The sequence below is a fragment of the Mesoplodon densirostris genome, chromosome 8, assembly GCF_025265405.1.
Source record: "Mesoplodon densirostris isolate mMesDen1 chromosome 8, mMesDen1 primary haplotype, whole genome shotgun sequence".
NCBI classification, from domain to species: domain Eukaryota; kingdom Metazoa; phylum Chordata; class Mammalia; order Artiodactyla; family Ziphiidae; genus Mesoplodon; species Mesoplodon densirostris.
In genome coordinates, this window is record NC_082668.1 from 29,024,743 (window position 1) to 29,096,596 (window position 71,854).

General features: G+C 41.7%; 4 protein-coding genes across 6 annotated transcripts; all 4 read left to right on the forward strand.

Annotated features, from left to right (window-relative positions):
- Positions 1–5,019: 5,019 nt before the first annotated feature.
- On the forward strand, positions 5,020–7,086 carry LOC132494912 (gamma-crystallin B-like). 2 transcript variants are annotated; one of them, XM_060106339.1, is made up of 3 exons: positions 5,020–5,028; positions 5,134–5,382; positions 6,811–7,086. In XM_060106339.1, the coding sequence occupies exons 1-3, from the start codon at positions 5,020–5,022 to the stop codon at positions 7,084–7,086; spliced, it is 534 nt and encodes a 177-aa protein (XP_059962322.1). The 2 variants fall into 2 exon arrangements, with proteins under 2 accessions (XP_059962322.1, XP_059962323.1); XM_060106340.1 differs by having other exon boundaries at positions 5,134–5,376.
- A 5,451-nt stretch (positions 7,087–12,537) lies between these two features.
- LOC132494931 (gamma-crystallin C) lies at positions 12,538–14,103 on the forward strand. Of its 2 annotated transcripts, none has more exons than XM_060106367.1 (3): positions 12,538–12,546; positions 12,652–12,894; positions 13,828–14,103. In XM_060106367.1, the coding sequence occupies exons 1-3, from the start codon at positions 12,538–12,540 to the stop codon at positions 14,101–14,103; spliced, it is 528 nt and encodes a 175-aa protein (XP_059962350.1). The 2 variants fall into 2 exon arrangements, with proteins under 2 accessions (XP_059962350.1, XP_059962351.1); XM_060106368.1 differs by having other exon boundaries at positions 13,831–14,103.
- Positions 14,104–23,710: 9,607 nt separating this feature from the next.
- Positions 23,711–25,428, forward strand: LOC132494951 (gamma-crystallin D). Its single transcript, XM_060106414.1, has 3 exons — positions 23,711–23,719; positions 23,800–24,042; positions 25,156–25,428. Exons 1-3 carry the CDS (start codon positions 23,711–23,713, stop codon positions 25,426–25,428), a joined length of 525 nt encoding a protein of 174 aa, XP_059962397.1.
- Positions 25,429–32,379: 6,951 nt separating this feature from the next.
- On the forward strand, positions 32,380–35,238 carry LOC132494929 (gamma-crystallin F). The gene is made up of 3 exons (XM_060106363.1): positions 32,380–32,388; positions 32,469–32,711; positions 34,966–35,238. Exons 1-3 carry the CDS (start codon positions 32,380–32,382, stop codon positions 35,236–35,238), a joined length of 525 nt encoding a protein of 174 aa, XP_059962346.1.
- The last annotated feature ends 36,616 nt before the right edge of the window (positions 35,239–71,854 follow it).

Below are 71,854 nucleotides of genomic sequence, written 5' to 3' on the forward strand. Positions count from 1 at the left end.
AAAATAGGTGAATGAAAATATTGGGTCAGAAGAAAAACAAGAGAGAGAGTGAGAGAGGTGGAGCCAGAAGTGAAGTTTGAGCACAAACTGGGTGCTATAAAGGCACTTTGGTGGCTGAAGTTAGAACCTGATTTGGATCCAGCAGCCAAGACATAGAAGGAAACATGATCAGTTCCATGACTGACAGAGTCCATAAGACAAATTAATTAATTATTCAAGACTAGCCTAACCATTCCCAGTACTGAAACCTAAAAGAAAATTTTCTTGTGGGTCCTTGTAAAGAAGATACTGAGTAAACAACGTCCTCAATAACATCCTGCGATATAAATACGGTTCTTAGGACTGTTTCTTATAAAGTTCCCCAATGAAGCTGACAGCTTCAGGTCAAAATTCATCTGAAGTACCCCATCCTTTGAGATCCTAATAAATGGCTCAAAGCTCATCTCACAGCACGTGGGAGACTTATGTACCCACTTCTTTCAACACACATATACGCAATGTTTCTTGGAATTCTGGAGAGAAGACAAGTTGTTTACGCTTTTCCCAGTTACTCTCCACTCTGAACTCTGAAGTCCAGATTTTAAAGCTTTTTCTTCCCTTTTTTTCCTCTTTTCTCCCTTTGAATCCACAGTGTCTTCTGGACTAACCTTACAAAAGTTCCACCAAGCACAGAAACTGAAGTACCAGCTATTCCATAAAAGTGTCAAGACCCCACTCTATTGAGCTACACTCTCAAACTGTTCTCCTCACTATGGGTTCCCTCTCCAGTTTTCCTTCCCCATTTTCAAGGGGTAGGTCCTGATGTAAGCAGGTGTCTTATTCCATTCCCTCTGGACTTTTGGAGTTCAAATTTTCTTCTTTGTGGGTTTGTTAAAGCAAAACTGACAATCACAACCACTTGTTGCTTAAATAAGAAGGCGTATTGTTTTTGTTTCTTTTTAAAAAATATTTATTTTATTTTTGTTTATTTATTTTGGGCTGTGCAGCATGTGGGATGTTCGTTGCAGCATGCAGACTTCTTTGCTGCAGCATGCGAACTCTTGGTTGCAACATGCATGTGGGATCTAGTTCCCTGACCACGGATCAAGCTCTGGCCCCTAGCATTGGAAGTGTGGGTTCTTAGCCATTGGACCACTGGGGAAGTCCTGAGCCGTATTGTTCTTGTCGATGAAAAATTAATCAGTCAGTTTAAGAAAGAATTGGAAATTTTTATTCGAGCCAAATTTGAGGATGATAACCTGGGAAGAGCGCCTCAGGAAGCTCTGAGAACTGGTCTGCCTGTTAGAAGTCAAGACACAGTGTATATATAAGTTTTCTGAGACACAGGGCTGTACATTAAATGACATATTATTGACAGTTTACATAATCCAGATTTAAGCGCCATCATGGTGGGTCACATGGCCCTTTACAAGCTCTATAAGGAATGTTGGACTTCTCTGGTGGCACAGTGGTTAAGAATCCACCTGCCAATGCAGGGGACACAGGTTCGAGCCCTGGTCCGGGAAGATCCCACAAGGCGCAGAGTAAATAAGCCTGTGTGCCACAACTACTGAGCGTGTGCTCTAGAGCCCTCGAGCCACAACTACTGAAGCCCACAAGCCACAACTACTGAAACCTGAGCGCCTAGAGCCCATGCTCCACAACAAGAGAGGCCACAGCAATGAGAAACCCACACACCGTAACGAAGAGTAGCCCCCCGCTCGCCGCAACTAGAGAAAGCCTGTGCACAGCAAGGAAGACCCAACACAGCCAAAAATAAATAAATAAATATTTATTTATTTATTTAAAAAAGAAAACCAAAAAGAAGGAATGTTATATTTTAAGGAGTTGCCTTTTTGGTGCTAGGAGAATGTTGCTGTTTATGGTTGAGCAGGTATTCTTGATGATGGGGGAGGTTTGGTTGATGTATAATGAAGATACACAATGCGGGCAGTGTGAGGGGAGGCCAAAGGGCAGAAAAGAATTTTTATGTTGAAATTTTTCTTGCCTTACCATAAAATATGAATTTTATTTCACATTTTTAACATGAAAAGTCATTTGTTCCAAGAGGAATGCCATAGGAGTTAAGCAGAGGTGGGTCAATGATTGCTTCCTGTCTTCATGTCAGTTACTGAATGGCCATCAAAGACAAGCCGAGAAAGAGAACCAGAGGCTGGTGCTATGATGGTGATCTCCGGGTCCTTACCCAGTCTCCTTGTTTGGGAGAGTTTGGTCTACATGGCCGCCAACCAAATGACCTCTCCTCATTTAACCAAGCACGTATATGATACAAATGCTACGTTAATTATCAATACTAGGAAGAAAGCATGTGGGTAGTAAGGTCGACAGTTGACTGGACCTCAGACACTAGCAAAACTCTGGAATTGGACACTGCTGTTGTAACAGTAATTTGGCATCTCAGGAGACATAAAATTAGAATTACGAAGGAGCAAAGGGCTTAGGGGACAGTACAGTTCTGTTTTCTCTCTTTTGCTTACTCATCTCGCCTATTATAAATGTCCATTAAATAGGTCAAATGCAGGATGCTTGTGTCATCCTACACATTGAAAGTTGCAAATGCTGAACTTTGATGTGAGTGTGTAGGCCTGTTGTGCTGAGCCTTTGAAAGAGGTCCCGTGGACTATTACAAGGATGAATTTCAGACGAGGGAATAACGTTCATATCCCCCAGACATTTATTGAGTAAACGTCACGGGCCAGTTCATTTTTCCAGTTAGTGAGAATACAAAAGTAAAGATGGATGGCAGGGCGGAGGGGCGGGGAGATAAATTAGGAGTTTGAGATGAACATATACACATTACTATACATAAAATAGTAAACAACAAGGACCTCATATATAGCGCAGGGGACTATACTCAATAACCCATAAGGGAAGGTCATCTGAAAAAGAATAGATATAAATATATGTAAATCTGAATCACTACACCTGAAACTAACAAAACACTGTATATCAGCTACACACACACACACACACACACTCACACACACACAAGGAAAAGAAAAGAAAAGAAGAAGGAATAAATCGGAGTAGTGTTTTTCAAAGTTTGGTCCAAGAACAACCTGCTGCTGCCAGTTAAAAATACAGATTCTTAGAGTCTTTTCCAGATCTAATGATGCAGCGTCTCAGAAGAGGGTAGAGCCTGGCAATTAACATTTTTAATAAGCACAGGTGATTCTTAATGCACCCTGGAGTTTGAAAAACACTAGAAGATTTCTAAAGTTCCTTCCAAATCTACATTTTTACCACACAATGGCTTTGTGGTGGAGACATTTTTCAGGCATCTTTGAGAGGACTGAACATTTTTGAGAGACAAATGGGCTGAAGTCATCCTTAATAATGTCTCACTATTCCTAGTATCAAACGTTTATTCAGTGCTCATTTGTGCCAAGTATGTGCCAAATATGTGCCAAACACATTAAACACATAATCCCATTTATTCAGGTCAATGTCCTTTAGCCAAAAGCCACCAGACACACCTGTTGTGAAACAAAGGGGTTTGTTACTGGTTACAGTGACGGAGAGAACATACACCATGGGGAAGCATGGACTGTCGCTGTAAGAGGGTTAGAAAGAACCATGATAGGACTTGTACTTTGGTTGGGTGACTTGGGGAAGTGCCTAAAAAGGCAGAAGTTGGACTTCCCTGGTGGTCCAGTGGTTAGGACTCCGCACTTCCACTGCAGGGGGCACAGGTTCAATCCCTGGTCGGGGAACTAAGACCCCACATGCTGCACGGTGCGGCCAAAAAAACAGAATATAAACAATAAAATAAAAAGCAGGAGTTCACTAAATTGGATGTTGTCAGACAGCAAGGGTAATTTTATGATTGGATATCTTAATAGATCTACTCATGGGGAAGGGAGCAAAGAACAAGGATTAAGCTGCCATTGGTATAGAAGCAGCAGTTATCATTTTGGCTGAGAGAGGGCCTGTGTCTGGTATTTTGTGGGTGGCACATTCGCTTTGTTTTTGCCTATGCTTAGACAAAATTACGAAGTCGCCTTATTTTGTCTCATTTCATCATGGTCTCAGGGTAACCTTGCCTCATTTGGTATTTTGTGAGATTGTTTATGTCATAGGGAAATATGGCCTAGCTCTGAGGGCTAGACCAGCTTTCAAATATTAGAGGCTGCCGGCCCTTTCTTTCTTTCTTTCTTTCTTTCTTTCTCTCTCTCTCTCATTCAACATACTATATCCAATGATATAAGTATTATGAAATAACTCTTGCTCTGAGAGGTTGTGTGGCTTGCCAAGTTCACGTGGCTACTAAGTAGACATTCTGAGTCCACGAAGCTTTACTGCCTTCCCCTGGTAAAGAGAAAGCAATCTATAAAGCAATATACTTCTCAGTCTTGAACCCAATGGTCATAAAAACCTTTCTTTTGGTTCTTATCACAAGTCGGCTACGCAGGGCTGGTTTCCAGTTATATGAAGCGTACTCACCAAAGAGGAAGTTAAAAGCCATGCCTTAAAGCCTTGTCAAAACTAGCAAGAATCAGAATCCAGATTTGTGTCCTGTACTGGATTGACCAGTCCTGTGAAGAAAGCAGTTTTAAGATAGAGTGGTCTCCGTGGTCCAGGAAAATTAGTGCTTGTGGCATTCTGCTTCACCCACAGCCTCTCTGGAATTCTGGGGCACTTCCATAAAGACAGGGATTTTTCCCCCAAAATACACAGGGCATCAATGAATCATATGTATAGAGACGTGAGTTTCAGGTCAGACGTTCAGACTGATGTGCTGATAAATTTATAAAACACTAAGAATCCAAATAAAAGCAACTCTAGGGACTCATCCAGAGCCCGAACAGGACAGCGTTAGAATATACCAGAGAATGAGGGCAGACTAGACAGGCATTTCCACTGAATGCAGCGCGCAGAGGGATCCATAAAATCCCCTTACTCACCCCCGGGGCCCCTTTTGTGTCGTTCCTGCCAACACAGCAGCCGTCCTGCTATATAGACCCGCTGCGCTGCCGGGGCCCCATCACACTGAACTCGCATCATCCGTGTCAACCAGCCATGGGGAAGGTAAACGGAACACAGTGAAATAAAATGGAGCGGGGAAAAATGCCTCTATACAAGATCTCTTATGGGGAGCAAATGATTTAATGTTGAATTATATTTCCTTTGCAGATCACCTTCTACGAGGACCGGGGCTTCCAGGGCCGCTGCTACGAGTGCAGCAGCGACTGCCCCAACCTGCAGCCCTACTTCAGCCGCTGCAACTCCATCCGGGTGGACAGCGGCTGCTGGATGCTCTACGAGCGCCCCAACTACCAGGGCCACCAGTACTTCCTGCGGCGCGGAGACTACCCCGACTACCAGCAGTGGATGGGCCTCAACGACTCCATCCGCTCCTGCCGCCTCGTCCCCACAGTGAGTGTGGCTCTGTCTTTGCCTTCCTCTCTTTGCAAATCAAAGCCATTAAAAACTGTCATCCTTCAACCAAATGGTTCCAACTGGAGAGCAGACAGGGGGAGTGAGCCAGTGCAGGCAGTCCATTCTAGAGGGCGTCCCAGAGAGCAAGCCATTCTTCATGGACTCTGGTGGTGTTTTTAAAATCACATATTCCCAGTTTTTCATGTTTTAAACGGAATCAAAACTGAAAAGACTCTAACAAAAAGCAGAACATAAAAGAGACTGAAGTTATCATCTGTTCGAGATATAATTTCTTTTTTGTGTGTTGAAGTATAGTTGATTTACAATGTTCTGTTAATGTCTGCTGTACAGCAAAGTGATTCAGTTTTACATACATACATTCTTTTTTTTATATTCTTTTCCATTATGGTTTTTCACCAGATACTGAATATGGTTCTCTGGGCTATACAGTAGGACCTTGTTGTTTATCCATTCTATATAGAATAGTTTGCCTCTGCTAACCCCAAACTCCCACTGCAAGATATAATTTCTTAAAGTGGTCATTCCAAGCCATATCAACTCAGAAGTCCAATACATCACAGCTTATAAATACAATCTGGTTCTGTTTAATTGATAAAAATACTTTTGTTTGCTTTGGCTTACTTTTCTATTTGATGATCCTCCCAGAGAAGACAGGCACCCTGGCTTCTATTCTGATTTTGTAGGCAGTGCCTATTAGCTCACCTAGAGGTAGAAATTAGAGGAAAGGCCACATCCAAAACTAAAGTTTGAGATTCAGCCTTTCCTAGAGAGTGATGACAGAGTTCTTAGAAGAATGTGTAGATGTGCGGGAGCATGAGATATGGTGTCATCCAAACAGAGCTGCAGGAAGACCATTCCTGCTGCTGAGGGAATGAGGAAGTGAAGGGTAGGAGGCCAGAAAGGAAGCTTAAGAGTCACATAGGTGGAAATTTGAACTGAAAATGAAGTTATGAAAACAGACGTAGGGTAGATGTGTCATATTATTTTTTTGCAAGAGCTTAATAATCCATAGTATGCATAAAAACCAAAACATTAGTCTTACAGAAAATAGCTAAATGTTGATTCCTTTATAACAAGGGTAATATATCAAATGAGGCTTCACTTTCCAATGATGCTCACTTTTCTCCTTTGAGAGGGACGTTCTCTAATAAGAAGCACTAAAATGATCAATTTTATTTTAGACAAACCTAAATTCCAAAGGACAGAGACTGGTGCACAGCAGTTGAAGAGCTGCTAAGTTCTGTTCCTAGCTTAGCCCATCCACCATGAAATTCATGGGTGGGCGATGGGGACCAGGAAGGCTCCTTAACTCTGCGACATGGTTGTGGTGAAAGCAGACTTGGACTAAGGGAACTTTAATTTCTCTCTATTTGTGTTCACTTACTTTTTCTTTTCTGTCTGCCACCCTAGCACTCCGGCACTTACAGAATGAGAATCTATGAGAGAGATGACTTCAGAGGACAAATGTCAGAGGTCACAGACGATTGTCTCTCTCTTCAGGACCGCTTCCACCTCAATGAGATCCACTCTCTCAATGTGCTGGAGGGCTCCTGGGTCCTTTACGAGCTGCCCAACTACAGGGGAAGGCAGTACCTCCTGAGGCCAGGGGAGTACAGGAGATATCTTGACTGGGGGGCGATGAATGCCAAAGCTGGTTCTCTAAGACGGGTGACAGATTTTTACTAAAGTATTTTCATTCTCCACTTTTCTCCTTTAGAATCTAATAAAAGATTTAGCTTGTGTTTCTGGCACTAATAGAGTCCTGCCTTTTTTTTTACTCTATTAGGACTTCAAAAGCAATAATGGCACTTGGCCAGACATGATAACATATGTTTCCAAGATGGGGAACAACCTCTTATAAAGGGAAGTAAGTCGAAGGTATTATTGCCCGCATTCTTTTAAAGGCTAGGCCATGTAGGCTCAAAGTTCAGTTCAACTGGGCTCAACCCATTTGTGGTTAATCTTACAAGGATATATTTACAGTTACAATAATAAACAAGTACTTATTGAAACACCTCAAGTTATCCCTCCAGGGTATCCCCACCATCTTCCCTATATAGTCCAAGTCTTAATTGATAAGGAAAGCCATTCTCATCTAGACTCTTACTTTAGCTCCATAAACAAACAAATAAATGAACTGGTCCTCTTACCTACTACACTCCTTATCCTTCTAACAGCCTCCATCCCTTTTCTCCCATTTCCAATACCTCATACCTCCATGAGATTTCCCAATAGAATTCACAGTCTCTTTGCTATATGTGTTTTGTACAAAATTTTCAGGATTTTTACGAAAAACCGTATGCACATAGGAAAACTCTGCCTCCTATCATTTTTTTTTTCTGGCCATGCTGCATGTGGGTCTTATTTCCCCTTCCAGGGATCAAACCCACACCCCCCTACAGTGGAAGCACGGAGTCTTAACTACTGGATGGCCAAGGAAGTCCCTGCCTCCCATCATTTTAATGGGAGTAAAGTACTATGACCATATATGGAAAAATAAGGGACTTCTCTGGTGGTGCAGTGGTTAAGAATCCTCCTGCCAGTGCAGGGGATACGGGTTCAGTCCCTGGGCTGAGATCACACGTGTCATGGAGCATCTAAGCCCATGCACCATAACTACTGAGCCTGAGCTCTAGAGCCTGCATGCCACAAGTACTGAAGCCCATGTGCCTAGAGCCTATGCTCTGCAAAAAGAGAAGCCCGGGCACGCAATGAAGAGTACCTCCTGCTGGCCACAACTAGAGAAAGCCCATGTGCAGCAATGAAGACCAATGCAGCAAAAATAATAATAATAATAATAATAATAATAAAGAAAAATAATACTAAATCAAAAATAGGGCACTAAAATTTTCTGGAGTTTGCTTGTTTGATTCAGTTGTTTTCTTTATTTTAACAACATAGATTAAGGTCACTAATAAAAAATTACAACATAATAAATTAAAGAAATTAAAAATAGGTGAATGAAAAAATTGGGTCGGAAAAAACACAAGAGTGATTGAGAGGGAGAGATGGAGCCAGGAGTGAAGTTTGAGCACAAACTGGGTGCTATAAAGGCACTTTGGTGGCTGAAGTTAGAACCTGATTTGGATCCAGCAGCCAAGACGTAGAAGGAAACATGATCAGTTCCATGACTGACAGAGTCCATAAGACAAATTAATTAATTATTCAAGACTAGCCTAACCATTCCCAGTACTGAAACCTAAAAGAAAATTTTCTTGTGGGTCCTAGTAAGGAAGATACTGAGTAAACAACATCCTCAATAACATCCTGCGATATAAATACGGTTCTTAGGACTGTTTCTTATAAAGTTCCCCAGTGAAGCTGACAGCTTCAGGTCAAAGTTCATCTGAAGTACCCCATCCTTTGAGATCCTAATAAATGGCTCAAAGCTCATCTCACAGCACGTGGGAGACTTATGTACCCACTTCTTTCAACACACATATACGCAATGTTTCTTGGAATTCTGGAGAGGAGACGAGTTGTTTACGCTTTTCCCAGTTACTCTCCACTCTGAACTCCTGCCTTGTCATTGAGTGGATCCACACTGACCCAAAGTGGAGACATAGTGCCTTTTCCTTGAACTCCTGAACCATTTCTCACATAAAGCATTAATGTGTGCAGCCGGCTTTGTTATAGAGGTTGTGAGGGGAGAGATGCAAGTTTAGATCACAATAGCACAACAATATCAAGTTTAATATTGGATGACCCTGCTCTAGTCTGCAAGCTCCAACCTGCTGCTGGGGGGCCTGGTCTTTCCCTTCCTTGCTCCTCTCTTCTCTGTCCTTAGATGTACCCACATGGTTGTTCATTCTCTGTAGTCTCCTTCCATCTCACGCACTCAAGGGCTCCATATCCACCACCCAAGTGGCTTATTACCAGAACAAGCATATAATTTGTTGCTTATCCTTAGTCATTTTTGAGAGTGAGTGTGTTCTATTAAGGATTACACTGGAGCAAGAAGCATGAACCAGGACCGTTCCAGGCAAACTGCGGCACATGGTAAGGCTCTTTATAAAGGTTCCTTCCCTGAAAAAATAGATTCTTGTATTATTTGATATTAATTGTTCCTAAATCTCAGTTCTTTAACCTTTAAGCTCCCAAAACTAGTGTTGGCTTCCTGGAGACATTAGCCAGGGTCCTCTGTTTGCCAATAATAACACAGCAAACATGAATGAGAAAGCCAAAAGCTTCTTGGAGTGCCAAGTTTTACATTATTTGCCTAGTAGGCATAAAATCACAGGCATCAGACATGGAAATTATCCTGAAACACCTGAACTGAAGGCACATAAAACTAGAGACCCTGGATCTCATTGACCAAGTTTGCAAGTTGCTTCCCTTCCTGGGGCACAGGCAAAGAGAATGCTATCCACCCTCTAATCCCAACGTAAAGAAAAAGTCAACAGTGGGGAGTGGCCGGGGGAAGACATTATGCCCAAACTAACTCCTAATCTACCCTTCCTCCTTCTCTCTATCCTCTGTCTAAACACTGGGACCTTGAAGAGATGAGTGTCTGAGGTGAAAGCAGAGAAGGGATACCCTACAGGATCCCACTAACCTTCTCCCCATGAAGATGAACCAACAATTCGAGATAACCCTGGTATCAGCCTACATGCCGTACACACACTAGATCAAATGCAGGGTGCTTGTGTCATCCTACACATTGAAAGTTGTAAATGCTGAACTTTGATGTGAGTGTGTAGGCCTGTTGTGCTGAGCCTTTGAAAGAGGTCCCGTGGACTATTACAAGGATGAATTTCAGACGAGGGAATAACATTCATATCCCCCAGACATTTATTGAGTAAACTTTACAGGCCAGTTCATTTTTCCAGTTAGTGAGAATACAAAAGTAAAGATGGATGGCAGGGCGGAGGGGCGGGGAGATAAATTAGGAGTTTGGGATGAGCATATACACATTACTATACATAAAATAGTAAACAAGGACCTCATATATAGCACAGGGGACTATACTCAATAACCCATAAGGGAAAGGCATCTGAAAAAGAATAGATATAAATATATGTAAATCTGAATCGCTACACCTGAAACTAATAAAACACTATATCAGCTACACACACACACACACACACACACACACAAACACACACACAAGGAAAAGAAAAGAAAAGAAGAAGGAATAAATCAGAGTAGTGTTTTTCAAAGTTTGGTCCAAGAACAACCTGCTGCTGCCAGTTAAAAATACAGATTCTTAGAGTCTTTTCCAGATCTAATGATGCAGCGTCTCAGAAGAGGGTAGAGCCTGGCAATTAACATTTTTAATAAGCACAGGTGATTCTTAATGCACCCTGGAGTTTGAAAAACACTAGAAGATTTCTAAAGTTCCTTCCAAATCTACATTTTTACCACACAATGGCTTTGTGGTGGAGACATTTTTCAGGCATCTTTGAGAGGACTGAACATTTTTGAGAGACAAATGGGCTGAAGTCATCCTTAATAATGTCTCACTATTCCTAGTATCAAACGTTTATTCAGTGCTCATTTGTGCCAAGTATGTGCCAAATATGTGCCAAACACATTAAACACATAATCCCATTTATTCAGGTCAATGTCCTTTAGCCAAAAGCCACCAGACACACCTGTTGTGAAACAAAGGGGTTTGTTACTGGTTACAGTGACGGAGAGAACATACACCATGGGGAAGCATGGACTGTCGCTGTAAGAGGGTTAGAAAGAACCATGATAGGACTTGTACTTTGGTTGGGTGACTTGGGGAAGTGCCTAAAAAGGCAGAAGTTGGACTTCCCTGGTGGTCCAGTGGTTAGGACTCCGCACTTCCACTGCAGGGGGCACAGGTTCAATCCCTGGTCGGGGAACTAAGACCCCACATGCTGCACGGTGCGGCCAAAAAAACAGAATATAAACAATAAAATAAAAAGCAGGAGTTCACTAAATTGGATGTTGTCAGACAGCAAGGGTAATTTTATGATTGGATATCTTAATAGATCTACTCATGGGGAAGGGAGCAAAGAACAAGGATTAAGCTGCCATTGGTATAGAAGCAGCAGTTATCATTTTGGCTGAGAGAGGGCCTGTGTCTGGTATTTTGTGGGTGGCACATTCGCTTTGCTTTTGCCTATGCTTAGACAAAATTACGAAGTCGCCTTATTTTGTCTCATTTCATCATGGTCTCAGGGTAACCTTGCCTCATTTGGTATTTTGTGAGATTGTTTATGTCTAATAGGGAAATATGGCCTAGCTCTGAGGGCCAGACCAGCTTTCAAATATTAGAGGCTGTAGGCCCTTTCTTTCTTTTTCTTTCTTTCTTTCTTTCTCTCTCTCATTCAACATACTATATCCAATGATATAAGTATTATGAAATAACTCTTGCTCTGAGAGGTTGTGTGGCTTGCCAAGTTCATGTGGCTACTAAGTGGACATTCTGAGTCCACGAAGCTTTACTGCCTTCCCCTGGTAAAGGGAAAGCAATCTATAAAGCAATGTACTTCTCAGTCTTGAACCCAATGGTCATAAAAACCTTTCTTTTGGTTCTTATCACAAGTCGGCTACGCGGGGCTGGTTTCCAGTTATATGAAGCGTACTCACCAAAGAGGAAGTTAAAAGCCATGCCTTAAAGCCTTGTCAAAACTAGCAAGAATCAGAATCCAGATTTGTGTCCTGTACTGGATTGACAAGTCCTGTGAAGAAAGCAGTTTTAAGATAGAGTGGTCTCCGTGGTCCAGGAAAATTAGTGCTTGTGGCATTCTGCTTCACCCACAGCCTCTCTGGAATTCTGGGGCACTTCCATAAAGACAGAGATTTTCCCCCCAAAATACACAGGGCATCAATGAATCATATGTATAGAGACGTGAGTTTCAGGTCAGACGTTCAGACTGATGTGCTGATAAATTTATAAAACACTAAGAATCCAAATAAAAGCAACTCTAGGGACTCATCCAGAGCCCGAACAGGACAGCGTTAGAATATACCAGAGAATGAGGGCAGACTAGACAGGCATTTCCACTGAATGCAGCGCGCAGAGGGATCCATAAAATCCCCTTACTCACCCCCGGGGCCCCTTTTGTGTCGTTCCTGCCAACACAGCAGCCGTCCTGCTATATAGACCCGCTGCGCTGCCGGGGCCCTATCACACTGAACTCGCATCATCCGTGTCAACCAGCCATGGGGAAGGTAAACGGAACACAGTGAAATAAAATGGAGCGGGGAAAAATGCCTCTATACAAGATCTCTTATGGGGAGCAAATGATTTAATGTTGAATTATACTTCCTTTGCAGATCACCTTCTACGAGGACCGGGGCTTCCAGGGCCGCTGCTACGAGTGCAGCAGCGACTGCCCCAACCTGCAGCCCTACTTCAGCCGCTGCAACTCCATCCGGGTGGACAGCGGCTGCTGGATGCTCTACGAGCGCCCCAACTACCAGGGCCACCAGTACTTCCTGCGGCGCGGTGACTACCCCGACTACCAGCAGTGGATGGGCTTCAACGACTCCATCCGCTCCTGCTCTCTCATCCCCCATGTGAGTTCAGCTTGATTCCAATCATGCCACCTGAGTGTCCTCACTCTGTTATTGATGGGTGTTAGGGCGAGGGAAGTTTTCCTTTAAATACACCTAAGGGTTAAGTGGGCTTTGGGTAACTACCAAAGCCCAGGTAGATCCCGGCACAAAAACAGCAGAGAATGTAAGGAAGAATTCACTTAGGGAAAGAGTTAGTTTTGTTTTTCATCTTTGCTGCCATTAGGTCAGTCAAAGCTTGTCTGTGACAAATGTAATATCACAATGGGATATAAAACAGACTTGCGAGTGGGAAGCTGTTTGGGCATAAGAAGGCAGTATTTCTAACAAATTAATTTTTACCTATAGTAAAGGAATTGATAATGAACAAATTAGAAAATTTCCACTGCAGACTAGTAAAAATGGAAAACTCTGTTGTTAATATAGGCTATTCAAAGTTATCTTCCAATTTTGGAAAAGATAATTTTTCTTAATTTGGAAAATCAGTTGAATTCTGGTTTCAGACTATTTAAACAAATTTTCCACCAAAGGATGTGATTTTTTTAAATCCTGTTTTAGTGGTAAATTTATGTGTATATGTATATAGCTTTGGGAGATAATATTCATATTAAAATATAGGCAAAATACTTATCATTTTCCCCCAAAATGTAGGTTTATCACCTAGGAATCAAGAAATTATGGAATTAAGAATTAGGAATCAAGATATTTGAGTTCATGATGGATTCTAACCCAGACCCTGAACTTCTTAAAAATTCCGTCTCTCACATAAGAAGTAGAAAATGAGCATTTGTTAAATGCTAGTAGAACACACGTCCATATGAAGCATTCACAGCAATTTCAGAGTCTCAGTTTTGACACTGACAACCTCATGCTCCAACCTGCCAAGTTCATCTCTTGTTTGGTTGTTTTTTCTGCTCTTTCTCTTTGTGGACCGAGCAGACAAGCTCCCACAGGCTGCGGCTGTATGAGAGAGAAGATCACAAAGGCCTCATGGTGGAGCTGAGCGAGGACTGCTCCTGCATCCAGGACCGCTTCCACCTGAATGAGGTCCGCTCCCTCCACGTGCTGGAGGGCTGCTGGGTCCTCTATGAGATGCCCAACTACTGCGGCCGGCAGTACCTACTGCGACCCCAAGAGTACAGGCGCTACCACGACTGGGGGGCCATGGACGCTAAGGCCGGCTCTTTGCGGAGGGTGGTGGATTTATACTAAAATAGTTTCACACTACCATTTTCTCATTTTGGAACCTAATAAAGTATTTAGTCTGTATTGTTGGCAGTCGCTGGCTTCTGTTTTTCTTTCATTGTGTATCAATTAATTCACCTGGAAATACTCCCTCTAAAAGGTAGAGGAGTGGTTAAGAGGAGGCGGGGTCTGTTCTAGAACAGCATCAAGGTAGAATGAGTTTTGAACAAGGCTCAGAAGTGGGGGTGGAGAAAGGAGAGAGCCTGTCTGAGAAATAAAGGCAGATCAAAGGAGAGAAATGGGAGAGGGTGACTGGTGAGAAGGGAGGCATTCAGCTGAGGGCCTAAGGAAGAGCATTCCAGGAGTTTCCATCTGACCCAAGAAGTAGTTGTAAGCCACAGAGTCACAGATGAGTGGTGAGGGCAGCCCATTTGGAAAAAGCCTGATTAGACTCTATAAGGAATTATACTTTTGTTTTCTTTCAAGCACAGTAATATATAACTAACGCCACGGCTGCCATCAGCCATTGCCATACTTTTGAACTCAGCTGAAGACCCTCCTTCTTATTCTAAAACAGCTCCTGACCAGGGTGCAACTTTTGGCCAGTACAGCTGCTGGACCAAACACTGAGTGAAGTTTAGAAACTGCACAGCTGTTCACAGTGCTCAGCTAATGCAAATAAATTAATGAGATAAACATTAATATTTTAAATAGATTTGCCTGATATAGTGTACCACAAACAATAAAAAGTTCTTTACTACAAAAAAGCAGGCTCAAATTTAAAGGCACTTTGAAGAAAGCCAAAATTTCTAGAGCCCTCTGATTGAAGTAAAATCTGCTTGCTCACAAGGGAAGCCCTGCATATTAAAAAAAAAATTGAAAATTCTTTCATCAGTAGAAAATTAATTTATTTTTAACTTGAAGTGTTCCCTCCAAAGTAAAAGTCTCCCATAATCTTACTACTTCACACATCCTATAAAGAAAGAAGCGGAGGGGTCCCTCTGATCCCACACTTCATCGCTAGCCCTTCTGCACATTTGGTGGGTACCTTTCTTGAATTTTCCCACATTTATATAGATATCTCATGAAACACATATTTTTATTTCTTCACAAAAATGAAATCATGCTGTACATATTAGTCTGCAACTTGCTTTTATCAATAAAGTGTAATGTGGTCTGGACATCTATCTAGGTCAGTACCTTATTCTGTTAATGGCTGCATTGTGCTCCATTGTTGGAGGTTCCCTAGATTATTTAACCATTTATTCACGGGTGATTGGGCTTTTCCAATTTTGCTTTTCCAAACAAAGCTGCAGCGAATATCGTTGTACATATACCTTTATCGACACACACCATAGTTTCTGGAGGATAGAGACCTAGAAGTAAGACTGCCCACTCATAGTGCAAGTTATTTTTTCTTTTAATGGACTGCCCAATTATTAGCCACCAAGGAGCCTACCTTCTTTGAGTTAGGGGCATCACCATTTACTGAGCACCTACCATAGGCTTGCCGTGTACAGCACTGGGGATGAAAAAACAAACAAAACAAACAAACAGAAGGCATTGTCCCTACCGCCACAGAACTCTACACAGAAATAATACTAAATACTGACACTAAACAATAAATAAATAATCACTTTTTTTGGTCAAGTACTTCCCAAGTGCTAAATAATACATATGTAATCACTTGCTTATCAAGTACTGTTGCTAAGAAGATTTAAGGCATCCCATGATGCATTTCTAGGGGGAAAAATGGAGCAATATTTATTTATATATTTCTCGTGAGATGTGTTTTTATTCCTTAACATTTGGGGAGGGAAAGTGTTTTCTTGGCATGACATACACATTTAGAACTTAATTACATACCTTACCTTTCTGTGACACTTTTTTTTTTCCTGTTTTGGAACAACACCTCCAATGAAAAGAGTTTCCTGTGAATAGGGAAAAAACTGTTTTTGACACAGCAGACAAAATGTTGCATCTCAGGAGTAGCCAGTTCCAGCTTTTGGCCCTTTGGCTGGGGAACGGGAGATCAGGAAGGCACAGGTCACTGTTTCTCTACCATGACCTCCTCCAGCTGACCTCCTTTTTTCTCGCCCCTCCTCCCACCTCACCCCCACCTCCATCCCCTAAATTTCTGCCCCTTTATTCCTTTCTCGAGCCCACTGGTCTTGAGGTACAAGCCTCCACTGGAATCCTCCAACGTCTCTCCTGTCCTTCAGGAGAAATTTTAACAATCCAGAACTACAAAATCTGCCTTTTTCTTATGCTAAACACACTTAAGAGGCACATATAGCAATTCTAATAACAATCCAAACATTTTATAAATGTCTTATTTTCTCTCTCTTTTTTACTCTCGCACAAAATCACAGGGAGCTTGCAACCCAACAAGTGGACTTTTTCTTCTTTAGAATTCCAAAAGAGAAATGTTGAGGAACCAGGTTCCAATCACTTTTACAGTCGGTTTTGTGCCTTTACTGGTGAATCATACATCTTTAGTAAAGGATTCTGAGAAGAATAAAGATTCATTATAGTTAATGATAGTGGTAGCAGACAGGGATGAAAATGCTTGAGTAATTCTACTTTATTTAAAATGAAAATGTCATGTGGCACAAGAAGAGTATGGTAGTTTTCTAGTATAAGCTCCATTTGATGGACATTATCTTGAAGGTGAAAAAAAATTAGCTCAATCACATAAAAAGCTTATGTATTGGACAAATTAAGCCTTTTACTTACAACACTTATTTTAAAAAGTGGGCTAAATTAAACTTAGTAACACATCCAGGGGGGTGGGATGAATTGGGAGATTGGGATTGACATATATACACAATTGATACTATGTATAAGATAGATAACCAATGAGAACCTACTGTATAGCTCAGGGAACTCTACTCAATGCTCTGTGGTGACCTAAATGGGAAGGAAATCCAAAAAAAGAGGCACATATGTGTATGTATAGCTGATTCACTTTGCTGTATGGTAGAAACTAACACAACCTTGTAAAGCAACTATACTCCAATAAAAAGTTATTAAAAAAAAAACCACATCCAGTGTCCCACAGTAATAAGCAAGGATGGGACTGTAGCATGTCCTTTACTGCTATGCTTATCCTAATATGGGGAGTTCTATGCAGGGATAACTTTCTTTCTATCTTTCTTTCTTCCTTCCTTCCTTTCTTTCTTTTTTTGTCAGATCTATTTTACTGAAGAATAGTTGATTTACAATATTAGTTTTAGGTGTACAACATAGTGATTCAGTATTTTTACAGATTATAGTCTTTGAAAACTTATTACAAGATAATGTCTATAATTCCCTGTGTCATACGATATATCCTTGTTTCTTATCTATTTTATACATAGTAGTTTGTATCTCTTAATCCCATACCCCTAATTTGTCCCTCCTCCCTTGGTGGGATAATTTCTGGAATAACTCTAGGATAAGATTTTGAAGTATCAATATTATAAAAAAACAAGACCCCCCCAACAATTGCTCATCATATTTTCACATTTTTAAAATCGAGGGGTTCTCAATATTTTAGATCTCCCAGACCAATTTTCTTTAAATAGGAACCAACATAAGACTGCCAATTTTTATTTTGCCAAGCAAGGACATTTGAAATTAAAAAAAAACAAAAATTCAAAACTAAGCACTATTTTTTTTTTTTTTTTTTTTTTTTTTTTTTGTGGTACGTGGGCCTCTCGCTGTTGTGGCCTCTCCCGTTGTGGAGCACAGGCTCTGGACACACAGGCCCAGCGGCCATGGTTCATGGGCCCAGCCACTCCACGGCATGTGGGATCTTCCCAGACTGGGGCACGAACCTGTGTCCCCTGCATCGGCAGGCGGACTCTCAAACACTGCGCCAACAGGGAAGCCCTAGCACTATCCATTATTACATCATTTTATATTTTAAAAAAATACATTTAAAAAAGAATATTTCAATCCCCTCAAATACACAAGTTTCTAATAAAGTGTGGTTCAGACCAAGAAAGAATGCTTGAGAATACTGCTTTGATTCATAGGCTTTTTTATTTGGCAAAAACTAGTAGAAACTGAGCAGAGTTTGAAGACTCTCATCTGAGGTTGCAACTCAATACCTTCAAGGGTCAGGGAGATGATGTAAATACAGGCATACCTCACAGAAACTGTGGGTTCAGTTCCAGACCATGACAATAAAGCAAATATCGCAATAAAATGGGTCACATGAAATTTTGGTTTCCCAGTGCATATAAAAGTTATGTTTACACTATACTATGATCCATTAAGAGTACAATAGCATTGTGTCTAAAAAAAACCAATGTACATATCTTAATTAAAAATACTTTATTGCTAAAAGAGGCTAACTATCATCTGAGCCTTAAGCAAGCCATAATGTTTTTGCTGGTGGAGGGTCTTGCCTCGTGCTGATGGCTGCTGACTTTGATCAGGATGGTGGATGCTGAAGGCTGAGCTGGCTGTGGCAGTTTCTTAAAATAAGACAACAATGAAGTTTGTCACATCGATTGACGGCTCCTCCTTTCACAAACAATTTCTCTGTAGCATGCAATGCTCTTTGATAGCATTTTACCCACAGTAGAGCTTCTTTCAAATTTGGAGTCAATCCTCTCAACCCCTACCACTGCTTTATCAAGTTCATGTTATCAAGTTCATGTAATATTCTAAATCCTTTGTTTTCATTTCAACAATCTTCACAGCACTTTCACCAGGAATAGATTCCATCTCAAGAAATCACTTTCTTTGCTCATCCATAAGAAACAACTCCTCATCTATTAAAGTTTTATCATGAGATTGCAGCAATTCAGTCCCATCCTCAGGCTCCACTTCTAATTCTAGTTCTTTCGCTATTTCCACCATATCTGTGGTTACTTCCTCCACTGAAGTCTTGAATCCCTCAAAGTCATCCAGGAGGGTTGGAATCAACTTCTTCCAAACTCCTGTTATTGTTGATATTTTGATTTTTTCTCACGGATCATGAATGTTCTTCATGGCATCTAGAATGGTAAATTCTTTCCAGAAGGTTTTTAATTGACTTTGCCCAGATCCATCAGTGGAATCACTATCTATGGTAGCTATAGCCTTATAAAATATATTTCCTAAATAATATGACTTTAAAGTCGAAATTGCTCCTTGATTCATGGGCTGCAGAATGGATGTTGTATGAGCAGGCATGAGAATAACATTAATTTCATTGTACATCTCTATCAGAGCTCCAGGGGGACCAGGTGCACTGTTATTGACAGTAATATTTTGAAAAGAATCTTTTCATGGAGCAGTAGGTCTCAACTGTGAGCTTAAAATATTCAGTAAACCATGTTGCAAAAAGATATTCTGTCACTCAGGCTTTGTTGTTCCATTTATAGAGCACAGGCAGAGTAAATTTAGCATAATTCTAAAAGACTAGGATTTTCAAAATGGTAAATGAGAACTGGCTTCAACTTAAAGTCACTAGCTGCATTAGCTCCCGAAAAGAAACTCATCCTGTCCTTTGAAGCTTTGAAGCCAGACATTGACTTCTCTTCTCTAGCTATAAAAGTGCTAGATGGCATCTTCTTCCAATATAAGGCTGTTTCATCTACACTGAAAATCTGTTGGTTAGTGTAGCCACCTTCATTAATTATCTGAGCTAGATCTTCTGGATGACTTGCTGCAATTGTTACATCAGCACTTGCTGCTTCACCTTGTACTTTTATGTTATGGAGACAGCTTCTTTCCTTAAGCCTCATGAACAACCTCTGCTAACTTCAAACTTTTCTTCTGCAGTTTCCTCGCCTCTCTCAATCTTCATAGCACTGAAGAGAGTTAGGTTCTCCTTGCTCTGGTTTAGGCTTTGGCTTAAGGGAATGTAGTGGTTGGTTTGATCTTCTATCCAGACCACTCAAACTTTATCCATATAGGCAATAAAGCTGTTTCAGTTTCTTCATTAGTGTGTTCACTGGAGTAGCACTTTTAATTTCCTTCAGTAATTTCCCCACTACATTCACAACTTGGCTAATTGTCTGGGGCAAGAGGCCTAGCTTTCAGCCTATCTTGCCTTTCAACAAGCATATGCCTTCCTCACTAAGCATGATCATTTCTAGCTTTTGATTAAAAGTGAGATACACGTGACTCTTCCGTTCACTTGAACACTTAGAGACTATTGTAGGGTTATTAACTGACCTAATTTCAATACTGTTGTGTCTCAGGGAATAAGGAGGCCCAAGGCGGAGAGAGAGATGGGGAATAGTCTGTCGGTGGAGCAGTCAGGACACACAACATTTATGGATTAAGTTCTCTGTCTTATATAGGTGCAGTTCATGGTGCCCCAAAACAATTACAATACTAACATCAAAGATCACTGATCACAGATCACCATAACAAATATAATAATGATGAAAAAGTTTGAAATATTGTGAGAATTACCAAAATGTGATACAGAGTCTCTAAATGAGCAAATGCCGTTGGAAAAATGACCCCGCTAGACTTGCTCGATGCAGGGCTGCCACAAATGTTCAATTTGTAAAAAACACAATATCTGCAAAACTCATCAAAGCAAAGCACAATAAAATGAGGTATACCTGTAAGTGAAACAACCTTTTTTTTTTTTACAACTTTATTGGAGTATAATTGCTTCACAATGGTGTGTTAGTTTCTGCCCCATAACAAAGTGAATCAGTTATACATATACATCTGTTCCCATATCCCTTCCCTCTTGCGTCTCCCTCCCTCCCACCCTCCCTATCCCACCCCTCCAGGTGGTCACAAAGCACCGACCTGATCTCCCTGTGCTATGCAGCTGCTTCTCACTAGCTATCTATTTTACATTTAGTAGTGTATATATGTCCATGCCTCTCTCTCGCTTTGTCACAGCTTACCCTTCCCCCTCCCCATATCCTCAAGTCCATTCTCAAGTAGGTCTGTGTCTTTATTCCTGTTTTACCCCTAGGTTCTTCATGACATTTTTTTTCTTAAATTCCATATATATGTGTTAGCATACGTTATTTGTCTTTCTCTTTCTGACTTACTTCAATCTGTATGACAGACTCTAGGTCTATCCACCTCATTACAAATAGCTCAATTTCATTTCTTTTTATGGCTGAGTAATATTCCATTGTATATATGTGCCACATCTTCTTTATCCATTCATCCAATGATGGACACTTAGGTTGAAACAACCTTCTTTAAGATGACAAGGAGTAATGGGTAGTATGGTGAACTGTGGAAAGAATGAACCAACCTAAAGCATTACCAAAAACATCTAAACACTGTGTCAGCCAAGCAAAATACATCTCCAAGTCCACAGCCCTCAAGGCTATTCTTATTTCCCCATTGGTGTGAAAGCTGGGGAGAGCCACCAATGATGGACATCACAGTAGTTTCCAGTGAATCCTCCCCCACCATGAAATGCCTTGGTACCATGTAAGCCCTCAAAACCCAACCGTAGAGCCTGGGTAAGTGAGGAGAGGAAATCCCAGCAATGACTAAAGTTAAATTTTCTCTCCATCCCAGTGGAATGAGACTTAGATTCATAAAATATTCTGAGTTACAGAAAATAAGGAAAGTGGTATTTCTTATACACTTCATTTTGTAGACTATTTACACTAGCTACACAAATCATTAACCCTGCATGCAGCAAAATCTGAACCTGAACTAGTCTCTTTTTTCTTCACTTTTGTTTGAAACCATGTGGCTATGTATAGAGTGACAAAGGGTTACTTCCTGGACCAGAGCTCAGGACAACAGGGTGTTTCTTCTCTCTGGTTCTCCCTGCAAAGGCAGTGGCCATCATTCAGTCCAGGCACCTGGTGTAGAGCGCTGCTTCGGTGCCACAGGTGCAAGGAGTCTCAGGTCTTAACCTATGTTCACTTAGCACACTAAGTACAACTTGGGACTTAGGTTTTATACACATTTGTCACTCCCAGAATTTTCTGTAGAGCATTGAAATTAAGCCACAGCTTGGCCCACAGCATCCACATTTCAATTCTATGAGAAGTGTAAGGGGTTTTCCCTATTTCTTTCCCCAGGCTGAAATAAAGCCTTCCCTCTTCCCAGTTAATGAAAAAGCCAAGCCCAAAGTGCCCTTGTTTGGGTCCTCCAGTTGGAACCTAAATTTCAGCTGTTGCTGCATGTCAGCTGAAGTGGTGGTCCCCACTGACATCCCCATGTTGCTCCTCTAGACGCTCTCTGGGACTCTGCATTAGGGTTCTCATGTATTACTGTTTTGACCCATGAACACACTCCCCACAGAAACAGCTCTGAGCAAAATGATGGGTTTTTTTAATTTATTATTATTTTTCATTCTTATTTTTTCATTTTTAATTAAAATGACTTTTATTCTTTAGATTCTGGCTGCATATATGCCACTAGGCTAACATAAGTAACTCTGCAAATACATGCCTTTACATACTGGATAACAAGAACTGAAACATCATATTATACATAGTTGGTGTCTAATTGATAAATATCAACTTACAAAGATTTATGACCCAAAGGAAAGACAAAGTATTTCAATGAGTCAACATAGGACTGTGACTAATTCTTTGAACATCAAAGAGGCTAAAGGCGTAGGTCATCTTCCCCTCCAGCGATCTTTCCAGTCCAACAGACTATCCTCTTTCAGGCTGATAAATACTTTCTAAAGCCTTCCTAGAGTCCAAGCTTCCAGATATTTATTCCTCCCTCTCACTACACCATTCCAGCTATAGCTCCTCTTTGTGTTCGTGCAATCAATTTCCTCTAAGTCAAAAGCTTTGTGTACTCTTGTTCCCCGTAAAACAAATGTGTATCTAGATCCTACCAGAAATGGGTTTCTTAGGAATTTGGTTTTCTTTTATAATAACCTAAGAGGTAATCTGGTTTTGTATTTTAAAAGTATTACTTTTTCTTATTTCCTTAAGCTTTTAGAAATTTCCCTTTTAGTTCTTCTTTCTGAGATTAACCATCTTAAAACTATTCTCCCTTTTGAATTACAAGTAACCAAGATAAAACCTCCAGTCTTCAGTCTACTTCCACATATGGCTGCAACAAAATCAGACCAAATACTAAAGATCTGCGTTTGCTGTTTTTGTTTTTGTTTTTTTACCACACTGAAAGTTTGAAATTTTGTGAACCTTCTTGATAAAACACTCCAATTTCTTGCACCCTTTAATGAGGAAGCTCTCTTAAAAGACTAATTTGAAATTTTCAGTATTCAGTACAGGTCATTTCCTTCTTATTAACCATTAGTATTCAATATTATGGCACATACTTCTTACAGATTAATTTATATTTGCCATATTAAGACTCTGACTTTTTTGCTCCACCGCTTATTTTGTTTTGTTTTGTTTTTCCCCAACCCATACAAATAAGAGAGTGGACTATATATGAAATGGCTGAAGCTCTACTTCTATTATTAAATAGACAATGTCCCAAATTACTTTTTTTTTTTTTCCAGACTGTCTCAATAGCATCAGCTAGTGATAGAAACTCCAGAGAGAATGGGACCAAAACCCACAATGAGCCCCATGGACTCTGACAGCAAAGAGAAAAAAGAGAACACGAAAATCCCCTCCTCACCCGGGGCCCCTTTTGTGTCGTTCCTGCCAACGCAGCAGCCCTCCTGCTATATAGACCCGCGCGCCCGCCCCACCGCACTGAACTCGCATCCCCGCATCCAGCAGCCATGGGGAAGGTGAGCCCTGCGCCGGCGGGAGGGGCCCGCAGCCGGGCTGGAGGCCAGGCCTCTAAGCCCTGTCCTTCTCTTCCTTGCAGATCACCTTCTACGAGGACCGAAGCTTCCAGGGCCGCCACTACGAGTGCAGCAGCGACCACTCCAACCTGCAGCCTTACTTGGGCCGCTGCAACTCAGTGCGCGTGGACAGCGGCTGCTGGATGATCTACGAGCAGCCCAACTACCTGGGCTGCCAGTACTTCCTGCGGCGCGGTGACTACCCCGACTACCAGCAGTGGATGGGCCTCAGCGACTCCGTCCGCTCCTGCCGCCTCATCCCCCACGTGAGTCCAGTTCCATATCATTCTGGTTCACTTTGGACCCAGAATGGATAGTTTCAAGCAAAGGTTAAACATTTGGAGTAGTGATTATTTAGAATAATTGAGAGTTTGGGGAAAAGGTAAGCTATGGTATATTAGTTCAATATAATTTGCCTTGAACAGAAGTAAAGTGTTGCCCAGGTACCAGTTAATCAACAAATATTTATTGAGTAAGAATGTATCCGCTGCCCCGGGCATGTATAAAATAGAGGTCCTGACCTGGAATCATTTACAATGAAGTTGTAGAAAAACCACTAATATCCAACAGAAAAATAATTAGGTGCTAGTTAGTTTCTGAGCCGACAGGAGTTGAAAAGGAAAATTTTACAAGGGTTCATTCTTGTAAGACTCTTTCCCTTTTTGCCTCACAATTGCATGTTTTGGTTTTCCCCACCTGTACAAATAAAAATACTTTTTCTCAGTAGAGAGCAATGCAGAGATTTTATACACAGGCTACATATAATTCATACGTATCTTAAAACACTAAGTTTTTTTAAAAATTAGTCCTTGGGCTTACTCATTTTTCTTTCCCATTTTTCCTCATTCTATTCATAAAATTACTAAATGAAAATCAAGTATGTAACTGAGAGACTTCAGATGTTTCACTTTGCTTTCCACAGACACAAAAGCATCTAAGCCCTTGGTGATTTTTCCAAGATTTATTTTAAACTCAGTGTAGAGTAATTCATTTCATAAACTGACTTTACTGTTCAAAGACACATGCTTGAAAATTTAAAATAATTCTTCAAAATGGCAAAAATAGTAGTAAGCTGTTGAAGATTTGGGTTTCTCTATGGTACAGTGTCCTGAGCATGGTTAACAGTTCATCCTGGGAAATATTTGAATATATTAAAGAGTGAGATTTCCTTCTTAATTTTTAGTCACACTTTATGATCTTGGAAAGGTACTGAATCTCCAACTTTGAAAATGAAGAGTATACAAAGATTCAGAAATAATTCATTTTTACCATATATTTGAAAATGGCTTGAGCTGGTCCTCACCAAACTGAATGGCATGAATGTGTTGGAATCATTTCATGGTTTGCTTTTCTCCTCTTTCCACCTCTGGATGGGCCAGGCTGGCTCTCACAGGATCAGACTTTATGAGAGGGAAGATTACAGAGGCCAGATGATAGAGATCACTGAGGACTGCTCCTCTCTTCAGGACCGCTTCCACTTCAATGAGATTTACTCTCTCAATGTGCTGGAGGGCTCCTGGGTCCTCTATGAGTTGCCCAGCTACCGGGGAAGGCAGTATCTGCTGAGGCCAGGGGACTACAGGCGCTACCATGACTGGGGGGCCGTGAATGCTAAAGTGGGCTCCTTGAGGAGAGTCATAGATTTCTACTGAAATAAGTGCATCACTTCTCAATCTGGAAAGTAATAAAATATTTTCTGTTTTCCTGGCAATGGTTTGCTTGTGTTTTTCCTTTTGTCCTACATTTATTATTTTATTTATACACTCACACACACACACACACACACATACACACAAGATGCACGTGGAAATCAAGGTGTATGATCTACGGGTAACAAAGAAAATTCTCACAATAGAACTATGCCTTCAAATGAAGCAGAGCTTTACAGTTTACAAAACACTTCATAATATATTATCTTATTTGATTCTCTGGCCTTTAAACACATTGCTGCTTCAAACCAGATCGTGAGATATCTCTTCAGTTTTTCTTTGAGGAGTGAGGATCTGAAAGCTGAGGTTCAGAGATAGTGTGACCCACTTCTTAAATCAGGGATTCTGAAGCTGGCTACAATGGGCTTCAGAAGATTTTTAAATTCCCTAAATTGTATGCAAAATTGAGTTCACAAATCTCTGGCAGGCAGACTTTTTTTTTTTCTCCTTTCATTATTTTGCCTTTTTTTTTTTTTTTTCTTTCACGCTTGATTTTGATGCTGAACTGATCTCATGACACTCTCTGGACACTGAAACATTAAGTGGAGGAATGCTGATGGGGAGAGAGGAGATGGTTCTGGAAAAATTTTTGCCTTCCTAATGAAAGGGAGCATCTGCCCTGGTGCCACAATTCCCTCTTATTTCAGACATTTTACACTCAAGAGCTGACAAGTACGAGGGAAATGTCACAGTTTCAGAAATGCTGGCCTTGATGTGGTCAAGCCCCTGAACCAATGTTTATTAGTCAGGGCTCTCCAGAGAAACAGAACCCATAGGATCTATATAGATATAGATGAGGAGATTTATTATAGGAATCAGCTCATGTGATTATAGAAATTGATAAGTCCCATTATCTGCAAGCTAGAGAATCTGGAAAGCTGGTGGAATAATTCAGTCTGAGTCCAGAGGCCTGAGAACCAGGAGTGCTGATGTCTGAGGGCAGAAGGAAGAGGGAGTTCATCCTTCCTTCTCCTTTTTGTTCTATTCAGTCCCTCAACAGATTGGATGGTCTTCTCTACTCAGTACACTGATCCAAATCCTAATCTCTCCCGGAAATACCCTCACAGACACACCTAGAAATAATGTTTTACCAGCTATCTGGGCGTCCCTTAGCCCAGTCAAGTTGACATAAAATTAACTATCACACAATGCCAGCAACCCTTTACCTTGAGACTTCTTATAATGGGAGTAAAATAAACCCACATTTGATTATGGCACCACCATTGGGTGTTCTTTTATTTGTAGTTCAATACACATTTCTAGCTGACACAGAGTATACGTAACTTTTTCGGAGGTGACTGTTTAGAACTTTATTCAGAGTCTCAAAGAAATTCCTAATGGAAAATCCCCCCTGCCAAGAAGAAGAAGAAGGGAGGGAGGGAGGAAAGCAAGTCACTATAGCACAATGAAGTAATATGGTGTTTAACATATTTCAGACCTGGAGATCATCAAACCTAGATCACTCATTTTATGTAAGGCAAACTAAGGTTCAGTTCTAATTTCAAACAGTTAATAATAGAAGAGAAGTGGCATCAGAATTCAGAACTCACAGCTCAGAAAATCAATGCTTTTCCACTGTGGAATCAGGAAGATGCTTGTCAAAATAATGACAGCACCAGCTTACAGATTCTTACCATGAGGTAAGCAACCAACCAACCAGGAACTGAATTAAATATATAGGATAATCCAAAGCTGCATTCTCTGTCTATATAAATGCACACATGATACACACACAGTTATATATATTTATATAACTGTATACATATACTCTCCATATGTGTGTATATCTGTGTGTGTTAGTATATTGCCTGTGTAAGGTTATAGGGAAGTATAACACTATATTCACTTACATTAGTTCTTCTACTGCTTGTTTTCTTACTTGCACTCTCATTGCTACAGTCTTAGAAAGGAGTGGTGACTACGTTTGTACTCAAAGACTGATCTGATCAAGTCATTTCCCTGATTAAAAACCTTTGATATTACTCCACTGCCCACAGGGGCAAATTCTACCTTTTTCAAGAAATTGGCCCCAGCCTATCTACTTCCTCTCTTATTACCTGACCCCAGTTGTCCTTTACTCCATCTCGTCCAAGTCATCCAATCACGTTAAGCATTCTCGCACCACTCTGAGTTTGCTCACATCTTTTCCTCACCCGGATTACTTTTCCCCACCTTCTACCCAGTAAGCTGCTCATCTCCAAAGCTTGATCAGAGTTCATCCCAATCCCTTGGCCAAAAATGGATCTGAATCAGTTAGCATACATTAGACTGAAAGTAGCCAAAACACCATAGCAATGGATAAACAATGTGGAAATCTATTAGCTCACATGATAGAAGTCCTAGGGTAGCACAGAATTTAGGAATGGTTAGTTCAGCAGCTCAACAATAAAGTCAGGGCCCCAAGTTTTGTCCATCTCCCACCATATCATCAACCTGAAGTTGGTGTCCCTGGAAACCATAGATGCTAGCTGCAAGCAGGGCAATACACAAGGAAGGTTGGGTGAAGGAAATCAACCAAAAAGCTTTGCCTACAGCACAACTGTGCCCAGAGCACTAATTCCCAGGATTAAAGAGGACCTTGAAATATTATCAGTTCTTGAATGTAAGCTTTGGTGGTGTAAGATAGTCAGAATGGAATGAATAAAGGGAGAAAGAGGAAGAAAGCCCAAGAAGGGAAATGTAAAAAAATTTTAAGACATTAATTATATTAATTATTCCCTTCTTATAATATAAAGTAAGAGGACTATAAGTAAGTTAAAATAAACTCCGTTTTAAATGCTTTCTCATTCCCTTTCAACCACTAGGAGTTATCCTATTTTAATGTTTTCTTACAACCACAGTAGATTTTGTGTGTGTGTGTGTGCTGCACTGTGTGGCTTGTGAGATCTTAGTTCCCCAACCAGGGACTGAACCTGGGCTCTTGGCAGTGAGAGCGTGGAGTCCTAACCCACAGTAGCATTATTGAAATCAAGAAATTAATGTTGAAAAAATTCATATTGATTCCCTTTTTTTCTTGTTGCTCATGGAAGATGCTTTAAATTGTAGTGAAATATACATAATACAAAATTTACCATTATTACCATTTTAAGTGTACAATTCAGTGGCATAAAGCACATTCACATCATTGTGCAACCACCAGCACTATTCATCTTCAGAAATTTTTCATCATCCCAAACTGAAACTCTGTACTCATTAAACAATAACTCCCCATTCCCACCTTCCCCCAACCCCTGGTAACCACCCTTCTACTTTATTTCTTTATAAATCTGACTATTCCAGGTATCTCAAATGCATTGAATCATATAATATTTGTCCTGTGTCTGGCTCATTTCACTTAGCATAGTGTTTTCAAGGTTTGTTCACGTTGTGGCATTTATCAAAATTTCATTCCTTTTTAATGCTGACTAATATTCCATTCTATGCATATACCACATTTTGTGTACCCAACCATTCCTAAATGGGCATTTGAATTATTTCTTCCTTTTGGGTATAATAAAGAATACTGCTATGATCATTGGGGTACAAAGAGCTGTTCAAGTCCCTGCTTCCAATTCTTTTGGATATATGCCTAGAATTGGAATTGCTAAATCATATGGTAATTTGATGTTTAATTTTTAAGGAACTACCATACAGTCTTCCACAGTGGCTGTACCATTTTACATGCCCATCAGCAATGCACAAGCTTTCCAATTTCTCCACATCCTCTCTAAGACTTGTTGTTTTCTGTTTTGATTTTGCTTTTTATACTAGCCATCCTAATGGGTGTGGAGTAGTATCTCATTGTAGTTTTGATTGCATATCCCTAATGATTAGTGATGTTGAGCAGCTTTCCACGTGCTTATTGGCCATTGTATTATTTTCTTTGGAGAAGTGTCTATCCAAGCCTTGTTTTTCAATTGGGTTTTTTTGGGGGGTGGGTGTTTTATTGTTGTTGCTGAGTTATAGCAGTTCTTTACACATTTTGAATATCAATCCTTTATCATATATGATTTGCAAATACTTTCTCACATCCCATTGGTGTTCTCTTCACTCTGTTGATAGTCTCCTTTGATGCACAAAAGTTTTTATTTTGATGAACTCCAATTTATCTATTTCCTATGCTTTGGTGTTATATCCAAGAAATCACTGCCAATTCTAATCTCTTGAAGATTTTCCTCTATGTTTTCTTCTAAGAGTTTTATAGTTTTAGTTCTTATATTTAGGTCTTTAACCCATTTTGAGTTAGTTTTTGTATGTGGTGTAAGGTAAGGGTCCAACATCATTCTTTTGTATGTGGATATCCAGTTTTCCCAGTACTATTGTTGAAAAGACTGTCTGTTCTCCATTGAATGGTCTTGACAACCTTCTCAAAAATCATTTGACCATATGTGTAAGGGTTTGTGCCTGTGTTCTCTATTCTATTCCATTTGTCTGTATGTCTATTTTTATGCCAGTACCACACTGTTTTGATTATTGTAAATTTTGTAGTAAGTTTTGAAATGAGAATGTGTGAGTTCTCCAGCTTTGTTCTTCTTTTTCAAGATTGTTTTGGGGGAGTCCACTGGTGGTCTAGTGGTTAGGATTCAGCGCTTTCACTGTGGTGGTCTGGGTTCAATCCCTGGTCCAGGAAATGAGATCCTGCAAACCTCTCGGTGAGGCCAAAATTAAATAAATAAATAAAAATTAAAAATGGCTTCACACACACAAAAAAAGATTGTTTGAGGTATTTGGGATCCTTTGAGATTCTACATAAATTTTAGAATGGGTTTTTCTACTGCCACAGAAAATAACATTAGAATTTTATAGGGATTGCATTATATCTGTAGACCACTTTGGGAAGTATTCATATCTGGACAATATTAAATCTACCAATCCATGAACACAAGATGTTTTTCCATTTATTTATATCTTCTTTTCTTTAGCAATGTTTTGTAGTTTTCAGTGTATAATATACTCATGTTAAAATTTTAACATATGGTGAGCATTTTCCATCTCCTTAAATAAGTTCTTTGAGAACATAATTTTTGGTAGCTGTGTAGCATCTCATCAAAGAGGTGTTCTATAACTTACCTAATTAATGCCCTGTTTTGGACATTTTATTTGTATCTAATTTTTTACATTATAAACAGTGGTCTGATAAAATGCCACTGTGCATAATGTTTTCATGTACCTTCAGCTATTTCCTTTGGACAAATTCTTAGAAATGAAAGTATTAGATCAAAGAAGTGAAAATTAAGAGGGTTTTTTTGCAGGGGAGGAATGAGGTGTCTTTTTTATTGTGATAAAAAACACATAACATTAAATTTACCATCTTAACCATTTTTTAACCACAGTACAGTAGTGTTAACTATATGGATGTCCTTGTGCAAAGATCTCTAGAACTTTTTCATCTTGCAGAACTGAAAGGAGGTTTTAAAATATTCATCCACAGTGATCTTTAAAATACGGTACTATGGTTTTAATTTTTTCCTCCTTTCTACTTCTCTGTAGTTTCCAATTTTCTATAAAATTAGAATTTTTAAAAGAAAGAATGTGAATAAGCCTTATTAAATTTATGTGTTTCAAATAAAATTGTTCAGGGCAAACAATTTATCAGCATTAGACTTAAGTAGCAAGAATCCAAACTAAGGAATGAGACAGGTGTATCACAGTTATATCTGTTTGAGGACTAGCTCCTTCTAAAGCAGTGGTTTGCAACCAGGGTTGATTTCACTCCCCCCAGGGGACATTTGGCAATGTCTGGAAATATTTTTTGGTTGTCACAACCTTGAGAGTAATGCAAATAGTATCTAGAGGGTTGAGACCAGGGATGCTGCTCAACATCCTCAAATACACAGGACAGACCCTCACAACTGAGAATTTTTTGACCCAAGATGTCAAAATAGTATGAGGTTGTGAAATCCTGTTCTAAAGAGTGGAGCACCGGAAGCTGCTGGGGGGATGGGAGGGGGGGAAGGAAGGAAGACTCTAGCGCCTGGAACCAGAGCATTAACTAGGGAACAACCAGGCTTGCCCAGGGCTGGGGAAGGTAGAGAAGGAAGAATCTTCCCAAGATTGTAGGATTTTAAGTCTGTTACATGTGCACGTTAACTTGAATTTTCAGCAGCTAGAACTAATTAACCTTAGCACCTGGTTTGCAAAATTACTAGTTAAATAAAAAGTTACGGTGTGAGTAATAACCACCCGTGAGTCCCCGCATGAACTCCAAAGTTGCGGGCTTCCTGCCGGTGGGCCGGAAGCAGCAGCTGGGTCTGGAGGAGGCCCTGGTCCAGTCTGCAGGCAGCAGAGCCGAGCCAGGTGCTTAAACAGGGCTTCCTCGGGGTTCAACCCCCATCACCTTTCCTCCGGTGTGTTGTCTGCTGCACCCGCCCATCAGCGGGGAGGCTGGTAGGACGTTCTCTTAGAGGAGAATCCCATCCTCCTTCAGACGTCCTGCGGAGAAGGCAGGTGCCTCCCACGTCCCACATCCTCACACCAAGGAAACGCTCTCTCATCTAAACGCCTCCCGCTGGAGCCCATCCTGACCTCTGACCCGGCCACTACCCGGTGTTGTTCCTCAAAAAGAGATCATTTCGAAATTCAAAAAGGTTAAAAAATATTTCATTACAAGCATTAACCCCGTTAGGCGCTTTTGCTCGCTTCCAATCTCCTGAATAGGCTTCATTTAAAGGCCCCAGAGGCACCAAGTGACAGTTTTACGCGGGTCATCAGTTCGAAAGCTCTGGAGAGTCTAAGAGAAAACATACAATAAGTCCCCCGCCCACCCCCGCCCTCATTATATAGAAGAGAGAGAGGAAATCCTCCTCACCCGGGGGCCCCTTTTGTGTCGTTCCTGCCAACGCAGCAGCCCTCCTGCTATATAGACCCGCGCGCCCGCCCCACCGCACTGAACTTGCATCCCCGCATCCAGCAGCCATGGGGAAGGTGAGCCCTGCGCCGGCGGGAGGGGCCCGCAGCCGGGCTGGAGGCCAGGCCTCTGAGCCCTGTCCTTCCCTTCCTTGCAGATCACCTTCTACGAGGACCGGGGCTTCCAGGGCCGCCACTATGAGTGCAGCAGCGACCACTCCAACCTGCAGCCCTGCTTCGGCCGCTGCAACTCCATCCGGGTGGACAGCGGCTGTTGGATGCTCTACGAGCAGCCCAACTACCAGGGCCACCAGTACTTCCTGCGGCGCGGTGACTACCCCGACTACCAGCAGTGGATGGGCCTCAACGACTCCGTCCGCTCCTGCCGCCTCATCCCCCACGTAAGTCCGGTTCCCCTGGGCCTGCCGTGCCCTCGGGTCACACCAGTGCTCCAGACGCAGTGGTCAGACTGCAGGGCGGTGGCCTTCTTTTGCTGGCTCTAACCGGGTTCTCTTTCCCTTTATTAATGGCTTTAAGGTTTCTTTCCACCGAAAAATTGAGTGATGCAATGCTCTTAATTGAAATTGTATTCTCCTTTGCTAAAATTAAACTCACCGGGGCTTGCCTGATGGCGCAGTGGTTGGGAGTCCGCCTGCCCATGTAGGGGACACGGGTTCGTGCCCCGGTCCGGGAGGATCCCGCATGCCACGGAGCGGCTGGGCCCGTGAGCCATGGCTGCTGAGCCTGCGCGTCCAGAGCCTGTGCTCCGCAACGGGAGAGGCCACAACAGTGAGAGGCCCGCGTTCCGCAAAAAAAAAAAAGAAAAAAAAAGTAGGCTTATAAAATTAAACTCACCTCTACTGGGCAAAAGTGGTGCACGGCATTAGTTTAGAGCGTCTGTGCCACAGCTGAGGAATAAGCAACAGGTGAACTCCTCACACCCAGGTGCCCTTAGGCTAGTTACTGGGCTACTTCTCTCCTTCCTCATCTGTAAAGCGGGGTTATTAAGGGCAGTTGGTTCATCGAGCTGTGATGAGGTCAAAAGGAGATTGCCCAGCACCTGGCAAACTACCCCTCCTCCAAATATTAACCATTATGAATATCAATGGTCCCTCAAGTTCTGCTTTTTGATTAGGCAAAACAAATAACCAACAATGTGATTCCAGTAGCACCTGCAAAGCCCACTGCTACCCAAGTAAAGCCCGAGCAGCCTGGAATTCCACAGTTAGGGAGGCTTTAATTTGCCTATGACAGAGTCCTGTGGAAAATGTACCACTCTGGGGAAATTTGAAATCCCCTCAGAGGGTTGAAAGCCTTGATAGGACCCAGACTGGCCTTAGGAGCCTGGAAATCTGGGCTTTTACTTTCCAGCCCTGACGCTTTGATTACAGCCTGAAAGCTCTAGTCATTAGTTTCTCTTAAAAGAAGAAAAGACTTAGAATGGTTGCTCCACGTGTGTCAGGCTGTTGTGAAGATCAAATTAGATAACGCACATGTGAGTCTTTTGCAAACCATGGAAGATATCTTATTAGCAGTTTTTTATACCTCAGAATGAATTGCTTATGAGAACCTTTCCTAACGAGGATTTAATGGTGGAAGAAGGAAGAAGGAATTGAGTGGGTACCTGCTGGGAAGGAACAAGCAGATTAAAGAACAAGTGCTCAGGAAGAGACAGACAGGATTTGCCCAGGACTGACAGACTGCCCTTACATTTTTCTAAAGGTTTTATAATCTGTTGATCTAGACAGGCCTCCTTCATGATCTTGAGCTTCTGTTTTTATTAATTACCTAAAAGTGTTTTGCCAGACCATATATTAGAGGTGAGAACTGAAACCTAATCATTACGATGACTCTTGCTTTTCAGGATTTTAGAATAGCAGGATTCAAAGCAGAAAGGAAGGGATTAAGGAGTTGCCTGGGCTGGACTGCCACCATCTGTGCTTCACTTCGGGGAAAGCAATTCAACTTCCTCTCTTCCCAGCCTCTTTTAATGCTATTGAGATTGAAAATAATGCCTTTTGCCAGGGATATATTTGTCTTTTTATTTTAATATCTAATTATTTTTATATCCTCCAAGGAGAGCTCCAGACCACCATTTAAGTCTAAGGAGAGAGCACAAATTATATATATAAAAATTGTCACTTAAGAATGGTACTGGGCTTCCCTGGTGGTGCAGTGGTTGAGAGTCCACCTGACGATGCGGGGGACACGGGTTCGTGCCCCAGTCCAGGAGGATCCCACATGCCGCGGAGCGGCTGGGCCCGTGAGCCATGGCCGCTGAGCCTGCACGTCTGGAGCCTGTGCTCCACAGCGGGAGAGGCCACAGCAGTGAGAGGCCCGCGTACCGCAGGAAGAAAAAAAAAAAAGAATGGTACTAAGTAGGTACTAAATATGATTCATGTAGGTTGTGGCCCTAGAAAACTATGGAGCACCATGCATATCTTGATCTATGTGAAGTGCACCCTCTTTAGTTTTGCAGTGTACAATCTACCCAGCTGTACGCAGTGGCCCTGGTGTTGGCTGTCTTTTTAGTATGTCATCTTTGATATAGAAAATATTTTTTTTTTAAAAAGCCCATTTCCCCAGCGGTGTGAGTGATTCATTGCTAAAGGCTAGGTTTTCTGACTCTTCCCATCTGCTGATTGCTGAACCCAGACCAGCTCCCACCGGCTGAGGATGTATGAGCGAGAGGACTACCGAGGCCAGATGGCGGAGCTCACGGAAGACTGCTCCTCGCTCCGCGACCGCTTCCACTTCAATGAGATCCGCTCCCTTCACGTGCTGGAGGGCTGGTGGGTCCTCTATGAGATGCCCAACTACCGGGGGCGGCAGTACCTACTGAGGCCGGGGGACTACAGGCACTACCACGACTGGGGGGCCCTGGATGCCAGAGTGGGCTCCCTGAGGAGGGCCGTGGATTTCTATTGAAATATTTTAACTCTACCGTTTTCTCCATCTGGAAGCTAATAAAATATTTCCTGTGTGTCTCCTGCAGTTATGTAGCTTTCTTTTCCTTTCAGATTCCTTGGAAAGAAAGGCTCAGCAAAAATAAAGCTGGGAATAATGTGGATTTTCTTACATGTATCAGTGGAAAGGGTGGTGTGGGGTAGCAGTTAAGAGGACAGGCTCTGGAGCCAGAATGCCTGGGTCCACATCCACTTACTAGCTATAGGCAATGGAGCAAGTTAGCACTTTAAACATTTTTGTGTCTCAGTTTTCTAATTTGTAAAAAAGGGGGTAATAATACTTTTCTCTTCATAGGAATTAAATGTGGCTTAATTAAGTTAATAGCTGTAATTCTCTTACAACGATGCCAGGCACAAAGCAACTGATATATAATAAGAACTTACAATGTAAGTGTTCCTTAGTTATTACTGAGTATCTGGACCTTGTACATTAGTGTTTTCAAAGTATCAGTAATGGGTTGAGGATCACCTGCCACAGAATCACCTGGGACACCAGTTAAAAGACAGAATCCTAAACCTCACCCCACAGGTGATTCATATGCAAATGAAATTTAAGAACTGCAGTTCTAAATCTAGTTTGTAGTACTACAGAAGTACATCCGAAAAGATTGAACACCTCCAGGGCTTCCCTGGTGGCGCAGTGGTTGAGAGTCCATCTGCCGATGTAGGGGACATGGGTTTGTGCCCCGGTCCGGCCAGATCCCACATGCTGCGGAGCGGCTGGGCCCGTGAGCCATGGCCGCAGAGCCTGCATGTCTGGAGCCTGTGCTCTGCAACGGGAGAGTCCACAACAGTGAGAGACCTGCGTACCGCAAAAAAAAAAAAAAAAAAAAAAAAAAGATTGAACACCTCCATTTTTAGACACTGGGCTCTGTACCAGGAAACAACAATGAGCAGAACTGGGTCCTTGTCCCCAGTCTAGTGAGGGAGCAGAATATCCAAGAGAATTTTTAAAATAATTATCCCAGCAGCATGGTTGTTGCATGTATGTCTACATGACTGTGGGAGCATTGAGGAAGAAGCCCAAGATACTTGTCAGAGTATCTGAGACGCTCCTACTGCAACTTCATCCATCCCTAGGAAGGACTTCGAATTCCCACCACCACACTGAGAATTATCAAAGATCCGGCTTATTATCAAGTATCAAAGATCCGGCTCCAAAATTCTTCTGGTAAAATTTCTAACAGAATGCTAGGAAAAAGAGATTGAAACAGATTATCATACCGACATGACAGGCAATATAACAAAGGGATTAGAACTCTAAAATATGACTGCAGTTAGACTGCTTTAGTTTGAATCTCAACTATATCTTGTACGAGCCAGGCAAGAGCCTCAGATCGGGTTCCCCCAGACACAGATCATGAACCAAGGATTCAGGAAAAGTGACTTATGGGGAAGTGCTCCCACAAGGAAAGGTGAGGGAGTTGGAGAAGCAAGATGGGGAAGAAAATGCCAACTTAGCCAGATCCCTTGGAGAGCCTCAGAGCATGGATCATACCTCAGAGTTTCTCCCGCCTGGAGGCAAAGGATCTGGGAGCTGGTTATCCGCCAACAGTCCCCTTTGCCATTGATCACAGGGCAAGGGAGACACAAAACTCCCAGAGCCTTTGGACTCTCCTCACTGGCTGGTGAGGGGCAATCGTCAGAAGTTTGCAGGGCAAGCGTTAGCAGCAAAGCCTGCCGAAGCGGGGGGATGAGCTCTCAGAGCTGGAAAGAAGGCCTGAAAGGATCTGGGCAGAGTGTACCTCATCAGTATAGTAGGGATAGTAAAAGTCTCTCCCTTGCATGGTGTGAGGTTAAATTGATAAAGCCTGTAAACACTAAGTACAGTGCCTGGCACATGGTAAGTGCTCACCAACTGTCTCCAATTATTATTATCACCATCATCATTATCATTATTATTACTAAGTTCTATGGATTTGGGAGAAATTGATATAAATGTTGTGGAAACACCATGAACTAATCTTGTCCTGCAGGGAAGAAAGCATGGCACATACGAGGGAAACAATGAGTAATTTGAGTTGACCAAAGTATGAAGAGCCCAGAGAAATAAGAGAAAAGGTGGTCTGATAGTTAAGGCCAGATCTGGGAGGGAAACAGCATTGGTCATCAGACCTTGGCTGAGACAAAAGAGATATTGTCAGTAGGCTCAGAACCAGCATCTAGAACCTGAGCTTTAAAGTCAAAAGCATTTTAAAAAATAAAAGGAGAGCAATGGAACAAGCAAAATTCTTTCAAATCCACATAAGCAAAAACCAGTAAAGGAGAAGCATTTGTACAAAACACTAACACTGCTTCTTGCTCCACAAGCAATGTGACCCCGTTCTCCTCCAAGAGGCCGAAGCTAGCTGCCTACTCAGACCTGTGAACTGGAAAAGGTGATTGTGTAGGGGCTTCCCTGGTGGCACAGGGAGCACGTGTTCGAGCCCTGGTCCGAGAAGATCCCACATGCCTCAGAGCAACTAAGCCCGTGCGCCACAACTACTGAGCCTGCGCTCTAGAGCCCATGAGCCACAACTACTGAGCCCGTGTGCTACAACTACTGAAGCCCACATGCCTAGAGCCCATGCTCTGCAACAAGAGAAGCCACCGCGATGAGAAGCCTGCACCGCGCAACGAAGGGTAGCCTCCACTCGCCGCAACTAGAGAAAGCCCACACACAGCAACGAAGACCCAACGCAGCAAAAAATAAATAAAATAATTTTTTAAAAAAAAGAAAGGTGGTTGTGTAATAATCAACACAAGCTATTTAAAACCTTTACATTTTCACTGCCACTCCTTCTCACATTACCTTTCATCGAAACTATTCCAATAACTTCTTAACTTAGTTACTTTCTCCTCGGCCCTTCCAGCTCTCGTTAAAAAACAACTTTTTTTCTCTAAGAACAAAACTAGAATATTGAATATATTATTTGGGCATATGGGTTGCTTCTGTTAAGATTAATTGCTAAGGTTATTTGAAGAAACTTGAAAATAAAAAGAAAGAGGAAGGGGAGAGGAAGAAAACAGAGAGATACTAGCCATGAGAGAATGGTGGCTCAGGACAGGGTGTGGCATTTATGGAGGTGAAAAGTGGTGAGATTCTGAACATATTCTGAAGGCGGAGCCAACAAAAACTCTTGCTGGATTCAATGTGGAGGTGAGAGAGAGGTTTGGTCTGCGCAACTGGAAGGAAGGAGTTGCCGTCAACCTAAACAGGGAGAACTGCCAAGAAGCAGGTTTGTGGAGGAAAACCAGGAGGTCCCATTTTGGACAAGATGAGTTTGAGGTGTCCGTGAACATCTAAGTGGAATTGTTAACCAGGCAACTGGTTATACTAGCCTGGAGTTCAGGAGAGAGGCTGGGCTGGAGATCTACTTTTGTAAGTCATTGGTGGGTAGATGGTATTGAAAGTTATAAGTCTGAACAGGATGCCCAAGGGAGTGTGTGTAGGTGGAGAAGCCTGGGGTGCACTCCAGCTTTTTTTTTTTTTTTTTTTTTTTGCTGTACGCGGGCCTCTCACTGCTGTGGCCTCTCCCGTTGCGGAGCACAGGCTCCGGGCACACAGGCTCCGCGGCCATGGCTCGCGGGCCCAGCCGCTCCGCGGCATGTGGGATCTTCCGGGATCGGGGCACGAACCCGTGTCCCCTGCATCGGCAGGCGGACTCTCAACCACTGCGCCACCAGGGAAGCCCGCACTCCAGCTTTAAGAGCACGAGACAAAGAAGAATGTATGGGTCAGGGAAAGCTAAATGCTGTCACAAAGAGCACCAACAGTTCAGTGACTTACACAATAAAAGTTTTATCTTTCATTTAAAAAAATAAAATAAAATTTTAAACAGAGGTTTTTTGTTTTTGTTTTTAACATAATGACTTTTTAACTAGTTCTTCAGACCAGATACATCCAGAAACATTGAAGTCAGAAGGAACAATGCCAATATAATTAGAGAAGTGGAATCTAATTGTTTTATATCACTTTTAATTTTTTGCCCATCATACTAAAAAGCACTACATACAGATTCATCAAGGAAATTTGGAAAATTATAATGAATACTTAAAAATACCAGGATGCCCTGTATACATCTATAAATCTCCTTCAGTTCGAACATAAATGTGATTCTGAATAAAGCTGTTATAAACAAACAGACAAAAAAATACCAGAGTGCCTATGCACCCACATTTAGAATTACTAAGAGACTGAGATTAAGGACTTTGAAGCTGTGATAAGCAGAGTGACAGAGGCCTGGTGCACAGCTGCCTAGATTTACTTCCTCTTAGATGAGAGCACCACCCAGTGCTCACCAGAAGGAAGGCAGGTATGGTTTTAAAGTTTGTCCCAACATCACAATTAGTAAGAGATTATTTTGCACCTTTTAAATATACTGTTATGCCGTGTAGTCAAGGTAAACTTATAACTTAGCCGAAGAGCTTATTAAGTAAGTGTAAATTGTACTCAAATAGCAGTGTTTGAGAACTTTGTGACACAGCATAGGCATTTCCTAAGAGAAGGTGAAGAAAGGCATGATGGTTGGTCTGTGTTCACTGGAGCGGCTGTGGCCCTTCGGAGAAGGGAATCCAGCATTTGTTTGTGCCTTTTCACAGAGCCTATGTCTTCTCCTCCATCTCAACATCTGACAGATCCATTTCTAATTTATGAAAGTTTGAGTTCATGAGTAAGATAGATCCCATACCCTTGTTCAAATACTTCCTTCACTTTCACCTTCAAGCTCAACACCTATTTACTTATGATTTCTCAACCAACTCTTTTTTACATCCTTTACATTTTTTCTTACCATTGTATATGAGTAGTTCTTTTACCAGAATATTGATTCATCTCTTTTAGAAAACAGGGACAGCTATGCCACATGTCATTGGCTGACTTCCTCTGTGTCCCTATCCCTCTCTCAGTGTCTACAGACCTATATGGTTGTTCATAACCCACTGGTCTTAAAATGTCTCAGATCAATCTAGGTGTATTCAGAGATGATGTACAGTGTGTAGGGCAGCGCCTCTGCCCATCCTTGCATTTGAAAGCCACGACCTTGGCTCTTTAGAATAACACCCAAGCTTGCGTCTTGAGGCTGCTTTGAGCACTATCCTCCAAACGACGTTTGTCTTTCTGCCTGAATCCTCCCACTGCCAGCTTATGCTGGTCTCAAAGGTGGGAATTTGGAACTGTAGATAGAGCGCATAAATATAGCTCCTGTTCTCATAGCCTTTGGGCTTTGTTAAGAGTTCCAGAAAACTTTCACCACACGTACCACGTGAAAGGGGACCGCTGCAAATCAGCCTAGATCCCAGAGCCCTATCAGGGTCTACCACACTCCCACTTGGAAACTTCCCTGTTCCCACTGACTCAGACTTTGTGGCCACCTGCCTCACCCTCTCAGGGTCCTGGCTTGGAAAATAAGATAAACCCTGTTGTACCTCATCATCTTTTCTTTCCTTGAAATCAGACTAGTCCATTCTGAACTAAGTCTCACCAGATTCTTCACCATGGTTTCCAGGTCCTACAGCTCACTTTTTGCACCTCTTTTGTTCTTGAAAACTCTTCCTCTTTAATACTTACTTAATCTGGCTTTATTATTTTATTTATTTATTTATTTATTTTTGTGGTACGCGAGCCTCTCACTGTTGTGGCCTCTCCCGCTGCGGAGCACAGGCTCCGGACACGCAGGCTCAGTGGCCATGGCTCACGGGTCTAGCCACTCTGCGGCATGTGGGATCTTCCCGGACTGGGGCACGAACCCACGTCCCCTGCATCGGCAGGCGGACTCTCAACCACTGCGCCACCAGGGAAGCCCTGGCTTTATTATTTTTTTAAGAACTTCCCTTTTATTTATTTTTATTTTTTTTTGGTTGCACCACATGACATGTGGGATATTAGTTCCCCAACCAGGGATCGAACCTGCACCCCTTGCACTGGAAGGGCAGAGTCTTAACCACTGGACCGCCAGGCAAGTCCCTTAATCAGGCTTTATTTAAAATGTTGCTTTTCCCCCTTCATCCTCCATTATAATCCTCCATTCAAGGATTCACAGTACTCAATTTTGCCTTTAAGAAGCAGAAGCACTAGAAAAAAAAAAAAAGCGGCAGCAGCAACAGATTTCAACTCAACAAATTTAAATTAACTAATAATCATTACAACTTTTAAAATGCTTCAGCTTTCACAGTTACAGTTTACCATAACCCTCTAGCTGGTTTTCTGTTAGAAGCATTGCTCCTGAATTCTCAAGAGCTAATTTTTGGAATCAAACTTAGATACTAACATTACCATCCACTAGTTGTGAGACATCAGGCAAGCACTTAACCTCTCAGCTGTAATGGGGCTAATCACAGAAGCCACATCATGGGGCGTTTGTAAGATGTAAATAATAACATAATGCTATAAAATGCCTGACATATAGTAACTCATTAAATGTTAACTATTGTCGTTACATTTTATTTATCTTTTTATTGTCCTAAGTATTGTATTTTGTACTTGTTGTGGACTTTTAAAAATTATCAAGAAGCCCAAAGCTTGGCTAAAAATAATGTAATTATAAGAGTATGTAAGGGAGCTATAGTACCTAGAACACAGGAAATAATAGATCTACTGTTCTCCAAACTAGTCAAATAAATTTCTCATTTCTAGGCAATACATTGTAAAGGTATCATTACTAACGTCACATTTTCTAAAGAGGATACCAGAATTGTGAAGAGTCTAAAAACCATCTCCTAAGAGTAAAGAAACTGGGACTACTGAAATTGTAGAGAAAAAGTATTTTCAGATATTTAAAAGGATCCCATGTGAAAAAGAGCCCAGACTAATTTTCTGAGTCCAGTACAGAAGCAACACCAATGGGTATAATTTATGGGGAGACTGCTATCAGCTCAACACAAAAAAGACTTTAAAGTAGGTAGAAATAGCAGCAATGTAATAGGCACAGGGTAGTGACCATTCTGTTCCTTGAGGGACTCAGGCATCCACCGAATAATAGAGTGTTTCTGTGCAGGTGGGAATTGAACTTAACTCTGAGCATCCCTTCTTACTCATGGGAGTTTATTTATCCAGTTCTAGGGAGGTGGAGTAGATGTCATCTGTTACAAGTGACAGATCGTCAACTCAAAAGAGTTTAAACTGAAACAGGATTAGAACTAGGAAGTCACAGCTGTTGTCATGCTGAAATGTATTCAAGGGTTCAAGCAATGATATCCTTTCCTTCATGTGGGCTTCATCCTTAAACAGGCTTTCCCATGAGATAGTCCACAGGAATCCAGGATTACCAGATCACTAATGTTCAAAATCCCCATCTCTCTCCCTAAACATTTAGATCAGGTCTCTTAAAAGGATTCCTGTTAGTCTTGCAGGGGTGAGTTGCCAGCCCTGAACCATGAGTGCTTCCTAGAGGGTGGCATGTTCTAATTGGCCAGCCTTGGTCACATGACCACCATGTGTTGGGAGATAGGACCTTGGGATTACTCGCTCTACCTGTGGAGGAGCAGTTCTCAAAGAGAAGAGATGTTGGGCTGACAAAAATAACAGATATCTGCTACAAGGGGAGGCTTGAATATGTAGATGTGAATAATTATGCCTCCAAAGTCCCTGGATGACCCCAAGAAATCCTCTTCTTCTGTAAGGTATTATCCATTATTCACAGATGTAAAGTATGGACAAAACCTTATTTTCCCTTTTGTAAACGTTTTTCTTCATGGGTCCATATTTTTCTTCTCTAAGAGGTTTATAAGAATAGATGATTATAATTACCAAAGTAATCTAGAAATTCTTTCTAGGAATAACTAGTGGAAGGTAGTAGTCAGTTGGGTTCGATTTGGTGCAAATGAACCACAGATGGAAATATTAGTTTACATAGGCTTTATTTGACCTTTCCTTTACAAACTCAGATTAGTGGAGAAAACCATTTGTAAGAATTAGTTCTTTGAATTGTGACTGTCGTGAATTTGGTTTGGGGCTACCCATTGGTTATTGATTCTTTCCTTCCCAGGAACAACTATTGCTTTCCTGTTTGTCTCATTTTGTGTCCTGGGAACTTTGGTGACTTTTGGAAAGTCCATAATGATGGGGACTGGTAGCCAGGGGGACCAACCTGTAATTAAAAGTTTGAAACATCCAGCCCCACTGCCACCAGCCACCTGTGGGGAAGGGAGAGGTGGTCAGTAATTTAACCAACCATGTCTATGTAATGAAGCCTACTTAACACCCAAAAGGACGAGGTTTGGAGAGCTTCCAGGTTGGTGAACATGTGGAGGTGCTGGGAGAGCTATGCACCAGGCAAGGGCATGGATGCTCTGAGCCCCTTTCCCCACACCTTGCCCTATGCAGCAGCTCTTCCATCTGGCTGTTCTGCCCATGATTTTTAAGTGACAACAAATGACATATATATAACTTTAGACTCTTTAGAATACTAAACCTGTCCTAAGAAATTTTCAGAAACAAAAGAGTAGCCACTTCCTGTGAAAGAAACGAGTTTAATAGCCATGATCTTATCACCAGCTATTTTTAGCAAAAGTCTTTTCTTTAAACCACTACTTATACTCCTTAAACAAATTAAAACTAAAACCTCTTAAAAGTCCTTTTATTAAAAAGTATCCTTTCCTAATAAACCTGTAATCTAGTAAATAAACTGTTTCTCTGAGTTCTCTGAGCCAGTCTGGCAAATTAACGAAATTCAAGGAGGAGGTTGTGGGAACCTCCAATTTATAGCCAGTAGGTCAGAAGCACAGTTGATAACCTGGATGGGACTGGCATCTGAAGAGGATGCAGGCAGTCTTGTAAGACTGAGCCCTTAACCCACGGGATCTGATGCTATCTCTGGGTAGATAGTGTCAAAATTGAGTTATATTGTATGACACCCAGTTGGTGCAGCAGAATTGCTTGATGGGGGGAAACTCCACACATTTGGGCACCAGAGTACAGAGCGTTTGGAGTGTTGTGTGTGGCGTAGGGAAAACAATAGCATGTTTTTTCTTTATATCTAAGCACCCTTCTCCAATAAAAGGAACCAGGGCTCCTAGGAGAAGTGGTTAATTCCAAGACAGGAGCAGGGCAAACAAATATGAGTATGGAACATTTTGTGGTACCCGAAAATAAGGAAATACTAAAAAAATAAAAGGGAGAGACACAGGCGCCAACCCAATGGTGATCCTAATGACAGAAGCTGGAACCATTTAAACCGCTATGACTCAGCTTGTCCTGGGCTAGTGAGGATTCATTGTAACTGCTGCCCTACAGGGAGCTTTTTAACATGGGAACATGGTGGGAAGCAGCCTCTTCTCTACCCACTTCCTCAATGGACCTATGAGTTTTTTAATATCTCCATTAGCTCAGAAGCAAACAAAAAAATTCCCCATGAGGTATAATACACATTATTATAATTTTAGAGATAAGACTTATTTGGCACTGTTCAGACGAGTCTCTGCTGATGCTTTATGACAGGAAAATATTGAAATTCTTTAAACATCTGGAATATATATCCAGACATGGATAGATGACTTGGTGGCCCTGTGTAATATAACTCCCACACCAGTGACCAGGGATCAAGCAGCTGCTGAAAGGACAACAGCGTTGGAAGGCTGTCCTGCTACTTTGACAATGTTTCTCTCTGCCATGTAGCCAATAATAATTGACAACATTTACAGTGTTTCCAGTGTGGCAGGCACAGTGCCAGTCACTTCACATCCATTTGCTTCTTCCAATCTTTTCACAACAGGCATATGCGTTAGGTTCTGGCAGTATCTGCATTTAACAAGGATACCAGTTCCTAACAGTTAAATGGTTAATCCAGCGCCACATACGAATGGAAGGAGCAGACCCAGGATTTGAAGCCAGATTTCTCTGACTCCAGAATCCTCACAGTTCACCATTAGGTTATTCAGCTCCGCCTCCGGCAGGATGAGGACACGCTTTGACAAAGGAAGACTTGTGGGGGGGGGCGGGTGTTGGGAGTGTCAGAAACATGTACAGTTGATCCTCAGTATCTGCAGGGGATGGGTTGCAGGAGCCCCTGGGGGTACCAAGATGCCCAGATGCTCGAGTCCCTTCTATAAAAAGGCTGGCACGGTCGGCTGACCTCATCCATGGGTTTGGCATCTGAAGATTCAACCAGCTGCTGTTGAAACGGGATGCCCTGGATGCAGCACCTGTGTATGTAGATGGCCAACTGTATGTTTATGGAAAAAAAAAAAAAAACGATGTAGAAGTGGACTCAAGCAGTTCAAAACTGTGTTGGTCAAGGGGCAGCTGTATACTATTTCCTGGACATGCCATTTGTAGCAATAATTTACTTGAAGGTTGTAATCTCATCCAAAATGAGGAGAAAAGAGGCAGAGGGAGAGGCGGGAAAAGGGTCCCACCTAGAGGACTGGAAACAGAGGAAAAAGGGATCTTTGAAACTCAAAAGCAACACTCATGAAACCAGACTGGCTATAGTAGCTTCCGTCATTTTAGACAAGGTCACCAGCAAGACCATAAAGGAGGGTGTGAATGGGGGGGTCCCTGCTGCCAACGGGTCCCACAGTGAAAGGGAGTTCGCAGGCCTCATAGTGAAACGGAGCAGGACCCTGTGGTCTAGCCCCCCGTGTCCTCAGCCTGCCTTTTGTCTGTGGAAAAACGTCAGCCAACGAATAAGTTTAATCAGAGAAATGAGAAAATACAGAAGCAAAGGAAAAACAAAGTCCAACAAGACTGAATAATCATAGTTCAGTTAGCAAACACAGTCAAGGACTTTTAGCTCCTCCTCAAGGGCTATAGAGAATATTCTGAGCCATATCCTGTGAGCTTGTGAGCTCTTATAGATACTAAAAGCCCCACCAGGTGGAAGAAGTTAACTACATGATGACCAGATTGTAGTCATGACATAAACTGCCACAATGCTGAGAATTAACCTCAAGAAAATGGGAACAAACCAACCCTGGAACTGAAGATTAACTGTACTTCAAATAATCAAGGTGATGCTGGTCAGACCACTGCATTTCCAACTTCAACATGATGGTCAGAGCTGCCTGTGCTGTTTCTACATGTAGCCTCCTCCCTCCGTCTATAAAGGCTCTTGCCCCCTGCTTGTCTGGGGGGATGGGGGGGGGTCGGCCTTTGGAAAAGAGTCCGCCCTCCCCCGCGGTTGCCGGCATCCAAAACAAAGCAAACTTTCCTTTCCACCAGTCTTGCCTCTTCATTGGCTTTTGAGCAGCGAGCAGCCAGGCCCCCACTTCCAGTTACAATAGTGGTTTGTCCTCCATGACAATCCTGCCTTCATTTGGGGAGGAAGGGGTTTGATAAACCACCGCAGATCTAGGGCACGATACCATAAGTCACTGGCAGGCTCTTCTCAAAAAAGACCATTTGTACAAGTTAAACAAGGAAGAGAATGAAAGCATGGAAAGTGCTGAAACATGCTGGTAAGTGGCTCTCCATCAGGAAACAGGAAGGATGCTCTCCAGGAGGGAGATCAGATGGCAGAATAGAAGAATGTGGAGCTTACCTCCTCCCACAAAAGCATCAAAAATACATCTACGGGCTTCCCTGGTGGCGCAGTGGTTGAGAGTCCACCTGCCAATTCAGGGGACGTGGGTTCGTGTCCTGGTCTGGGAAGATCCCACATGCTGCGGAGCGGCTGGGCCTGTGAGCCATGGCCTCTGGGCCTGCGCGTCCGGAGCCTGTGCTCCGCAACGGGAGAGGCCACAACAGTGAGAGGTCTGCGTACCGCAAAAAGAAAAAAAGAAAAAAAGAAAAAAAATCTACGTGTGGAATAATTCTCACAGAACACCTAAGGGTGCTTCCCAGTGTTCCTGTTAGCGAACAGAGGAAACCTGTCTCCCTGGGCTGCTGATCAGAAAAGGAAAACGAATGCAGGATAGCACTTCAGTCAAGCATCCTATTAGTAACAAGGGACTTGAGTCATTTTACCGCTTTAGAAGAAGCAGCAGGACTACCTCATATCTTTGAAAGTGGCCGTAGACCCCTTCTGCAATATGGAGATTTAGAGATGGGGGTGGTTTCCCTGTGAAACTTTAAAAAAAAAAAAAAAAAAAAAAAGGAAAAGAAATCTTATCAGCCCAGGACTGAAAACCCGTACGGGTAGCATATGATTATTATTCATTCCCTTGAGTTGAAAATAAGAAGGGCTTTTTTTTTTTTTTGCTTTTTAATAGAAGGGCAAGTGTACCTAGATAGGTGCAGGAAGGAATAGGAAATCTAAGATCAGCCTTTAGCAGGCAGAAAACAAACGGGAAAAGATCAACTTGGAAGCAGAGGCTGAGAAGACACAGGGGCGGTGCTGACAGCCCTCTGGAGGGCCGGCTGAGCTCAGGCTGGAGCAGGCAGCCTGGGGCTGGCCGCAGCCACGAGGACAGGAGCAGGGAAGGGTGCCCCACTCCACGGGGAGGTTTACTGCATATGCCACCAGGTTCCAGAGGGCAGAACAAATGCTAGTGGGTTCTCATCTGTGTTCCCGGAAACCAGACAAGAACATGGAGGCGGAACTTTCCGAGCAGTGCCTGATGCTGCGTCAATAAAAGGGCTGATGGGAGCCAAGAAGATGGACGCTGAGAATTCGGCTACGTGCCAGGAACCCACAGCTCCGAGGATGCTGCTTCGATCCAGGTTTCTCTCCTGGTAGGAAACTCAGGCAGGAAGTGAGGCCAGTCAAGCTCTACTTCCCACTAGAGGGACAGACAGACTGGTGGGCAGAAGTAGCCTGAGGTCGGGTGGAAATCTGGCATTTTGTTCACCACTATTGTTTCTGAAACTACTGGCCATAACACATGTTGGCTCCTAAGTAGTCAAGCTTCCTCACGTCTTAGCTTGCCGACCTCCTCATTGGCTTAATGATTAGAAGGGCAGAGCCGGCAGGTCACAGGTATTGCTGGCAGCTGGGGAAATTAACTAAAAGGGATAGTGAGAAGGCTAAGGTCAATATGGGGTCAGACACAGGTTGAGACCTGCCGTGCCGGCCACAGAGTTAATGGATAGTTCAAAACAGGTTAACTGAGCACTTTTTATGTCCCGGGTCCCAGCGCTGCTGAGTTAAGCAGAGAAATTTTGGAGATGGTAAGACAGTCACTGCCATCAAGGAGATGGGGGGAAGGAACTAAGATTGCTGGAGTCCCCACTCTGTGCCAATCGCTGTATCAGGTTCTGGGAATGCAGAGGACTAAGACGGGGCCTTTCCGCTTCAGGAGCTCAGAGTCTAGTAGGGAAGCCAGACCCACAATTAATTTGATGCAGTAAAATGTGGTTAACAGGTAGGAGCCGAGGATGTGAAGGGCTACAGAGGCACAGAAGAAGAAATATGTGAGTTCTTCCTGGGTAAGTAAGGAGAATTCCTGAGGAGGAGTCTCTGTCTCCTGAGGAGATAACATTTGAGATGGGTTTTAAATTATAAGTAAGAATTTAACCATTGAGAAAGAGCAGACGGACATGATAGCAGCAGAACAGCTCGAGAAAGGTGTGAACACACTGAGGCGTGACAGGGCATGGTGCATCGGGTGGACAGGGAGGAACCCAGCATGGCCAGAGGACAGAATATAAGGAGTGGGTGGAGACAAAGGCCAGAGAAGACACTAAAAAGGTGGGGCGGAGCAGGGTATGCAGTGCTTTCAGGTAATTGGAGACCCTGGAAGGCATTCAGCAGGCTTCATGCAATTGGACCTGCATTTCCTTAAAGACAAAGGACAGGCAGTTGGAGGAGGGATGGAAGCAGGAAAGCCAGGGAGCAAGCATTTACAGAGAACTGGGCCAACTCAGAGCGGAAGTGCCCCATCAACAGTGGGCGGCTGGACATAATCCCTGCCTCCCTCCTTGGGAAAAGGAGGGGCCGGGTGGCCAGAACTTCCAAGTTTTCATGAAAATCTAAAACTGTACATTCTGATGTTAACAATCCACCCACCACCCCAATTTGTAATACTGGTTTAAAATTTTAAAAATCATGACCATCAGGCAAGCAAAACACCCTCAGTTAAATTTACGCACATTTAGGAACAAAGAAAGGATTGGAAATCCAGATAGTATAGTTTGGTAATTAAGCCCTGCAGTCAGACAGCCCTGGGTTTGAATTCAGGTTTTCCCACTAAGCAACCAGGAGGCCAGGACTAAGTTACTGAATATTTAGCCACTCTGTGCCTCATTACACAAGATGGTTGATGGGGTTGTTGTGAGGGATAAATTAAATAATGCATGTTGAGCCTTTAGCACAGGACTGGGCCTATAATAAATTCTGAATATATGTAAACTTCTATTGCTGTTATATCTATTGTATTATGATTGTTGTATATTGTGTTATTGTGTGGTTAATGTGTTATTCACATTTTCATAAGTTGAGTTGCTTTAAGATTCAAAGCATCACAAATAACCACTATAATCTTTAAAAAGATTAACTTGGGGGCTTCCCTGGTGGCGTAGTGGTTGAGAGTCCGCCTGCCGATGCAGGGGACACGGGTTCGTGCCCCGGTCCGGGAGGATCCCATGTGCCGCGGAGCAGCTGGGCCTGTGAGCCATGGCTGCTGGGCCTGCGTGTCCGGAGCCTGTGCTCCGCAACGGGAAAGGCCACAACAGTGAGAGGCCCACGTACCCCAAAAAATTTAAAAAAATAAAAGAAAAAATAAATAAAAAGATTAACTTGGGAATTCCCTGGCAATCCAGTGGTTAGGACTCAGCGCTTTCACTGACGGGGCCCATGTTCAATCCCTGGTCGGGGAACTAAGATCCTGCATGCCGTGCGGTGCTGCCAAATTAAAAAAAATTTTTTGTTAATTAAAAAATATTTTTTAATTAAAATTTTTTCTGTTAATTAAAAAAATTATTTTTAATTAAAAAAATTTTAATTAAAAATTATTTTTAAATTAAAAAAATTAACTCATATTTCTCTAGTTTTGATACCCATAATAGTAAGAAAAGAAAAAAAATTAACTGGCATTATTTATCCTCAAACCAGAAAATATGGACCTGAAATTCATCAAGCCTTTTCCTCAAGAATAGAAGGCTCATTTTTTAATGAGCTGCATCTTTCTCTCCCTTCCTTTAAAGTCTTGCAAATAAGTTTTTAACTTAGCAGATGTTTTCCAGCTTACATTTTCAACAATGGAGATTTGTAGACATTTAAAAAACCTAACCTAAACTTAAAATTGGAGACAAAGCTGACCGTTTAAAGAAGCCTGTATGAACAAATATCTCACTTGCTAAAGATAAGTGTTCAATGATTTACACTTAATCCCCTAAATATCCTGGATCCAACTTTGCTCAGAGAGCCTTCAGTAGAAGATTAGCAGCAGGGCTTCCCTGGTGGCGTAGCAGTTAAGAATCCGCCCACCAATGCAGGGGACACGGGTTCAAGTCCTGGTCCGGGAAGACCCCATATACCGCGGAGCAACTAAGCCTCTGCACCACAACTACTGAGCCCACGTGCCACGACTACTGAAGCCTGAGTGCCCAAAGTCCATGCTCCACAACAAGAGAAGCCACTGCAATGAGAAGCCTGCGCACTGCAACGAAGACCCAATGCAGCCAAAAATAAATTATTTATTTATTTATTTATTTAAAAAAAAGAAGGGTTCTGAAATCAAGATGTCGTTTTTTAGATCAATGGTTCTCCATGTGGAATCCAGGGATCTCTGGTGGGTCGGCAAAGATTCTTCCAATCGTTCTGTGGGCTCTCTGGGATGCCCCCTGGTTCTTGAATGTTTCAGCTAAAGATTCCCTCTTCCAAAGTCTGCAGAAGCTCAAGGACCCACAGCTTCCAACAGTAGCCAAGAAGGAGAACCATTCTCTCTATCAGATTTTTCATTTCCCCTCCCATCCAAGAAAATACCAAAAAAGATACCCCACATCCAAAGACAAAGTAGAAGCTGCTAATGTTGGACAGTCTCCTGCAGAGGTGGGGGGTGGCCAAGGACACTGGCAGCAGAAGTTCCTGGAAGTACTCCTTGGTGTGAGTCCTCCCAGAGTCCACCACCAGCCCCACCAAAGAGCCAGGTAGGCTCTAAATACATAAATTCTTAAAAAAAAAAAAAAAAGATTAGCAGCAGCTGTTATGTCTGACTGATACTTGGGTTACATTTCTGTCTTCTTGCAAAATAGGAAAGGAAAGATAAGCCTACATGGGGTCAGAATGCAGATAACTCTGAACTGAGATCACTTATATTGCACTGGGCAGGACTCTTCCAATTGCAAGTGACTGCAAACTCACCCACACAAGCTTTAACAGAAAGGATGTGTGGGTGCACATGATCGACAAGCCTTGGGCATGACTGGATGCAGGGGTTCAAATGAGATCATCAGAAGTCATTCTTTGTAGCCTTCTGTCTTCCTCAGCTCTGTTTTCCTCTGTGTTGGCTTTGCTCTCAACAGGCTCTTTCCACGTGGTGGACCTGCACAGCTCCAGGCACACAGCATAACGTAGCTCAGAATCCCGAAGGGGAGTTCTTACAAAGTCTTTGCTTTGAGTCTCACTGGCCAGGTTCGATTTAATTTCCCTCTTCCTGACCTGGTCACTGTGGCCTGTAGAATAAAATATTCTAAGTGGCTGAACCGAGCGTATCCCTGGAGTTAGGGATAGAATGAGCGAGACCTAAGCCACATGGTTTGAGAACGAGGAAGTGCTCACCTAAGGAAAGAGGGATACTGGAAAGTGGAATGGATTCCAAGCAGGAAAAAACACAGATGCCTGCCCCCCAGGTGCCAGTGCCACCCACTACAAAATTCAGAGAAAACTGGTAACTTGATTTGTGGCACAGCATGTAGCAAACAGCCCTGCTAACAAATGCGCAAACTAGCTACCAGCTCCATCATTACTAGGAAGACAAGCTGAGAGTGGAGTCTATTGCTAGCACCTTTGCTTTCTCAGGTCAGCATTGTCAATTTTGACTTTATGAAGCAAAATGTGATTTTTTTTCTTCCTTGGAATTTAGAATGCTTTTTATTTTTTATTTTTTTTTGAACTTGCTATTGGGAGGATTTAGGATTAGGTACAAACTATCCTGTTGATAAAAGTGAGTAGATCCTGGAATGGAATTATTGGGTAAAGTTAAGATTGTTGTACCATGAACTGTCTAAAAAATAGGGGCAATGAACTTGCTGATCTCCTAAGGGCAAGTCTTAGAGTGAGCTGCCAAATAATTGCATTCCTTTGAATGGCCAGGTCTCCCCATAACCATAACACCTAATATGGTCCTTTAATCTATTACCTCATTTTGAAAACCAGACTTTGAACTTCTGTAAATTTCTTAAACCAAAGCTTTGTAAAGCTCCTGCTTGTAACAGTAGGATTGTGTAGCAAGAAGAGGTTTAGATTTGGGGTCAAAATCTTTGAATTCAAACTTCCAGTGTCCTTTTTTTTTTTTGGTCTCATATGTGCTTTATTTTGTTTTTATTGAGATATAATTGACATAGAAGATTATGATAGTTTCAGGTGCACAACGTAATTATTTGATATTTGTATATATTGTGAAATGATCACCACAAGTCTAGTTAACATCCATCACCACACACAGTTACAAAGTTGTTGTTTTTTATTGTGGTGAGAACTTTTAAGGTCTACTCTCTTAGCACCTTTCAAATACACAATATGGTGTTATTATCTGTAGTCACTGTGCTGTCCATTACCTCCCCATCCAATGTGCTTCTTGTTAGTTGTGTGGCTTTATGCTCTGTGAGCCTGTTTCCTTTTCTCTCAAATACCTATAGGAATTCCTGCCCTATCTATCTCACCAGACTTTTGTGAGAAGCAAATATGAGCATGTTCAGGAAGCCAATATTTAAACTATCAAGTGTTCTACTTTATTGTAAGGTAGACACATGGAGTTATTCTATAATAACACTGCTGCTTACAGAGCCACTCAACTTCAAACACATTCCTAGACTCTCCCCCAAGTGGCAGCTATTCGTATTTGAATATTTTCATAAATGTGAATAGAAGTTCATTCATTGAAGGCTTAGTCTGCCTTCCTTTGAGAGAAACGAAATCTTATTTTTTCCTTTAATAGTTATGGCTTATTTAGTGGATTTTTATTCCTTTGTAATTAATCTATTTTTCCTTCAGATTATGGAAGTATTTCTTGAGACAATATTTGCTTCATCTTCAGATTATGGAAGTATTTCTTCAGACAGTATTTGTTTCATCTGTATGTCATTTCTGGCTTCCATTTTTTCCATCTTGGATCCCTTTTCACTTCTTTTCTTTATGTCCAACACTAAGGTTCACAGTTCCCACCTCAATCCTCCATTCACCGTCAAGCAGGAAATGGGAGACACACACACACACACACACACACACACACACACACACACACATGAGAAGAAGCATACAGGTCAAAAAACAGGAAGAAAGGAAAAAAATTCAGGGGACTCAGAGAAGGATGTGGACATTAGTCCAAGCATTTGAACTAGGAGAAAAATTGCCTTAAAAGATGGAATAAAATGAATTGAGGGGAGGAACAGAGGGTTCTGAGTCATTGCTTTAAAAACCTGGATCTCATTTTTATCGCTTGTTTCTTTGGCTGCCCAAGTGTTTGGGGGGGACTGTGCTCAGCTTAAGAGACATGGCTGTGTCACTTAGGGTCATTTAAGCAGTCTTTTGTACTTTTTTCGGAAGTGTCATTTTTGATCTTTGGAGTGTATTTTCAAAAAGTAACATGGATGAAACTCACAAATGTAATATGGTGCAAAAGAAGCCAGATACAAAATGTTCATACTGTATGATTCCATTTTTATAAACTAGGAAAACAGGCAAAATGATTCGATGATGTTACCCTATACATTGGGTAGGGTAGTGATGAGAAGAGGCACAGGTGTGTCTCTGGGTTTCCGGTAATGTTCTGTTTCTTGATCTGGGGACTGGTTACATGGGTATGATCAGTTTGTGAAAAATCATTGAACTGTATACTTACAATTTGTGCACTGTTTGGTATATATGTTATACTTTACTTTTTAAAAACATTTAAATCACATCAGGTGCTTTAGGTAAATGTCCAGCACAGAAGCCGTGAACTTATATTTTCTCGTAAAGACTGCAGCCGGCTGGAGTGAAGACGTATGAATGGTTCTTGACATTCAAGCCCTGCTCAGTTATTCGTTCAATTAACACATGTTTATTGAAGAATGGAGTCAGGGCTTCCCTGGTGGCGCAGTGGTTGGGAGTCCACCTGCCGATGCAGGGGACGCGGGTTCGTGCCCCGGTCCGGGAAGATCCCACACGCCGCGGAGCGGCTGCACCCGTGAGCCATGGCCGCTGAGCCTGCGCATCCGGAGCCTGTGCTCTGCAACGGGAGAGGCCACAGCAGTGAGAGGCCCGCGTACCGCAAAAAAAAAAAAAAAAGAATGGGGTCAGGCACTAAAGTCTAGTTAGAGGGGGGAGGAGATGGATGTCAATCAAATAATCACACAAATCAATTTATAAGAGACGGTGAGGAGGGAGGGATAACGCCGGCAAAGGCCTCTCTAAGACCGGAAGGGTGAGTAGCTGTTGGTAGATGAGAATATTAGAAAAGATTGATTGTCAGGTGGCGTTTAAATGTTAGGCTTAACTGGGCCACTAGAGGGCGACCACAGACAGGCATCTGCGGCAATTCCTAAACCCGTCCAGAACCGAGGCTGAAAAGTTCTCATAGCTTTTGCTCAACTTTAACTCTACAGTGTTAGGGGAACACAAAATATCTAACAGAAACTAACAATCAAGTGTCAATTTACATTTGTAAATGTTGCTGTGTAGTCTTGCTTAACAGTATAAGCAGATTCCTACCAAATGTCTAATGGCCTTAAAAAGAAAAAAAAAGTCGAAAACCAATGGTTAAAAGAATCTTTCTCAGCTTTTATGTATCCTGAAAGAGCTGCCCACAAGTCACAGATACGCTATTACTATTGCTTATTCATTAGTACCTTCCACACCCAAGTCCCTCACATCTGCTGTACCTCAGGCCCCTACAGAAAGTACTCCACTGTGGATCTGCTACATGATATTGCCTGTCTCTCACTGAGGCAGCTAATGAGCAAAAAGAAGTTTACCTGTTGCCTTCCGACACACAAAGGCAGAATAAGCAATCATTTGTCACATCCTATTAAATGATCAGTGCTGAAATCAGAACCAAGACACTTCCAGTGTATTAATGAGTAGGATTTCTTTAGCACCCAAGCATTCCAGTAAGCATTTAAGGCACAGCACTCCTTTCCTTTAAAACTAATTTCCAGGGCAATTAAAATCTTTTTAATTTTTTTTTAATGAAAGCAAATCTCTCCCGGCAACAGGTGAAGGCCTGTATGGTCCAGCCGTTGTCTGTCTCTGGGACTCCTTTCCTCCTTTCCTTACTGCTCTCCAGTCTCACTCCACTTGTTTCCATGAAGTCACCAAACATTCCGCATTTCCCATAACTTCATTTTTTCATTTGCGCTTTCCCTTGCCTGAGATGTCCTGCTCCGTCCTCTAACAAGAGGCTTTTTGTCCTTCAAGTTCCAGATGAATTGGCACTTCCTAGGAGAAGACTTCTGGAACCTTGCACTCCTGGCTGCCCTTCCCCACAGAACCCCAATCTTTAGCTGGGCCCTTTGATGCCCAGTATACTGGTCCGTATTTCCTAGCCAGTGCTGGCAGCTGGATGTGGCCATGTGTCTTGTTAATGGGTTGTAAGTGAAAATGTTGAGTGAGACTTCCTAGAAGCCTCCTTAAGGCAAAGCAAAGAAGCCCTTCTTATTTTCTTCTCTCCTACTGTCTAGAATGCAGAAGTAATAACTGCAGCTTCTGGAAACAGAATGGATGCTGAGATGGCAGTGAGGATGGGAAGCAGGGCAGACAGGGGCCTGGAAAGCTAATGGCGCTGTGGGGTGGGAAAGGGGCGTGCAGGGCCAGCCTCTAGGTATCTTTTTTTTTTATAGATGTCCTTTCTTTCTTTCTTTCTTTCTTTCTTTTTCTTTCTTTCTTCCTTCCTTTCTTTCTGCCTGCACTGGGTCACCGCTGCTGCACATGGGCCTTCTCCAGCTGCAGTGAAAGGGGGCCTCTCGTGGGCTCTAGGCACGCAGGCCTGAGCAGTTGTAGCACTCTGGCTCAGCAGTCGTGGCTCACGGGATCCAGAGCGCAGGCCCAGCAGTTGTGGCACATGGGTCCAGCCGCTCCACAGCATGTGGGACCCTCCTGGACCAGGGCTCGAACCTGCATCCCCCACATTGGCAGGCGGACTCTCAACCACTGCACCACCAGGGAAGTCCCCTAGCTATCTTTTATATGAGAGAGAAATAAACTCATTTGCACCACTGCTCCTTGTAGCTTTTACGATTACATAGCACCACACCTCAATACTAACATACCACCCCCACCCCCAGACACACCACCCTATTGTCTTCAGTGCCCTTTTACTACCTGAAGTAGCTCATTCGTTTGTGTTTACATGGGAGCAGGGACCTGGTCAGTCTTGTTCACTGCAGTAACCCCAGCACCTGGAGCAGTGTAGTGTTTCCATTCTTTTCCAGAAATTCTTGGAACATTGATATTTTTCTGAATTCTAAGAAAAACCCATTGAGAAATCAGGGGAAAATATTATAATTCTTCCTACAAGAAATAGAGTTTAATAATCTGCATGGAGATGTTACTGGTTTGAAGGAATCCACCAATATCAAAAACTAGTGATGCCGTGGCAGTAATGGAAAAATCTGGAAAGTTTCCAGCAATTGTGCTACTTCACTTGGCTGTAACAAAAGTGTTTTAGGTAAAGCCTTGAAAGGTGAAAGCATCAAAAACAACTAGCAGAGGAAGCATACACAGTGCAGATTCTGAACATGAGAAACATGAAAGCAATTAGCACAGATCCAGATGATGTAGCTGGAGCTAATCAGTATGATCTGCAAGCTGATGTCCTTCTGACAGTTTTTAGAATAAGAAAAATTATAATACTGTTTACATTTTCTCCAGTGAGAAATTCTCTTTTGCAACAAGAGTGGGGAAAAAAAAAACAACTTACAGGTCATTTTGGACTGCAAAACACTCTGGAACACACACACACACACAAAAAGATAATAATCAAGAGATTTTTTATTTTTATTTTTTTTTTTCTTTTTGCGGTATGTGGGCCTCTCACTGTTGTGGCCTCTCCCGTTGCGGAGCACAGGCTCCGGATGCGCAGGCCCAGAGGCCATGGCTCACGGGCCCAGCCGCTCCGCGGCATATGGGATCCTCCCAGACCGGGGCACGAACCCGTATCCCCTGCATCGGCAGGCAGACTCTTAACCACTTGCGCCACCAGGGAGGCCCTAATCAAGAGATTTTTTAAAGCCTTAAATCAGAAAAATGATTTTAGGCCCACTGAAGTTAGAATACTTATTTGCAAAGAGAAATATTATGAAATTGCGAGAGGGATATTAAATTGCTTGAAACTGGCTTGATTAGCAGTTGAAGCATTAAGTAACCATGGTGCAACTCTTCTAAGCAAAAACAGAATTCTGCTTAAAAAAAATTAGAATCAAATTGTTTAATTCAGAAAAAGAGATCTAATACCCCTCATTAAACATTTAAGCAATGTTAGTAGTTATATTAGGTGGACAGATTTTTGCTTTGGCAAACAAGAACAAAATCGCTCAATTAGCAAAATCATTACTGGAAAGACTTTTGTGAAGGAGAATATGCCTTATCAGAAGAAATGCAAAGAAGAGTATATATTTTTGTGGACTATCCATCATGAAGTCTGAAACTGGTCTAAAATCTGAATTAGCAAAAATAATATGAACTTCAAGGGCAAAAATCAAAATAAGAGAAAGACAATATTTTAATCATTTAAAAAAGGGAATTAATTTATAATAAACAAACATGTACCTTAACAACCAACTTGAAGACGCTTCTAGACATACTCTCAGCAATTCAACTGTCAACACAAAATGAAAGAACATTCGATATCTGGAATATTTGTCATAAAACAAAGACCAAGACAATCAGGGCAATTCATGCTTTATGTGTTTTTTAAATTTCATTTTAAGAATGATAATTTTTAACAGAAACAGTCTCACAGACAGCAAACAAACTTATGGTTACCAAAGGGGAAAGGTGATGGGGGATACAGACTACTATATACAAAATAGATAAACAACAAGGTCCTACTGTATAGCACAGGGAAGTATACTCAATATCTTTTATAAACCATAATGGAAAAGAATATGAAGAAGAATATATATACATGTATAACTGAATCACTTTGCTGTACACCACAAACTAACACAACATTGTAAATCAACTATACTTCAATTTAAAAGAAGAATGGGACTTCCCTGGTGGTCCAGTGGTTAAGAATCCTTCTGCCAATGCAGGGGACACAGGTTCAAGCCCTGGTCCGGGAAGATCCCACATGCCGCAGAGCAACTAAGCCCATGCGCCACAACTACTGAGCCTGCACTCTAGAGCCTGCAAGCCACAACTACCGAGCCCGTGCACCTAGAGCCCGTGCTCTGCAACAAGAGGAGCCACTGCAATGAGAAGCCCACGCACCGCAAGGAAGAGTAGCCCCCGCTCGCCACAACTAGAGAAAGTACACGGGCAGCAGTGAAGACCCAACACAGCCAAAAATAAATAAATAAATATAATTTTTTTTAATTAAAAGAAGAATGATAATTCTTAAAATTTAAATGTTTGTGGTATTATTTTTCAAATTCTAAAATCACTTTATTTGGCATTTGTTTTGTGGTTATATTCCCTTCTTTTAATGTTTTCTATTATCAAATATCTACATCAGGTAGAGATCATTTTTACATGTCACTAAAATTGTTGACTTAAAACAAATAGACTAGCCTTCCCTGGTGGCGCAGTGGTTGAGAATCTGCCTGCTAATGCAGGGGACACAGGTTTGAGCCCTGGTCTGGGAGGATCCCACATGCCGCGGAGCAACTAGGCCCGTGAGCCACAACTACTGAGCCTGCGCGTCTGGAGCCTATGCTCCACAACAAGAGAGGCCGCAATAGTGAGAGGCCCGCACACCGCAAAAAAAAAAACAAACAGACTGCAGTTATTCCTCCAGCAAAAATAGGTTTATTTGAAGTCAGCAAAGAATTGTAATTTGGGATCTGCAACCACGGTGCACATACTGGTCCCCAGCAAAAGTGGAGTGGAGAACTGTTTTAAAGAGGGGAAAAAGGGGGCTTCCCTGGTGGCGCAGTGGTTGAGAGTCCGCCTGCCGATGCAGGGCACATAGGTTCATGCCCCGGTCCGGGGAGATCCCACATGCCGCGGAGTGGCTAGGCCCCTGAGCCATGGCCGCGTCCGGAGCCTGTGCTCCGCGGGAGAGGCCACAACAGTGAGAGGCCCAAGTACCACAAAAAAAAAAAAAAAAAAAAAAAAAAAAAAGGAAAAGGAAGCTGGGGGGAAGGAGGGGGGAAGGAGGGGGGAAGGAGGGGGGAAGGGGGGAGGGGGGGAAGGAGGGGGGAAGGGGGGGGGAAGGAGGGGGGAAGGAGGGGGGAAGGAGGGGGGAAGGGGGGAAGGGGGGAAGGGGTGATATTAAACAAAGAGTTCATTGGAGGAATTGAGAGTTTGAAGTCTAGTGGCTTTTCATTGGCTGAGCTCTTGCCAGGAAAAAAGAGGAGTGGGCTCAGCTATGGCATGGCAACTGGTCTCTATTTTAATTGAGGTTTCTGTTTATTAATTTTTTTTACTAATCTTGCATCAATATATATGTCCATAATAATAAACCATGCATTTATTATTTCCTTTTTGTTTTTTGCAGAAAACTTCAGAAACTTTTAGTATAACCCTGTCACAGAAAAATGGTTCACTGTTTAGAGTCATTCATTATTTAAAAACATGTAAAGAAGGTATTATGGAAAAATACAGAATAATTTATGATTTTGATTCCCAAGAATTCCTGGGAATTCCAATTTCTTCTTCCAGAATCCTGAAGATTAGTATCTATCAGGAATTTGCAAACCCTAGTACAGTACCTGGCACAGAGTAGACACAGCATGCTATTTCAAAGGAATTAATGTTATTTTGTTCAATAGTCCCAGCAGTCCTGTGAGGTAGAATGTTGTCCATTTACACTCAAGAAATCCAGGGCCTTCTTTGAGGCTGGTGTGGGACAACACCCTTAAAATTCCTGAAAGCTCCATAGTTTACTGAGATGGCCTATGAGACATGCTCTTAAGATTCTTAGAAGTACTCCCAGGCCTGCCCTGAATTTCTCTGGCAAAGCATCTTATAGGCACACTCTGGATTTGATCTTAGTCCTGAAGCCATTTCTTGTTTAAGAATCTTTTAATGGGAGTGACTGGGGATGAAAGTTTTATTTCAGAACCCAGTGAATCTTAGTTTCTTTGTGTTTCCTTCCAATTCTGCCAAAAACGTGAATGATTTCTTCATTAGATCATCTCTCCCGTCTTGTATTTTATCATAGGCCACCAGGAAAAGCCAGCTGGCACTTTCTACATTCTGCTTGGACATCTCCCCCACCGACCCCATGAGTTAATTAAGCAGCCTTTGTATTTTTCACCTTCCTACAGGTGACAGTGTTGCCGCACTCTGTGCCACTACATTTAAAGGGTCCTCTGTTTTCCAGCCTCCATCGTCCTTCACCCCCTCACCAGAGTCTCCTCATGGCCTTTTCTTCTTCTTCCTGACACCCTGTCCCAAAGCCAGTGTCATATGGGTTAGGTGCTTGTTAGGACAGCATCCACTTCCAAGGAGCAAATTCTTTTTTTCTTCTTCTTTTTTTTTTTTTTTTTGGCTGTGCCATATGGCTTGTGGGATCTTAGTTCCCCAACCAGGGATCAAACCTGGGCCCCAGGCAGTGGAAGCACAGAGTCCTAACCACCAGACCACCAGGAAATTTCCCCAAGGACCAAATTCTGTTCAAGTTATCTGTTGCTGCACAGTAAACTTAGTGGCTTGAAACAACAACTTATTATTACTATATTTGAACAGGGCACAATAAGGGACAGCCCATTTCTATCAGGGAAAGTATTTTTCTTTTTCTTTTTTTTTTTTGCTGTACGCGGGCCTCTCACTGCTGTGGCCTCTCCCGTTGCGGAGCACAGTCTCCGGACGCACAGGCTTAGCAGCCATGGCTCACAGGCCCAGCCGCTCCACGGCATGTGGGATCTTCCAGGACCGGGGCACGAACCCGTGTCCCCTGCATCGGCAGGCGGACTCTCAACCACAGTGCCACCAGGGAAGCCCCATCCTGACTCTTTATTAAATTCTCCTCAGTTATTCTATTTGGGTCTTCTGTTTGCTGATGGAGATTGGTATAGATGGTCTATTTCTTATAAAAACTAATAGACTAAAACTTCCCCCTCTTTTCTTACCAGAATTGTCTATCAATGTATTTTTCCCATTTTCCTATCAGGTTTTTGGTCCTTGTCCTTCACTTTTTAGAGTTCCTTATGTATTAAGAATATTAGCTCATTATCTGTAATATATCTTACAAATATTTTCTCCCAATTTGTTAGCTGTTTAAGCCATGCAAAAACAATTTTTTAATGTTTTATATATTCAAATATATTTAAATGTATTCTTTCATTGCTTTCAGATTTTGAGTCTTTTCCTGCACCAAGGTTAAAGAATTCACTCCTGGGGCTTCCCTGGTGGCGCAGTGGTTGAGAGTCCGCCTGCTGATGCAGGGAACACAGGTTCGTGCCCCGGTCTGGGAGGATCCCACATGCCGTGGAGCGGCTGGGCCTGTGAGCCATGGCTGCTGAGCCTGCGTGTCCGGAGCCTGTGCTCCGCAACTGGAGAGGCCACCACAGTGAGAGGCCCACGTACCACAAAAAAAAAAAAAAAAAGAATTCACTCCTATTGTCTTCTAGTACTTGTATGATTTAGTATTCTATGTTTAGATCCCTGACCATTTTGAAATGAGTCTTGACTCTGGTGTGAGGTATGGGTTTAATTTTATCTTTCTCCAAACAGTCCCAGCACCATTTATTAAAAAGTCTGATCACTTCAAAATAGGTGTTTTTGTTTTGAATGGGTACACGCACACATATACACATGCACACACACACACACCAGAATCTAAAAAGTGATCAGACTTGGGAGATATGCAGTTCTCTAAAAATTTATGCCAGATGTGGAAAGGACCAGTTTCATTCAGATCAGCAAGTATTTACATATTACCTACTATTTGCAATAAAATAGAGGGAGATGAGCAAGCCATGGTCTCTACCCTCAGGAACAAAACCACCTGAAGGGGGCGATAAACACATATAAAAGACAGCAGTGAGACTTACATAGCATTTAATACAGTGTATCTGTTGGGTTAGCATCTCTCTGAGCCACAGAAATCTACAGCCCAAATACCCATGTGAAGTGCTTACATATATCTACGGTGACCCATGGTAGAAACGCATTCTGTTTGCTCGTGTATACACTGCATGCTGATTCCGTATTCTCCATGTATCCTGACCACCTCTAACATTGATCTTCATCCCCATAATGGTCTCTTTCATAGGAGAAGAATTAAGATGAGACCATTTATTCATTCTAAAGATACTTACTGAGTGCCTTCTATATGTGAGGAACTGCTCTTGGAGCTGAGATCATAGTAGAGAGCAAGAAAGACCACATCCCTCTTGTGATGATTGCATCCTAGAGGCAGAGGCAAAAAACAAACATTTAAGATAGAATGTCAAGTAGTGATAGGAACTATGAGGAAGAGTAAGGCAAGTCAAGGAGATGAAGAGCAAAGTACCATCTTAGATAGGATAGTGAGGGAAAGCCCACCTTGGGAGGAGAAAGCAACTGGGCAGAGTCTTGAATGACATGAATGGGGAAATCACATGAAGGTCCTTGGAGATGAGCCTTCTGGGCACATGGGAGCAACTGCAGAACTAGAGACATCATGGGGGCCAACACAGCCAGAGGAGAGAGCAAGGGAGAGACTAGGAGAAAAGGTTTGAGGTGGGCAGTGCCTAGATCAGGTAGGAACTCTAGGCAAAAAGGAGTTTGGATTTTGTTCCGTGAGACGGAATGCTTTTGGCAGAGGCATGACATGCATGATCTGATTTATGTGCTGAATTTGGCTGCTATGGGGAGACCAGATTGCAGTGAGAGTTGAAACGGGGGACTGGTTAGGAGTCATTGTGTTGTTCCTGTGACAGATGACAGGAGCATGAACCAGGGGACAGCTGTGAAGAGGAAAAGAAGTGGAGAAGTAGAGGAATGTGGGGAATTTTTTTGGAAGTGGAGCCAATAGGACTTGCTGATGGACTGAATTTGGGGGTGAAGGAAAGACAGGAGCCAAGGATGACTGTGATTTTGGACTTAACCCAGTGAATAACAGTACCATAGATGGAGAAGGGCAAAAATCTAGAGATCTACATTGGACACATTGTTTCAAGATACTTGATTACTCCCCATTAGTTTTTAACATCCCAGCATAAACTGCATGTTCCTTTTCTATTCTTCTGTAGTCTCCAGTTAGAATTGTTCCCATAAAGATGTTAAAGCTGGGTGTAAAAGAAGGGAGGGTAAATGACCATTTGATCATTTCTCAAGGTCTCAAGCATTATCCTTCTATAAAGAGAATTAAATCACTCTTACTGTTAATTTAATAAAAGCTGTTTGGATCTACTTGATTTCAATTGTAATCAAGCAGGAAAAAATTAATGGAAGTTAATCTCAGTTGTTTGCAATGTTATATATGGCCAAGAGCAGAGATGAACTTATAGCTTGCAACTGGCTCAGGCCCATGGGTGTTAGTTAACTGGGAGGCAGATGCTTTAAATGATAACCAAGCCCTGATGTGATCTCTGATTTGGAGTCTCTTAGTCATGGAACACTTTCTCAGCATCTGCTATAGGTAGGAGGCTGTGCTGAAGACAGTCACCATGTCAGATACTGTGGCCCATCTATTGTTATTCTTGGACATCTCTTTGTTCCCAGAGAGTTTCCCATGATTTCCAAGATACAATTAATCATTGCATTTTGTCTGTGGAACTGTGATGAGTCTCCAAGATCAAACACATCCCTTAATGAAACCATAAATGCGTTAAGGTACGTGAAGTACTTTGAGGGGTTAAACAGCTCATAGGAGTACTATTTAATGTTATCTTTACTTTAAAAGTAGCTCTTCAACAAAATAATACGCCAAACGTGGATTAAAAGAAAAAAAAGCTGTGAAGAGGGTATTCTTTATGAAGACCTTAAGTTTGCAGTCGATTCTTTCCTTGCTAAGTGAGAATCCTTGATATTTTGTGAATTCTGAAGAAGCACAGCCATTGCAGGCCCCAGCACTGAGTCTTAGTAGGTAAAGCAGAGCAGAATATCTGTATCTATTGTGAACCATAAATTATTTTGTTTTTTGTGGGAAAAGAACAGTGGCATGGGTCAAATATGAATGACTTACATCTTAAGCAACAAATGTGCAAATTTTTTCCCTAAAATTAAAAAATATTTTCTTATAAGAAATGTATTTTAATACAGAAAATTTAAAAAAAGAAAACAATCATAACCACTACTCAGAGATTACCACTGTTAATATTTTATTTATATGCTACAACTATATATGTGTGTGTATATATGTGCGTGTGTGTATATATGTTTGGAATATTGACTTCTATGAGTATATTCTTTTTTTAAAATAAATTTATTTATTTTTGGCTGCATTGGGTCTTCATTGCTGCACACGGGCTTTCTCTAGTTGTGGCAAGCAGGGGCTACTCTTCATTGTAGTGCGTGGGCTTCTCACTGCGGTGGCTTCTCGTTGTGGAGCATGGGCTCTAGGTGCGCAGGCTTCAGTAGTTGTGGCACATTGGCTCAGTAGTTGTGGCTCGTGGCTCTAGAGTGCAGGCTCAGTAGTTGTGGTGCATGGGCTTAGTTTCTCCACGGCATGTGAGATCTTCCTGGACCAGGGCTCAAACCTGTGTCCCCCACGTTGGCAGGAAGATTCTTAACTACTGCATCACCAGGGAAGTCCCTATGAGTATATTCTTTAAGAGAATATGATTTGAGGGGCTTCCCTGGTGGTCCAGTGGTTAAGAATACACACTTCCATTGCAGGGAGCACGAGTTCGATCCCTGGTCAGGGAACTAAGATCCTGCAAGCAGTGCTGTGCGGCCAAAAATAAATAAATTAAAATTAAAATTAAAGAAAAGAGAATATAGGGGCTTCCCTGGTGGCGCAGTGGTTGGGAATCTGCCTGCCAATGCAGGGGACATGGGTTCGAGCCCTGGTCTGGGAAGATCCCACATGCCCCAGAGCAACTGGGCCCGTGCACCACAGCCTGCACTCTAGAGCCCGTGCTCTGCAACAAGACAGGCCACCGCAACGAGAGGTCCGCGCACTGCAACAAAGAGTGGACCCCACTCACCGCAACTAGAGAAAGCCCGTGTGTAGCAAAGAAGACCCAATGCAGCGAAAAATAAATAAATAAAATAAATAAATTTATTTAAAAAAAGAGAATATGATTTGAAAGCTGAAAGATCAACTTCTAAAGAATTTAAAGTTATAGTGAAAATTTGCCTAGCATAGATGTAATAATAGTTATTTGCACTTTATAGAACATAGAACATATTCTGTGCATTATCTCTTTTATTACTACTAATAATACTGATTGTTATTAATATCATTAATAATTATTATTACTATTGTTGAAATACTGGTAACAGAGGAGAGAACACCTTGCTGGGAGACATAAGTACCAGTCCCAAGTTATGATTAGAAAAGGACAATGAGCTTTGTTAAGCCTCAGTTTCCTCAAGCGTGCAGTAAAAATCTTGGACTAGATGAAGTCTGAGGACTCTTCTAATTCTGAAATTCTGTCTAAGTCTGGTTTTGGAATATGGGCACTTACTAAGATGCATTTCCTGAGATGCCAAATTTTACTTTCCAATATTTTATCTAAAATACACCTGTTTTCAAGCAAAGAAAAATGGATCGCATTTTGAAGAATATTTGAATGCTTTGAAGATGGGGCCTATTTACAGAGACCAATTTGTTTCTCTGTATTATTTTAGCATGCAACTCTATTCCAGTACCGAAGCTTCCTAAGTATCTGAGGCTTCGAAAAGTGGGGGTGGAAGAAGCTTATTACCATGGAGATAGATGGGAGCAAATGGTCACATCATCAAAAGCAAACTAGAAATGTACAAAGCTTTTGTGATGCTGATCCTTTTTTTTTTTTTAAGTAAGAAGAAGAAGGAAAAAAGGCACAAATAAAAGGACAGATCTCTCTCATTAAATCCAACACTAATTTAGTAATCAGTGAAATAAAGGTTCCCTTGAAAGCCCGCTGCCAGAAAATACAGTACAACAAAGAAGCACAAAAGGTTGCTGGCTGCCAGGTGTAATTTCCAGGTACTCCAAGTGCATTTGGACTCCCTGTTCTCTTAGCTTTTCTTTACAGATTGGCTGTCTTCATGGTAGATGTGAACTATCTATTTAGTCACCCCAGTATGTTATCCAAATATTTAGGAGGAAAAAAATTGCAGGCAAATAACGTTTAATTTCATGATTCTCCAAAAGAAACTGTTCAAAATTAAGAGGTATGAGAAGCTAAGAAAGAGCTAATTTATTTTTCTGTTTATTACACATCACTTCGGATAACCTGGAAATAATTTTGACAGTGGCGTAAGAGTCAAAGTTGGGATAAGAGTCAAATTTACATAAAGTGGCTTGTATCAGAATAAAATCACTATTAACTCTATCTCCATCTGTATTGATAGATAAGTTTTCTCTTTTTTTAATAAATTTATTTATTTGTTTTTATTTTTGGCTATGTTGGGTCTTCGTTGCTGCGCGCAGGCTTTCTCTAGTTGTGGCGAGCGGGGGCTACTCTTCGTTGTGGTGCGCGGGCTTCTCATTGCGGTGGCTTCTCTTGTTGTGGAGCACGGGCTCTAGGCGTGTGGGGTTCAGTAGTTGTGGCACGCAGGCTCAGTAGTTGTGGCTCGCGGGCTCTAGAGCGCAGGCTCTGTAGTTGTGGCACACGGGCTCAGTAGTTGTGACACATGGGCTTAGTTGTTCTGCAGCATGTGGGATCTTCCCAGACCAGGGCTCGAAACTGTGTCCCCTGCATTGGCAGGCGGATTCTTTTTTTTTTTTTTTTTTTTTTTTTTTTTTTGTGGTACGCGGGTCCCCGACCGCCATGGCCTCCCCTGTTGCAGAGCACAGGCTCCGGACGAGCAGGCTCAGCGGCCATGGCTCATGGGCCCAGCCGCTCCGCGGCACGTGGGATCCTCCCGGACCGGGGCACGAACCCATGTCCCCTGAATCGGCAGGCAGACTCCCAACCACTGCGCCACCAGGGAAGGCCGGCAGGCAGATTCTTAACCACTGAGCCACCAGGGAAGCCCAGATAGCTTTTCTCTTAACTCCATCTATTATTTCATTTTACTCTGGCAGAAGCTGCCAAAAACCTAAAGGCAGGAAACATTTACATTCAGTTCTTCATATATACTAAAAAAAAAGAAAGAAAATCATTTAAGAATAAATATATAAAAGTTAAAGAACTTGGTCAAGATTCTGCCTTGCACTTTCAGTCTATGAATTACAAATAGTAATTGCAGGGAATTCCCTGGAGGTCCAGTGGTCAGGACTTGGCGCTTTCACTGCCGGGGCCCAGGTTCAATCCCTGGCTGCGGAATTAAGGTCCCACAAGCCGTGCAGCAAGGCCAAAAAAAAGAAAGAAAGAAATAGTGATTGCATAATGTTGGGATGTTTTAGAGATTGAGGTAATATTTTTAAAGTGTTTTGCACTATTCAGAGGGAAAATGCACTTTACATTACATTTTATGATGTGATTTATGAGAAAAATGGTCTCTTCTTCCTTATCTTCCTCTTCCTTTTCCACTTCAGATTTTCCTTTTTTGCTTGCAGGATTAAGAGAGAAGACTATTTGCGATTATAAAGCATTAATTTCTTTAACTGATCTATAAATTCAATGCAAAGACAAATAAAGCATCAAGATGATTTTTTTGAATGTGACTAATACTAAAGTTCATCAAGAATGTTAATGGAGAATTAGAAAAATTCTGAAAATTAAGAATAATGGGAAAGTAATTAATACAACCATATATTAAAATATATGATAACATTATAATAATCAAAATATTCTAGAGAAGAAATAGATAGCTCAATATACTAGAATAGAAAGATCAGAAATAAATATAAATACATATGTGAATTTAATATATGAAAAGGTAGATGTGTCAAATTTGGGGTAGGTGAAAAGAAGGGAAGATGCATTAGTTAATAAATAGTGATAGGTAAACTGGCTAGGAATAAAAAGTAAAATAAAATAGGTCCTTTATCACACTCTTTATAACCCAAAAATTTCCAGAAGATTTAAAGACTGTAAATGTTAAAAAAATAAAATTATAATAGTCTTTGAAAGAGTTCAGAACTTTGATGAATTTCTTTGGTGAATAATATTGGCATATAAAAAGACTTTCTAAGTAAGACACATAATCCTAAAGTCTTAACAGGAAAAGAAAAATAAACCTGAACATATACAAACTGGAAAAAACTATTGCAATATAGTTGGCAAACAAAGAGATACAGTTATTAATATGCAACACTTTGTACAACTCAATGAGTAAAAGTAAATCAAATGGAAATTGGTCAAATATATTAAAATCATCTCTTTCACAATTAAATAATTACATATTAAAACAAGAGTATATCCATACAATGAAATATTTTTTATCAATAAAATGTAGCATAATTTATAATAGCCAAAAAGAGTAAACAACCCAAGTACTCATCAACAGATAAATGGATAAACAAAATGTGGTATATCCATACAACAGAATATTATTCAGCCATAAAGAAAAAAGAAGTACTGATAACTGCTACAACATGAATGAACCTTGAAAACATTATGCTAAGTGAAAGATGGCAGACACAAAAGAACATGCTGTATGACTCTAATTACATGAAATCCCCAGAATAGGCAAACCTGGAGAGATAAAATGTAGAATAATAATTGCCTAGGGCTAGGGGAGTGGAAGTTGGGGGAAAATGGGAGTGACTACTAATGGTTACAGAGTTTTTATTGAGGTCATGAAAATTGTGATCGTGATTACACATTTCTGTGAATATACTAAAACCATTGAACTGTGCACTTTAAATATGCGAATTGTCTGATATGTGACTTATACCTCAATAAAGCTGTTATTTTTTTAATCTTATTTTTAAAAATGAGGTATGTTGAATTTGTTCATCAGATTACAAAACTCAATAAATAATTAATATTGTTAATAGTACAGGACACAGGCATTCTTGTACTCAATTGGTGGAAGTACAAATTGGTACCCTTTTTTGAGGACAATTTAGTAGTATCTTTCAAAATTTAAATACACCACATCTTTTGATTCTGCAATTCAAACTCAAAAAAATTACTATACTGATATAGTTGCAAAAACTTGCCAAGTTGCATATAGAAGGAAATCGTGTGTAATAGGAAAATCTGAAAATCTGGAGGTACCCATTTAAGTAAGTATTGTACATACGGCCTTTAAAAAATATCATGGAGTTATATGGACTGATATGGAAATATCTCCAAGAAAACAATAGAAGTAACTATTATTTATTGAGCGCTAGCTATGTGCCAAATTCTCTTTTAAGTGCTCTACCTGCAATGACCCACCGAATCCTTTTTGAAATCCTATATTCGTAATATTATTATTACCTCCATTTTACAGATGACAACACTAGAAAAGCACAGGTGGGTTTAAGTAACTTGCCCAAGATTACAGAGCTCCACCGTGGTAGAAAAGAATTCAAACTTATTTGCATACAATTTTAAGGTAACTATCTATAGATCTGTCAATATGGATTTATAGTTAATTTCTCATTCTAGAAGCATACATAAGTAACTATTGAAGAGAGAAGGACTGAATAGCAAAGAGAAAGTTTTTGCTCTGTATTTTATATATTTTTGTATTGCTTAAATAATTTATCATGTGATATTTACTTTATTTCAATAAAGAGATTTTAAAGCCTCAAGCCCCCCAGATTTGTATTCTAATATCTAAAGATTCTGGGCTTTAGAAAGGGGGCTATTTCTGCTTTGAAAAAGTAATATGATTTGCCTACAACAAGCAGTAGGCTCTGTTACCTCCATTTTTTAAAAAAAATTTATTTATTTATTTATTTATTTTTGGCTGCGTTGCGTCCTCATTGTTGCATGCAGGCTTTCTTTTTTTTTTAGTTGTGGCAAGCGGGGGCTACTCTTCCTTGTAGTGTGTGGGCTTCTCATTGCGGTGGCTTCTCTTGTTGCAGAGCATGGTCTCTAGGCACGCGGGCTTCAGTAATTGTGGGGCACGGGCTCAGTAGTTGTGGCGCATGGGCTTAGTAGTTGTGGCACACGGGCTTAGTTGCTCCGCGGCATGTGGGATCTTCCTGGACCAGGGCTCGAACCCGTGTCTTCCCTGCACCAGGGAAGCCCCTGTAACCTCCATTTTTATCTCCATTTTTCAGATGAGGTAAAAGAAATCAGAAAGCTTAAGTGAATTGCCTAATATTACAGAGCAGTGAAATGACACTGTGGGATCTAAACCCAAATCTGAGTCCAAAGCCTATGCTCTTACAAATATATATACCCCAGCAAGAAATTGGATACAATGTAAATATCCATCACCAGATGAAATATTATACATCAGTTTAAAAAAATAACCCTGGTTTAAAAATAAAGCTTCTGGGATTTCCCTAGTGACACAGTGGTTAAGAATCCACCTGCCAATGCAGGGAACACGGGTTCGAGCCCTGGTCTGGGAAGATCCCACATGCTGCAGAGCAACTAAGCCCTTGTGCCACAACTACTGAGCTGCGCTGTGGAGCCCGCAGACCACAACTTCTGAAGCCCACATATCTAAAGCACATGCTCCACAACAAGTGAAGCCACCACAATGAGAAGCCAATGCACCGCAATGAAGAGTAGCCCCCGCTCACCACAACTAGAGAAAGCCTGCTCACAGCAACCAAGACCCAATGCAGCCATAAACAAACAAACAAACAAACAAACAAACAAATACATTTATTTTAAAAAATTTTAAAATAAAGCTTCTTTATGACCTTGAGATAAGAAAAGATTTCTTAAATAGGACACACAAAAAATTAACCATAAAGAGGAAAAAAACTAATAAATAGGGCTATATTAAAATCAAGAACTGCTGTTCATTAAAAGACATCCCTAGGAAAATGAAAAGGTAAACCACAGATAAATGAAATTATCAGCAATGCATTTATCCTACAAATCATTTCTTTAAAAAACACAACAAAATACAAAACAGACAAAATATTTGAACAGGAACTTCTCAAAGGAGGAATCCAGATGTACAATAAACACAGGAAAATGTATTAAAACTCACCAGTCAACAAGTAAATACAAATTAAAACAAGACACCCCTACCTATTACCAGAGCAACTAAAAAGAAAAGGACTGACAATGCCATGTATTGGTGAAAATATGGAGCAACTGGAACTCTCATACATGACTGTTAGGATTGTGCTGATTGTAAATTGGTACACCCACTTTAGAGAACTGTTTGGCAATATCTGTTAAAGCTGGACTCAGTGGGCTTCTCTGGTGGCACAGCAGGTAGGAATCCACCTGCCAATGCAGGAGACATGGGTTCAAGCCCTGGTCCGGGAAGATCCCACATGCCGCAGAGCAACTAAGCCCATGATCCACAGCTACTGAGCCTGCGCTCTAG

What these genes read in the sequence shown, in the direction of transcription:
- LOC132494912 (XM_060106339.1), top strand. An exon ending in GCCTCGTCCCCACAGTGAGT is followed by an intron (nt 5,383 to 6,810) that starts GTGGCTCTGTCT and finishes CTGCCACCCTAG; the next exon opens with CACTCCGGCACTTACAGAAT.
- LOC132494931 (XM_060106367.1), top strand. An exon ending in CCTGCTCTCTCATCCCCCAT is followed by an intron (nt 12,895 to 13,827) that starts GTGAGTTCAGCT and finishes TTGTGGACCGAG; the next exon opens with CAGACAAGCTCCCACAGGCT.
- LOC132494929 (XM_060106363.1), top strand. An exon ending in CCTGCCGCCTCATCCCCCAC is followed by an intron (nt 32,712 to 34,965) that starts GTAAGTCCGGTT and finishes TGCTGAACCCAG; the next exon opens with ACCAGCTCCCACCGGCTGAG.
- LOC132494951 (XM_060106414.1), top strand. An exon ending in CCTGCCGCCTCATCCCCCAC is followed by an intron (nt 24,043 to 25,155) that starts GTGAGTCCAGTT and finishes TGGATGGGCCAG; the next exon opens with GCTGGCTCTCACAGGATCAG.